The sequence below is a fragment of the Hesperophylax consimilis genome, chromosome 5 (assembly GCF_061612785.1).
Source record: "Hesperophylax consimilis isolate HC1 chromosome 5, BYU_Hcon_1.0, whole genome shotgun sequence".
Lineage (NCBI taxonomy): Eukaryota > Metazoa > Arthropoda > Insecta > Trichoptera > Limnephilidae > Hesperophylax > Hesperophylax consimilis.
The window spans coordinates 36,181,405-36,253,493 of NC_142840.1; the positions used below are offsets into that span (position 1 = coordinate 36,181,405).

General features: G+C 33.1%; 1 non-coding gene across 1 annotated transcript; it reads left to right on the forward strand.

The window, feature by feature from the left end:
- Positions 1-42,463: 42,463 nt before the first annotated feature.
- On the forward strand, positions 42,464-42,532 carry LOC149423861 (small nucleolar RNA SNORD36). The gene has a single exon (XR_016302238.1). It is a non-coding gene; the product is annotated as a small nucleolar RNA SNORD36 (small nucleolar RNA).
- The last annotated feature ends 29,557 nt before the right edge of the window (positions 42,533-72,089 follow it).

Sequence of the window (72,089 nt, forward strand, 5' to 3'; positions counted from 1 at the left end):
AGTTCGCATTGCTAGAAATGGTGAACAGTTCAAACCAAACGCGAGTGAATTAAATTGATAAACTCCAATTTGTTCATCTTCGTGAAATCTATAAAGAATTTTTTGATATTTACGATGGCTTTCCGTTACCATTATACGTAGATACATTTGCTTAACATCTGCGGTTAATGCTACAGCGAATAAGCGAAATTTAATTAAAAGTGTAAATAAATTAGATTGCAAATTTGGACCTGTATACAAAGTATCATTAAGTGACAACCCTGAACTGGTCTTTGTACTTGCATCTAATACAACACGAGTTTTAGTTGTTGATTTATCTTTACGAATTACTGCGTGATGAGGAATGAAATATCCCTCATCAATATTAGATGAAGACGGAACTTCAACCCTCATATATCCCTTTTCCAGATATTCAGAAACTACTTCATTATAACTGCAATGCAATTCTGGCGACGTATTAAATTTCCGTTCTAAATATTCATATCGACGCTGCGCGACACGGCGCGAATCACCTAAATTATTAGGATCTATCTTAAACGGTAAAGATACAATATACCTTCCCGATTCATCCCGTTGGACTGACTCGAGGTACATTTTCTCACATTCTGCATCTTCAGCACTCATCAACGACTTAATAGGCATGTCTTCCATCGTCCAAAACTTGGATAACGCATTATATAAATCTACATTGGTTATGGGGCCGAACGTCCACGAAACCTCCGGCGTACACGTAGGTATTTCACCCATTACAATATACCCGAATACTGTCTGTATAGCCGGTGGTGCATTCGTATTATGTTTAGATAAAACCTTATTCCCCAGCAGAATATATGGAAATAACTGTGCACCTAATAAGATATCAACATCGGATGGAACGTTCCAGGATTCATCCGCTAAGTTTAAACCCACTAAATGCTCACATGACTTTGTGTCAACATGTTGTGTAGGAAGCTTATCAGTTATTTTATCGACAACTAATAGACTAATTTTATAAGTATCTTCTGAAACGCGGGATTTAATTTTTAACGCAACGTGTCCCAATATTGGTGTCTCTACTGAACCAACACTTTTAACTACTGAATTATTTAAAGGAATTATTTTAAGATTTAATTCATTACAAGTGTTTAAACTGATTAAATTTTGTTGCGAGGCGCAATCAATTAAACACCTTACGGTTACTTGATTATTTTTATTGTCATAAGCAAATAACTGCGCGGTTGACAGTAGTACATTCGTAGCTATATTACCCGCAGAAAAATTATTATAATGTTTATTATTACGCGCTATTAATGTAATGGCTTCGTTTTTCGATTGACTTTCAGTATTCACCGTGCTCTCAAAATGCAGAGCGGTGTGATGTCGTTTTTTACAAATTCTACAATCCGATTTAGATGGACATTTCACAGTTTTATGTTTATCGCTTAAGCAGTTTACACATAAATTATTTAATTTCACAAACTGAAAGCGAGCATTTGGTCTTAATTCGTTAAATTGTTCACATTTAAACAATTCAACATGATCAGAATGATTACATTTCCGGCACCTATTACGATTATTATTACTTGACTTCTGTTCGACCACAGCGAATGAATGCGTAACTTTGTTTTTATTATTAACAACTTTATTATCATTTTGCCCAGTTCGTTCTAGGATTTTGACATGCGACCGAATGTATTCTATTAAATCGGTATATGTAGGTATAGCTTTCTCCCGTATAGACATTTCGAAATTTTGCACCAACTGTATATCTAATTTTTTCAGTGCAACATGTAATATTATAAAATCGGTTAGGTCATCAATACCTAATTCCTTGAGTGCAGCTATGGAAGACGCAAACCTTTCGATAAAATTATTTAACTCATTTGGGTTACTAGGTGCCAATAATTTTAAATTCAAAATATTGTTCAGATAAAAGGTACCTAGCACGCGTTTGTCCTGATATTTCTTTTCGAGAGCTTCCCAAATTAAAAAATAATTTTGTCCGTTCGGAAGTATTCCCGCAAAAACTGATAACGCCTTTCCTTGGAGTTTCCCTATCAGATATTGCATCTTTTGCGACGTATTCAAATTTTCATTTGAGTGAATGTTTAATTTAAAAGCTTCATAAAATATCGACCAATTCTCTTGATTACCATCGAACGATGGCATCTCGATCGGTGGGAGCTTAATTAATGGTGAATTATTTAACTTCTGTCGATCGCGTGATGAATCTTGCTTTGCTATAATGCTTTCGCGTATAGAAACTACAAAACAGTACTTATTTTCGAATTTACTCCATAAATCGAAATTCATATTGTAATTTGAATCCTTTTTCAACTGAAGTGTATGAAATTCATCACAAAATGTGTTAAATTGTGCATAATATGTAGCTATATTAACCGTTTGTTTAAGAAAATCCTCCGAACTTCTCGTCTCCCTGTCCGCAATACTTTTCGCTTTCTCGTATAATTCATTAACACGATTATGCATCAAATTAATCTTCGATTCTACTAACTTGATTTTAATATCCTGAGTACTATCGCTAGTCGCCATGATTAATTGTATGTAGGAATTTAAACACAACAATAATTACAAATGCAACCTAGTACATACAAATTAACAAAGTATAAAGAGGAAATAATATTTATTTATAACTTTAAATATGTTAATTTTAAATACCCCGTTGGTAATCCGGCTCGAAAGAACCAAAAATGGTGTCGCGAAGCTGCGACTCCACTATATATTTTAGAGGTGGTGTGATATGCCACACGCCCGAAGGACCAGTCCCAAACTACTCCGAATGATAGGTATGGGACGATATATGCATCCGACAAACCCGATGGACAGTGCAATAATCAAAGGTATAAATCTGGGCTTCTGGAGCACAAGATAAGCCCAGATTGGAATGCAGGAAAGATGGACTCACCCGTTGATGACTATCACACGTCTCCAGGAGTATTAGTTGATTTCACTTCACAAATTATATGTATATTCGCCCTGTCTGATATTAATTATCACTCCGAACTCTGATAAGCAACTGACACCACTTGTCAGATTTTACATGTGTCGCAACAATATTTTTAATATGGTGACATTTTGGGATGGGTAAAAAGGTAGGTAGGACATTTGCAGGATTTGGTATTGACATTACACTTGTCCTTTAAGCCTGTGGATGCATACCTAACAATCCCATATATATTGCGCGAACACATATTATGTTCGTTTTTAATTATTTTTATTAGTTTTACTACATATATGTATATCAAGTATTATTATATACGTTTTTATTTGTATAATGTTACCACCGTGATACGGGCAGTCACCTAGTTTGGGGTATTTAAAAAAAATTAAAATAACATAAAATTATTATAGTTAAGCAGAATTTCTACTAGAACTACTTCAATAACTGTAATATTATTGCAAATCCTGAAAGAACGTATAAAAATCATTCTACTAAGCATGAACACTCAAGGAACATAAATAAATGCACGTACCTTAGTATGAGATCATGAAAATGTATCTGAATTATAAATTTAACAAATTAAAAAGGATTTACACGAGAATAAATCTCTTAGCAATAAAACCCTTTCCTAGAGCTTTGGAAATCAGAAATTGTTCATAAAGTGAACTCTACAATGGACATGAGCTAAAAAATCAATCGAGCTCTATGATGGGTCTTTTACAAAAATAAATTGCAAAATGAAGCGCTTTTTCTACATGTTTCCGCAGTTTTTTAAGCTCAACTTCATTGGTGAAATTGCCCATTCAGAAATATACATAATATGTATGTGCAGCGTTCATACAATACGTATATCAATCAGAGGCGTACGGAAGAAATCACCAGCAAGGGAAATACAAATTTAGGATGCGATAATTAAGTTAGTTATAATTAATACATGATTCTAAGTTGGCTGGCAAAGAAATTGGCAGAAAAAGGGTATTCATTTTCAATTCATTTTTACTTTCCAATTCTCGACTAATTTCTTCATGCGTTGGGGTTAGGAAAATTAAATGGAAGGCCCTAAATCTTTTTTCTTGTCGACACCAATCCATTTTAATTGTATGATTTAAGCCTAGGTATACCTAATTTCTACCGATTTATAACAAGTTTCTCGTTAACTCTTTAAATTTTTAAGTTCCACAAAAAATATATCTTATTTTTGAAGATAGTATCTATACACTTGTCGTGCCAAAACGCTAATTATATAAAATTCCCTTGATATAAAAAAATCGCAAAGTAAGCTCCGAAAATTATTAAAAACACGTTTTTTCTGTTATTTAATAAGTTATAGACATGAAAAAATTCACCGTATATTTTTAAATGCACCTAAATCATTTGTCGAGAGATATTTGTTCTATTTCAAACGAGTTTGTTTTATAAAATATTTACAACATTTTCGCTTAATTATGTTAATCATTATTTTGACGCTTTGTAGGGACCAGTTCAACTAATTGATTCATTCTTCGTGCTCGATATGTCTTTCGGAGACGTATCAACTTAGTATCCATCTATCTCTTCATAGATATTTGGAACCGATATTTGGAAGGGTGTAACTTTATTTCCACTCTTTGATTATTATTTATTTTTTCGTTAATTACCGAAGATGTGTTTTTAATGTTTTTTTCTTTTAATATTACTTAAAAAAGGTAATATTTAAACACTAATTTGGAATTCATGTACGAACATTCTCACTGCAAACGGCACGCCACTATCGTAGAGCACAAAGGCGCAGCTAAGTGCGTGGTAGTGCATTCAGCCCGTCTACATTCAAAGTGCAGGCCATTCAATAAAGTCAATAGTCCAGTCCAATCATAATAATAATTGTAGTAGCTCTATTGCCCCTCGCAGGTGGGCGATATCCTCCCACACGTGTCCACTGCCACCGTCCACTGTCCACTTTCCATACCATCCGTGCCCATTTTCCATTGTGGTAGTGGTATCTAGTATAGACGATCATATTAAAACGCTGCTCTACTTTTATTTGATAAATATTAAATACAAATACTGTACAAATAATTAAATAGGGATGCTTGTAAGTGCCTTGTCGAAAAGATAGGTGCTCCATAAAATGAATAATTAACAATTTGAAGACATGTTTTTACATTGATGACTGTAACGATTTCTATTATTTTTTTACAAGCTTAAGAAACAAAAATACATTCATTTGTAAAATTTACAAGCAAAAATTAAATAATAACACGAACGAGTAAACTTAAAATTATTAAAGACATATGAATACAATATTGGATTGAATCAACGATACAACATTGAATTTTAAAACTTTTCTTGAAAGAATTGAGCTTTTATACGTATAAAATTATTTAATCATATTTATATTCCGTGTGAACAGACGCAAACTACTAAAGTGTTAGTAACTTCCTAAATTGTTATTACAGCAAACAAATAAATTAGCACCATCTCTGAAAGAGCTGATTATTAAATGTAGATTATATTTTCATATTATAAAATGAAGGCCTCAGCATGGGCAAGCCACCCAGTGAGGCCTACATTACTGGAAAAGTTAAAATGTAAAAAAATATAGTACCAAATTAAAAAAAAAAAAATCTTTTATGTTTGCCCTTAAGTAAAAACAAACAACATTAAAAACACGTATAAATTGAAAAATGGAAATAAATATCTTTGAGATAGAATTGCACTGTAAAGGCTAAGCATATCTGTAGCAAATCTTCCACTAACCAAGATTGTAGCCGCTACGATCACTGCCTGCAGTGGCGACTAGCGACTATCTCCGGCGTAGCATAATGTCGTAGAGGCGTAGCACCATCATGGTTAGCTCTACGGTCTACTAGTATATCTCAGCCTATGAACATGTCTGGCCACTGTTATTACAATACGTGCTCTGATTTTGAGAAGGAAACCTCTACAACAATTCTACCCTTGAATATCACGAAAAACTAGCAATCATAAATATAATTTATATCAACATGTTATATTCATATAATGGGATATTTTCAGAAATTATGAATACCGTCAAAAATTTGTGGAAGATTTTAAGATTATTTTTATGAACATTGTACTAAAAATATGTAATTTTATTATTTTAAATCATAATTATTATTGTATAAATAACGATTCCAACTGGCTACAACGTCATTTTGACATGGAAAACGCTGTTGGCTGGTAAAATAACTTTAACCAACGTCGCCCGGCGTGACTTCAACACCGCTGAATTCACGATGAAAACAAATATGTCGTTTTAGCGGCAAATCGAAAATGGCACATATTAAATTGTTACAGATAATTTATTCGTCAACATAAAATGAAATAAAAATACCTTCACTATCGTATTTTTTTAGTAGTTTCTCTCTCTTCGGTAGGTATATTTACAATTTCATTTGTAATATCCACAAATTTTACATTGACTTTACATACTTCGTTTTTTTTGGCTAGCCCGTCACAAGACGTTGTCGAAATCATCGATTCAATCCCTAAAAACCGTTGCAAGAAATCTGTTTCCCTTTTTCAAATTTGCCACTATTAAAAAAATAATAATAATAATGTTTCCTGGCTACACGTAGGGCTTGTACCATACTTCTTGGTCCAAAGTGAAATCATATAATACAAAAATTCAACATGAAAAGGGAAATAAATTAAATATTAAAATATCAACATAAGTGTAAAAATTACGATAAATATAAAATAAAAAACCACGTTTAATATTAAGCTGTGCTTCTTTAAAAATTGTTAATCTTCTATTACAAATATGAAATTGAATATTTCTTTATTTCCCCTATGGATTCCAAAACAACTGGACCGATTTTATTGAAAATTTCAAAATTTGTTCTTTGTCAGGAATGTTGGTAAAAGTTATCAAAGAGTTGGTAGAAGAATTTGGAGAAACCCGGGGTAGACTCATTATCTTAGCATTGGAATGAGATATAGAGCCGAATTAAACACTATACAATTAAGTTTTTTAACAATAACTTGTTAAATAAAAAAATTAAAAAAAATTAAATAAAAATAAAAAAAATAAAAAATAAATAATAAAAAATAAAAAAAAATATAAAAAAAACTAAATGGTATACTGTACTAAATCGTAGAAAAAACCAGAGACTTCATATGAAGACTTTAAGCTTTATCCTGCACTGGAATGAGATACAGTAGAATTAAAGTCGAAATAACGTAGTTTTTAACAGTTATAATGTGGATTTAATCATAGTACGCAAGGTTAATGGTAGAAAAAGTCGGGAACGCACAAGAAAGATAGTTGTGGTATTAAAAATAAGTATTTTGTTGAGGCGCATCTTCGGACCGGTTCTAGAAAATGGATTTTGGCGCAGACGTTATAACAATGAGCTCTATACTCTGTTTAAGGAGCTAAACGTCACAAAGTTCATAAAACTGGGAAGACTTCGGTGGTTAGGTCATGTGGAGAGAATGACCGAGCATCAAGAACCAAAGTCCCCGCTGAGTTCAAGACCGATAGGGAGAAGGAGCCTGGGAAGGCCAAGGTTAAGATGGAGCGACAACGTCCTCAAAGATTTGTCTGCCTTGGAGCTTCGAAACTGGAGAGAGCTGGCGCGGGACCGAGATGAGTGGAGGAAGACTCTTGAGGAGGCCAAGACCCACCAGGGGTTGTAGAGCCAAAAGTGATGATGATGATGATTTTTTAAAATATTATTTTTCATCTTCACCCCACTGCAAACCGTCGAATAATTAAATAGCAGGTCAGTGAGCAGAAAGCAAATGACCTTGCACACAGCCCTTCTACAAGTAGTATTTTCTACGGTAGTTGACTGTTGATATAAGAGTTAAAACAAAAAAAATTATTGCGAAAAGTTTTAGTTAGAAGTTTTGAATGTCATTTCCTTGTTAACCTAATTATACTATCAGTTTGTTTGGACGGTTTTCTATTCGGCGATGTTTGGTACTAAACCTCCTTACTACGCGAGTGAGCCTGCCGGCCTACAACGACGCGGGCGGATTAAGCCTTGAAATTAGGGCTTTGTTCGCTGTAAAGGGGTATCTGCTTTCAACGAGGCTTCACTAATCGTACGTCTTAAGCGGTTCATACAGACACGTACTACGTGCCGAGGATGATTTCAATTATAATACCGTGCGATTAATTTAGTCTGTGTATGCAGCGGATTTGCGCGGGTACCGCAAGATGGTTATTTACTAGTTACTTCATCAAACGTTATCGGATTTTGTATTAACATTAGCTATCTATAGGAGCTTTTCACACTCTGTTTCTTATTAAGCGATGAATCACATTTAGGAAGATATGTTCTAATCAAATCCATGCATTGTACCGCTCATCGTATACTTTACTTTTGGCCATCAAATTAACACGAAAATAAAAAAAATGGCAAAAAAATTTCACTGTTGGGAAGAATAAGGAGATTCCTGAACACAGTAAACATGTAAACAAGGCAATCATTGTACCACACGTTAATTACTGTAACAGCATTACATTCTAAGGACGTGTTGTTTCACAAAATTTGAACAATTCATCAATTTTCATTAAGTTAACATTCAACTTATGTGAAAGATTTATTAAAGTGATATTATTTACGTACTCTCAGAGAACCAGCACCTCAATATAATGTTCGTAATTTCATGACCCCGTATTCGCTGTGCCCTGTCCGTATTTACTGTTATATTTTGGAACAACCATGACTTCATTCTTCGTGAACCTAGAGTTGTATTCATGTTCCAATTTATTTTTATATTCAGAATCAGTAATGTTAAATCAATATTTTGTCCTTTGGGCCTGCACAGACAAGATATCTAAGTATCGATACAACAATGAAATGTTACATCTCTGTGAAAAAATATTTATTGAAAATAGTAACTTAACCAGAATTTTGTACTGATTGTGGGTAATTTAAGTAAGTTTTACAAGAATTTCCCCAAGCGGTTATTCCATACCGTAGAGTTGAGACAGATAAATGATTTTTTAAATATTCTTCAGCTTATATAATCTACCCACCGTCGCTCTCAGTCTTTTTCATATATTGTTTTTTTGAATGTCCTATTTAAAATGGCTATTTTAAATTAACAGTTTAAATATTTATTTATTTATTTATCAAATGAATTTAAAAAATAAATAATACCTACAGATCAAACACAAACATAAAACGAAGAAAAGAAATTAAATATGACTCCCATCCAGAAAAAAACCCATAGTCAAAAGTCGTTGATGTATGAAGCAACGAAGTTATTTGGCGAATTACCAGAAGAAATAAAATAAGAAGAAAACATAAACAAATCTTAACTTAAATAACGAAATGTTATTGATTTATTCTAAAAAAATAGTTTTTTGTTCATGTATTAAGACAAAGCTAACTATGTATCTATTTAAAATACCAAAAATAAATAAAATAACAATAAAAAACAAGAAACTTAAAATAAAATGAATATGACGATTATTACTGTACTTCTTCAATACACATTTTCCAGTATAATGTCTTCTCCGTGCAAAACTGTACGTAACATTCTCCAACAAACAATAAAAGTAATTAATGCTCTATTATATTATAACTTTATTTATTCGTGATCTCCATAAACCCGTTATGCACCAATATATTACTGAGAAGATCATCAATTTGAGGTGCATGTTAGTATAAAAGGTCATAGGGGCAGTTTTAATATTTTGTGACATATGTCAAAAGATAGTTGCAGAACTATCTGTAAGTGACGTTGAACATGTCGATAGTCAATGCAGAATCATTAAGCAATTTTGTCGCTCTGTCGATTGGCTCGTTCTGATAGGCAGATGTCCTCGCTTTCAGAGTACGTAAAATGCATGGAATTTCCCACGATTATACTTATTAGGCACATATAAGTTAACTTCTTTCAATATTAGTGGATTAAGTATAGTTCTATTGATTAATTTGAAAAATATTTGTCTAAAAATATATTTTGACGTGCTTCTAACTAAGGTGTTGAAAACAAGCAATCCTGTTAAGAACAATGGGCGATGTGGGAATTAATATTACATATATTCTCTCATAAGGCATAAACCTTTTTTCTACTTTTTCCATCTTATTTCTATATCCATGTTATCATGCTCGTCTCCTGCATGACCAGTGAATTAAAGATACGCGTATCGTAGGAGGGCAGACAATAGCCAAAATCGTACCATAATTGATAAATTAACTTTTGATAGTGAATAATTAACTTTTGGGCCCGAATGAGTAACCAAATCGACCCGTTATCATTCTTAATGAAAATGGTTAACATATGTTACGACATTTAAAAAAAATAATTATTGCTCTGATTTTCTATGTTATTATTGTTAACAATCATAAATAGAAATCTTATAATTAAATTTACTACCTGAAAAGCCAAAATGTTTTAATGTTTGCAAATAATTTCTATTCGAATTACCGTGGCCGTCTTTGCCCTTTCCTAATCTGCAACCCTGAACCACCCCCTGCCCTCAGCCCTTACCCCCAGCCCTAAGGGATGATCGGTGTGATCCCCACCTAATGAGTGACTGCCCGCGGTGTTGCGAGGGACTATAACGGGGTGAAGACAAAATAGTAAAAATGCAAACAGAATCCGGAAATTGGAGAAAATCTTTCAGAAATTTTACTGTCGGTAAATAAAACAATTTTTTATCGAATAACTTAGTTAAATAGATCAAAACTACTCGTAAGTCACAATTCCGTTTCAGAACTTTGGTGGCATGGTTTCTTTTTTTTTTAGAAAGATAAATATTATTGGTTTACGAAAAATCTGACAATATTTTAAAAACTCGTTCAACCATCATTATAAGCAAAAATTGTTATGCAGTGTCGGGGGACATTGCTGGAATAGCAGTGGAACTGAACCCACGATGTTTGGGTGGGAACCTGACGCATTTGTGCACTCAGCTGATTCAATCAATTCAATGATTTAGTGAAACTAATAATTAATTTTCAAAAACCTAAATTCTTTCTTAAAGAGGAAGGTGGAATAAGCTTAAGGAGGCTTTTATCCAGCAACGAATCTTCAAAACTTATAAATAGAGACCGATTTCGCATGAGGGATAGCGCTAATTTTTAGTAGAAATTCGTAATTTTACGCAAAAACCCAAATTTTATCATTTTCACTATAATAATGCGAAATACGCAATTTTCGAGCACAACGCGGATTTCGCTTATTTTTATTAAATTAAATTAGCGAGTATTGGACGCAGTTAACTTCACTTTAAAAACGCCGCATTCTTTCATTAAATTTTCAATTTTTTTTTCTATAGCAATCCGCCACTCTGTTCAATGGAAATACTAAAAAAAATTACATAACATCACTTTCATTGCAAAATACCATTGTTTCAATTGAAAAAACAAAGTTTTTCCGAAAAAAAATTCACCGAAAAGCAAAGCGAAATTTTCCGGTCCTTCTCAGAAATTGATAAAAACTAAAACAAATTTTACATCTTATTTCAGTAGCCTCTTTTTCATACTATCTTTACTACCTGGGTGCGCCCGTAAAATCCTGACACTACAAGCATATTTATATATTTATTGAAACACACCATACATGTATATGTTTTTTCTTTTATAATTTGTGGAAAATCGCTTGTAAAATGTACGTCACAAAACAGCCTATTGTAGGCTTAATTTTTAGCTATCCATAATGGCCAAACGTTATGCAAGGACTTGTGTGTTTGTGACTCGTGTACCCAACATATTTTTCATTCATCCCATATCAGTTTTGCAATCCTTTCGCCACGCCACGCTTTAAATTGAAGTCTTATTTAAAGACCCTGAAAATTCCAATTTGTCCACATAAATTGCGGCTCCCCAAAAAACCTCCTGACCCTAAGCGCGGAAACATTTAATCTTATTTAATAAATTAAGGCTAATTGAGTTGAAGCATTTTCTCTCTCTCCAAGTGAATGTGTACATGTTGTATATATATATATAGTATTGTAGTACGTACAAATAGATTAACATAACATATTATTTACTGGGATTCATCTACTAATTCCTACTAAATAGATAATATGCACAACTTCTGATAGAAATGCTTTCCATGTAGATTTGAATAGAAACCAAAATCGCCACTGACACAGTACCTGTTGATTATTAGATCGAGTTAGCCAATCAACATTGCATACTCGTTTTTGCCAACTCTAATGCATGGACGCAATATAGAAATGCTGAGTACGTTCTACAGGTATTTCAAAGGAGCCTGTTCTAAGCAGACAGCACCATTAATCCCTTATACACCGGCGCACATACGCGAAACTTGACAGACACGAGCGGCAACACCGTTCATACTAAATGTTGGCTTCATAAGTTCCTTTCTTTAGGTCGTTTCTTCGATGAATGTACAGACAGAGACGCTCTTGTGAGGTGTCACATAAAAAAATTAAATAAATGTAAAAAATTTAAGGGTTTGGCGCAATAATATAAGCCTGTTTAAGAGTTTTCGTTTACACAGTTTACACAGAACCTCACTGTTTTAGTTAGTGATTTACGGGAGAAATTCTACTCAAGTGTTGATCTCCAATTCGTCTGCCACTTCCTTAAGACAATAAATTAATTTATACAATAAACAAGCCATTCTCAAAATAGTAAAAGGGCTCAACAAAACAGTTGAAATTATCATTTACATCGATAAATCTAAATACAGGGTTACCACAAATATACAAAAAGAATGTTTTTTTCTTAAAATATTAAAGTTGTGTCTTACGTGAAATAGAGTCTATTTTCAGATATAACAAAATACGGATAGGTGAGTGATGGAATAATTGATGGAAAATTTTCCGTGTATTTTTATTTACGAGAAAACTGCGATTAATCTAAACGACGACAAAACTGCTTAAATGCTCGTTATGAAAAATTTAAAACCCCTTCAAAATGAGATACAGTAAGTTGGAAAAAGTGAAAAGTACTTGCCTCTTCAGATCTAGAAAAATAATTTTAGCCATTTCGAACAAAATTTCCCGTTATCGCGATTATTATGCCTTGTTACGCTTCCTTCATCTATAACCAAGGTTCCGGACAGCGAGGAATTACAGTTACTATCATCAGGCCAAATAAAAACACTTGCCTTAGGATCTTGCTTTTCAAAAACAAACTTTATCAATTTTGGGGACGATGAATTCAAACTAGAATATTTAAATTTGTCAAAATTTAAAACAAAAGAAATACACATTCATTAATTAAAATAAAATAATTCTGTTACGTGTTCTGTCAGATGTCTGGATAGTTCCCCCAATCATTTACACAATTTAAAATGACACTTAAATTTAAGCAAATCTAGAGTTTATTCTTAAGAGTTGTAGAGTTCATTCAAATCTCATGTTCTAAAGATCATTGAACCGGAGTTGCAGACAGAATTACAACATAAATTAGTAATTTTAATTATTGAAGACAATATAAGCGTCCTGGCAAGACGGTTCCTGGGTTCAAGTCCTAGATGTGACATCTTTTTCTTATTTTTCTGTGTCAAAATTTCGTTTCAGAACCTCTAATATTGTCTTCAATAATTAAATATTACAATTTGAGGTTTTACTCATAAGGTTATTCCAAAAAACCAAAATTAGTATTCTTAATAATAATTGTGTACTTTTTCAACCGTTCTGAATATGCTGAAGAAATTTTTTTCCCTTGGAGAAGACTAAATATCAATTGCTCGCAGAATAAATATTGTTTGCAAATTAAATTAAATTCCATGAAATGTATAATTATTTATTTTGTTAACCCTGTATTTGAGTTCATTATCATTCGTCAAACAACCAATTAAATATAGTCAAATTTAAATACTGATTAAAGCGGATATTGTGATGGTTGTTGGTAGGCGCCTGGTATTATGAAGGCTGTGGGGAGGTTAATGGGGAAGGGCAGAGGAAGAGGGTGTGAAGGGAGCGCTGTGTGGAAAGGCTATAAACCTGGTTTGTTTATTGGTGACGTTAAATTTGACGCCCCATCCGGTGCGACGGTTGTCTAAGTGGTAAAAAGCGTTTATCATTTTTGTCATCGCGTATAAATATTGTAATGGATTTAAAGATGTGGAGAAGTTAATCAACTTAGTGTTTTTTTTTATCTTTCAGGCGTTTTTTTCACACTACCCCTTCATTTATATAGCATTTTATGCATGTGTGAATCATCTTGGGATTCATTTTTCTCAGGAAAACATCACAATACATTCATGTACCATTATAGATTGATAATCATTTGGGACTTGAATACTTTCATTTTATATTCCTTTTAGTATCAAACAGCCATCAAATAGTTTTTCAATTCTTTAGATTAAGTCCAATTCATCAGAAAATCAACCTTTCTTATTTTGATAATATTACGGGTTCTTATCCACCTTATCGGCAAACATGTTGATTCCAGATAATTAAGTCCTTGTAAATGAAATGACCCATTAAAGTGAAATGATCTCAATTAATCATAGAACGAACACCTGTCGTTTCGTCGGAGAAAATTTCGCTCGGCGAATATTCACTTTAGGCCACGTAACTTAATCACCTGAAATCAAATTGAAAACGAAACCCATTTCATAATTTAGGGCGGCCATTCTTTATTCAGGTGTCCTGGAACCTGCTGCTATTAAAGGAAGCAACAAAATAAACCAGCCGCATTTACAACACAGCGACATAAAAATAAAGAGGGGTATAAAAAATCCCCGAGATTGCTAAGGGGGTGAGTCTTATCTCCTTCCTTGTGCATTCGTTCCAGATTAAGAGATCCGGCTTCGGGCGGGTTCGGGTGGTTTCGGAGGCGCTCGGCCGCGCTTGCGTCCCGCCTGGGAATCCCAGGTCGGCAACTGGAGCAGGGGGTGGGAGCCAAGCCGGCAGACGTCGCGACGCCCGGCAGCCAGTTGAAGCCCCGGCGCCGAGGGAAGCTGACGTGTTGTGCCACAGCCTGACGAGCCCAGAACTTGACTTCCCGCACTCTCTCTTTGCGCTACGTGAGTTTTTACAACTTTTACTCTTTACAACTTCTCATTTCTGAAACTTTTCCAAACCTCATACAAATTTTTTTGAAATTTTACAGTTAACATAACACTAATGAGGATTGTTTAACCTACTTCTTAATTTCAAATAAGAACCCGTTCTTTTACATAAAAATCTCAACATAATCTCAACAGAAGTTTGTAGAAGAACTTTTAGTAAACATATTTTGATAACGTAAGGATTTTTTTAGATTGCTTTAATGCACCCATTATTTTTTTAAATTCAATTCAAAACGTTGACAAAAAAATTATTTACCAATTTTTTTTTAAAACTGAGGTATTAAAATCATTTATATTTAAAACGTATTTAATTTTTTAAGGCGTAACTATTAAGCGCGTCTTTCGGAGTGATTTTCAATTATTAATTATTTGTAAGCAAACTTTTTATCACAATTCAGTACAATTTGTGCTGTAAACATAAAATTGTTTGGATTGCAAAAAAGAAGTGTTCACGCAGTATCAAAAAATTTTACCGAAACAAAAAACGAATTAAAACATTTTTGATTGTTAGCTCAATGCTAAAATTATTGGTATTGTTTACTACTGAGGTATATTTCCTTAGATAATTATTAAAGTTGTTCATACTTCTCATGATTATTATTACATTTATTACGTGATCATGGCCTCGTAAATAAAATAAGTTACGCGTGTTACCTTGACGAAAACATCCCTTACCCACTAGCCGTGTCACCTACAGATATACCGTTCACATTTTAAATTCACTTCCAACGAAATCGATAAATTATGTAAACACCCCTTCAATAAACAAATAGGTATAAGCTTTTACGGGGAGTACATTTAATACGAACGATCCCCTTCAAAATATATTACGGTTAGAGCAACCTTTATAATTGCCATCTAAGCTAAACCAAGAGGATTAAATAACTGTAAGAGACTTTTACTGCGTTCGTTGATATTTGCGCTTGCAATAGGTAATCGTATTTAATTTCTTTGATTTTTTTATATTTATCGTTCATTTTCTAGTTATAGAAAAATTATATTGTTTATTTACATTTAAAGGAAATAATCTGAGATGTTGCATCGTTTCTAATCTAGTAAGTCTACGATATACTTCCTAAAATTCAATTTGTTATGTAAATTGTATTATCGTGTTTTTTTCGTATGTTGTGCCGTATTGCGTTTCTTCTTTGTTTAGCCGACGTTTCGGATAGCGTAACAGTGTCCATCAATAACCATAAGATCAAAATCACCTCAAGGGCGCTATACAAATATGACCTCTGATTCTGAACACTATAACGCTTTTCGGAATGTAGGAAAAAGAAGAAGGAAGCGCAACATGGCATAATAACCAAGAAAATATAAATTATATACCTCGGTACAAATAAATAAAACAAATGATATAGGGAACTTGCCGCTAAATGAATGTTTAAAATTATACACAAAACATAATTAATTAACATATTTAAAAAATAAATCTTTGGATTTCGTAATACTTTTTGTTTGTCTCACAATTTGCACGAAAATGCATAGTTCACTAAAAAATAATACATTAAATTTAAATGGGTTAAAATATAAGTGAAATAAATGAAAATTAAATCATAATTTAATTCCCTTTTGCAAACAGTTTACAGATCAATAAAAAATCAAATATTACTGTGATATTACATTTAGCAGTCCCGATATTTTCTTCGTAAAATAATGTAGGCATATGGTAAACCCCATTTGCGATAATATTTACTTTCTGAGCATGAGATCGGGGAGTTCGCGTAAATATTTTAAGGATTTCACGTTTTTTCTAACAGGCATTTGTATTTAATGTCTCTTATACGCGTTCTAAAACGAAAGAAAACCCTTTGAAAAGAAATTCTTCATGTATTATTTTTGTAATTTTTTTTAGACAGCAGTCACTTTGCGGTTTGACATTTTAACAAAATAAAGCCATAATATCTTTGTTTATAACCACGGATTTTAAAAAAATTATTACGACACTATGAAATTAAACTTATCAAAAAATACATGTGCATAAATAAATATAACATAGAATAAAGAAACATTACACTTATTACAGAGTGGAAGATACTACCAGTATCGCCCTGGTGTAAGACCACCATTCAGAATTGAAACGTTGCTCCAAATGGCTTTAGCCGTGTTTAGTGACTAGATCTGAATAGCCAGGTACTTCCCCACCTTCCTCTTTCCCTTCCCCACTTACCTTCAGCCTCACAACATCCCCCAATTGGGGATGCCATAGTCTCACTGGCTCCAGACGGGAGCAGTTGGGACTCTTGTGAGGTATTCACTATAAAAAAATAAAAAATATATTTTGTCTCACTCTGTTTGTATATATTTGTATATCCGGGGGTAAAATGAAGTAACTTCGGGAGGTGATTCTACAAGAAAGTACAATTTAAAAAGTTTTTTTTCCAAATTTCAACGTTTTAAGATAGCTTTTACTAAAAAAAAATTATGTGGACAAAATAATATTCTTATGTGAAAAAATATTTTTGTATAGGAAAAACAACGAAATATTGGTAAAAATATATTTATCTTTTTTATTTCTACCATCATCCTGAAGTTTGTGCATTTTACTCCCGGACACCTTGTCTAAGAAATGTAGTGTATGAACAAATTAAAAATATAACACATTATACAAAAATGTGTTAAATTATGTTATATCACTCAAGGTATATGTATATTATGTAAGTACACACCGTGAATTTTTTTGTTCAATTTTATACCCTGTTGATGATTGTGTTAAGCCAAACTGATCGGTCCAACTACAAAATTCGTGGTTATAAACATAATATTTTTGTTTTATTTTATACTAACTAGTGATAATCAACTTTTTTATTTGGCTTAAATTATGCCCCTCTTCAATCTTCTTTTTAATTGTATTACAACGAACACATGCACTATGTAAAACGCGGTTCCTAACAAAAGTTACCTTCAAGTAGAAACTTTCTGCTTCCGCCATCATAAATCACATATTATATTATCTAACCTTAAGGCTATCTTTCCGTAAGCCTTACCTACTTGTTGACATTTTTAATCCTTCAAACAATGTTATAAAGTGCGTCAAACGTTTCTTTCACTCCATGCCATTGAAAGAAACCGACGTCACCCGTTTTTGTTTTATTTATTTGTTCATTTCTTTTGTCTACCATACAGCCTACATACAAATGACCATTTACCTATTTTTTTATACGCCTTAAAAGGCTTTAACATAAAAGCGATACAAGATGCAGTGTACATAGGAGAATATCTGTATTATATAGGAAATAATAACGTGTGTAGATATAATCCATAGATGTACGAATACACAAATATAAAATTGTGATTGCAAGTGTAATTGCGAAAATAATTTACAAAATTAACTAAATATAAAACAATATTAAAAAAAACGATAAATAAACGACTTAACTTTTTTATTCAAGATTCCAAATTCGACTGTCGCGAACTTCTGCAACTCATAAACTTACGAATACGTACAATAACAACACGACAAAATACACTATTGCACTGCAACACACATAAGCGCAATTACATTGCGAATCCCCAATACAACGGTTTCACACTATGGGAAACCAATACTTAGGTGATGTCGATATATTTAATATTAACTTTGCGAATTTTTTGGATTACGTAAAAGACTTATTTCAACACTATTCCTAAATGGAAGTTATATTTTTGTAAACCAGTCAAATTTCTGTATTTTTTTAAATTTATTTTCTTGTTATTTTTAATTTTGTTTCTTGCATTTATTATTTTTTAATGTAATTATATTTTTATTATTTGTTTCTCGTGTTTCATAACTGTCTGTCATTAAAATTGTACCACCTGCATGTGAAAGCTCTCTGGGCGTTAAATAAATAAATAAATAAAATAAAATAATAATAAATAAATATTAGTAAAACGTAACAGTAACATAAAATAAAATAGAAACTAGAACTAAATACTATACAGTTATACAAAATATTTTAATAATCGGTACCTGAATGGGTTAAGTAGTGTTTTGTTAACACCTCACTAGAAAACCTGTGCTGAGGTGTTTGCACGTTTAAGGTAAAGTGTTATTTCACCATCATAAATAAAAACAAAACATCTTCCTTGATATTCTTAAGGAAGATTGGTTCTGTGATTCCACCCATGGAGGCAGTATTGTATACTTATTAGGTTAGTAGCAGTTAAAATACACCATAATATTATAATCATACAATGTAGTAACAGCTTAGCCAAAAGAAAAGGATACTACATGAAGTATACTTAATAATAATAATAAGTGTTTTATTATGTTATTTTTTTATGTAACAAATCGATATGATTATATCCTCACTGGGATCTTGCATGCTTAATTATCTTAATGATGCAGTTGAGACGAAAAGAGAATAAAATAAAACAAAGTTAATGATTATTAATACTAGTATTATCATCTACTATACACACTTAAACAACAATCATCTATTTAGTACTATCGAAATCAATATTTTTTTATATTAACTCCACACAGGAGGCCCTGAAGAAAATAATTTCCCTCAGGGCCTATGTCATCTTTGGGGATGCTGTGTGGAGGGTCTTTTTGTGAAGAGGAAAGAGTGAACATGGGTCTTGAAGAGTCCCATGTTGTAGGAGGGAGGAAACACAGAGGCCGGCAGTTCGTTCCACAGCCGAGCTGTTGAACTCAAGAACGAATCGTAGAAGCGACCCGTTCTCATGTGACAAATGTCAACCGTATACAAATGTTGGGCGCGCGTTTGGCGTGTATCCTGACTACGCACCGGTGCGGAAGGGATCAATGACGCTAGTTCCTCAGAGCATCTTCCATTGTAATACCGATAGAAAAAGGACAGCATACCTACCCGACGCCTGTGCTCTAAAGATTGCAGTCCGTTTGTTAAGATTGGGGAATCTATCAAACGGACCGCCCGTTTTTGCACAGAGTCAAGGGTTTTTTTCAGGTATTTAGGGGCTCCGGACCAGAGATGGCTGCCAAATTCGACAGTAGGGCGCACTTGTGATTTGTACAGGGTCAGCAGTTGTGTACTATTAAAGTATCTGCGGGCCCTGTACAGTACGCCCAGCTTCTGAGAGGCCAGCTTTACTCTGGCTTCGATGGAACCCCCATACCTGAGCTGGTCACTTATAGTTACACCAAGCATATCAATGGAAGGCCTGTTCGGAAGATTGCTTCCGTTGAAGGAGACTAGATTATCATTTAGATCCCTTTTAGACGTAATCAGACAGGATTGGGTCTTTGAAACATTAAATTCGACGAGATTATTTTTACCCAAGGAGGAAATACTCTCGAGATAACCGTCCATTCTCTGCTTCAAAGCCCTCCGAGCCGTTGGAGTTTGAGAATATATAAACATGATAATTAAATTGTGTTGGGGTGAATAGGTTTTGGAAAAATGCTGTACCTTTCGTTTGTGTCCATTCTGTGGTCTGTTTTTTTAGTTTGTGTATTAGTGAGTTATCACCAGGTTGTTTCAAAATAGGTTGCATGCAGTTATACAGTTTAATGGAATAATACTCGAAGAATCTTTGTCCGTGATTGGAGTGCTTTAGTGGAAAGTTTTAGGGTTAGGTTTTTTAAAGATCTGTTTATTTTTTTTAGGACTTAGGTTGTAAGGCCTACATCGGACATTTCTACTTTTCGGCCCCAGAGAGGCCACCTATTCAATTGATAATCTGTACTACAAATAATGATTTAGTTATTTTAACATATTTGATTAATTTTACAAGTAGTTATGAAAAATCCACTTTTACAATTTTAGCACGTGGCCAAGCCCACAACACATATCTATCGTTTTATCTCTTTAGTGCCACCAGGCAACAAACTCACCCCTTAAATGTTAACGAATTAAAATAACCTTCTTAACAAACCACGATTTAATTGAGTTTCTTTTAGTATACACAGCCCTGATTTACTCAGCCCAATTCTATGTGCCAACTAGAATTACTCGATTGAAAATTATTTTTTATTGCAATAACAATATCTAGATTGCATGCAGTTGGCAATACTTTCTCAGATATAGTAGATTTGTTCAACTGCACGGAATGTAGTTACAAAAAGGCTATAATAACATTCCTCAGTAATAATAATAATATTTAATGTTAGCATAATACAATTCAAATGGCAAATTTTACTTCGTGATTATTATTGATCTACTAAATTATTACGCATATCACGTGTTTGTAAAAGTATGGGCTTGTAATATAAATAAATAAAATTATTATTTTCTATACATAAGCTTTTTGTTTAAAAGTAACTTGGTAACGGATCCTTTAAATGCACTCAAACATTCATATCAAATCTGAAATCTCGAGAATATTTTCTCGGAAGCGTCGAAGTTTAATAATGCTAGTTTAACGTCTTCGGTTTTCAAGCCAACTTTGGCTTGAAGTTATGCTGCCGTTATGCATTAATTATTTTTGATAACAGCGGCGTAATTTGATCAACTTGCGAGTTAAGTTATGAAATCTAACTCAGCGTGAAGGGCGAGGAGTGAACAGTTAAACCAAATAAGTTTATGTCACAAGTTACCAATTTAATATTTAATAAGTAACAAGACTTATTTTTTCTGATTTTCGCAAAGTTTGTAAATTGAGAGTGGTAGATTTATCAAAATTTCTTTGTTGGAAGAAGACGGTATTTATTTGTTTACCTTACAAAATAAATTTGAATAAAAAATCAACCGGTGAAAAAAAAATTTTTTTTTCACACGTTCAAAAAACACATCTGTTTTTTATCAATTGTTCGTATTTAAAAATATATTTTTTGGTTTGACTAAGGATAGAACTTGGCTCACGGACTGAAGCCAACTACGCTAACACCTGAGCCAAATCTCGATTGGGTAGGACCGATATTTTTTTCGTATATTAACTGCTGTAATGTCATAAAATTTCAGAGAAATGAATATATGTCCGCGTTTGAAACAAAATCCAAAATCAAATAGATTTATTGAAAACCGTCTTCGCAACGATCTGTCCATTTGTTACCTATGAAGATTCGTTAGAATATATTATGTTCGTGATATTTATCTAATGAGATTCGTTAGAATATATGATGTTCGTGATATTTATCAAAGAACTTTATTTCTCAGATACATATAAAATTATAAAGTACTAGACATTTCTAGTACATTATAATTTTTTTAAGTCGGTACATTTACCTATTCACCTGATTTTATGGTTATATTTCTGAGGATCTTACATTGAAAACATAACAAAATAGAGAACTTCAAAGCGTGCAATATATTACACAAACACATTCGGTAGTAAACATAAATGTGTTCGCCTATAAAACGCCGTCGTTGAATGAAATAAATCGCAAGACATACAAAATCAATTGATACATTCTACTGCGGAGCTTACCTTACCTTTACCGCCACATTGTAGGGAAAAGGGGAGTAGGGAGGTGCTGTAAGAAAGGAAGGAACATTCTGGAACTTTGTAGCAGAACGCAGGGGAGGTGTAAGTGATTGTAGTATAAACTTATCACCGGATATATCGACCATATATCATCTCCCCGCTTATCCCGACAGGGCTGCCACCCGCTTCGTGCCACTGAAATATTGCCGTATCTCTTTAAAGTGTCTTGCTGTGAAAACAGTCCAGTCTCCTGAAATAATGCTGGGATTGTACTCGTATATCGCGGGGCGTTTAATGAAAACCCTGCATCATTCCTTGATACAAGATATGAATTAGGACGCCTTTGTTCCCTTCATTTACTATGTACGTATTATTCCGAGAACATGGTGTTTGAGAATAATTTGTTTTGAACGATGTGGAATTTGTATTCACGCTGTTTAATGGGATTTGTGCTAACAGAAACCAGGAACAATTCTTAGACGACGAAAATAGTCATATTATTTTATTAATTAAAACACTGCATCTTTGTGTGGGTATATCACTTCACCAGGCAGACTGAGTTAGTGATTTTGTTTTATTATGCCATAACGTCATTAATGTCTTAAATAACTTTATCGGTATAAATTAGAATAAAAAACTCAATAAATACATTTTACTATAATTATTTATTTCAATAAACATCTCAATAATTACATTTTAAAACACATATATTTTAATTTAGATTTCATTTTCTTGAATGAACGAATTGATAAATTAATGAAAGAATGAAATGGTATCTTGAAACTGGAAATGAACCCATTGTATTTATCTGAAATCGGATGACTTTACAGCAATTAATAAACGAAATAAATGTTGGTCTTACCGGATCGGCATTTGGCGAAATTAAAATATGTAAAGAAATTTAATTCATATTAATAATTTGCTTGTTGTTATAAATTTTTTTTACTGGTTGATTTTTTATAAATGATTTGAAATATCATCCGCCTCATATTTCTGCAAAATGAAGCAGGACAGCAAAATGAAAAAAAATTGTTTTCATCGCTCTTGCAGTTTATGAATCCTCTTATTTGACGGGCACTGTTTACAATTTACAAAATATACAGACGTCTTAAATCCACACTTCTATCAATTTTTCGATTTTAGGTATAAAAACAATTTTTATTTTTGAATCAGACAACCGCAGTAAAATGATTTTTTTTTTATAGTGAATACCTCACAAGAGTCCAAACTGCTCCCGTCTGGAGCCAGTGAGACTATGGCATCCCCAATTGGGGGATGTTGTGAGGCTTAAGGTAAGTGGGGAAGGGAAAGAGGAAGGTGGGGAAGTACCTGGCTATTCAGATCTAGTCACTAAACACGGCTAAAGCCATTTGGAGCAACGTTTCAATTCTGAATGGTGGTCTTACACCAGGGCGATACTGGTAGTATCTTCCACTCTGGAACGTGCCGCAAATATACTATATATTATTTTAATTAATTAATTGTGAAATAACATAAATTAATCAAATAAAATTTATTTGCGCACGCCGGGTTCGAACCCGCGACCTTCGGAATGGCAGTCCAATGCGTTACCACTGGACTACGCCGGCCGTCGATTTTTGAATCAGACAAAAGCAGTATAGTGATAAATTGAATCAGACAACCGCAGTATAATGATAAATTGTAGAAATCAAATGGGTTACCTCAACAAGGTTAAAATTATGATGTATATTTGAAACATTTTTATTGGAAAATACGCCATCTGAAATTGCATTTCGCAAAAAAAAATCTTCTTTAAATAACATTTCTCTTAAATCAAATATTTACCATTTAACTCGAATAAATGTTTATCATTTTTTATAAATAAACTACTTTAACCTAGACTCTGCTGGCACTTTTACAATATTTTTTAATCCATTTCTGGATAGTTAAAGAGATATTTACACGCTCCACAGCTCGTAGTGAAATCGGTGTAGCGAGCTAAAAAAATTTATCTGGAATATCCTGAAAGGAAAGCTGTTTGCATATAATTTGGTCTGCGATTTTTTTTTTCAAAAGAAATATAACTAAGAATAAAATTTTTTAAGGGAAACGTTACGTAAATGTTTGAGATTTTTCGCAACTTCAATAAATAAATTTTATATTAAGGTGACTGCATAAACACCCATTAGGCTTTAACATTCATAAATGCAAAAAAAAAGAATATAAGTATGTAATAGTTATCTTTAAATATTTAAAAATTTAATATTATAAAAGAAAAAAAAGTATAATATAAGCATGTAGTAGTTATACTAATCTTATAATTATTAAATATTCTAATAAAAACAGTTAAATAACTTACAATTTAACATGTCAGCAAAATAGCATGAAAATCCCAAAACTAAATTCCAAACATTCAAAACATTCACCTCTAACTAGGAACTACTTATTTTAACAACTTTCCTCTAAGGCAAAAAAATATTCGAAAATTTTCACGAATTTTAATTTTAATTACTTTTTGACATATGTGCCTAAATTGTAAAACTGCGCTCCCCCCCATGACCTTTTACACTTACATTTACCTCAAAATCAGTGATCTTCACCGTAATATATTGGTGCATTACCGTTTTATAGAAAAAAGATAAATTAATTTAATGGAGCATAGTGTTTAGTATTGGATTTATTGGTTTATTGGGCGATTTATTAATGATGCTCACCAGTTCTGGATTGTTTAAGTGTCCGGATTTCAATTAATAATATAATATCTAAAAAAAAATCTTCGCTGTGACAATTTAGTTTGTTTAAGTAATTGCATCAAATCGCTATAATTTTTATTATCAATGAAATACGTAATTTATAATTTATATACCTACTACACGTAATATCACAGTTCGAGTTATTGTTTGCATGTTACAACAGAACCTCAATTAATGACACAATAATTGAAAACTGTCTCTGTACATACATTCACATACACGTGACACATGACATTGCAATTAATTTAGTATGGGAGTCGTTTTAGAACACCTGATTTAATAATTGATTCCCAGACAGAGTATTGCAGTCGTAAGCAGACAGAGTGTATATTTTAGAATCCAACCTGCCTTCAAATGCTCATCTCTCCTTATCAGCGTTTGATCAAGGAGTATAGCGCTCGTTCTGCCAACTTTTAGATTTGGCGCATTGTTCGGCAGCGGAACATCCGGCAGTGCCAATCATGGCGGAGTTTCCGGTCAGGCATAACACAAATGAATGCCCCGGTAATGGCCGGCGAACTGAACAGTCCGGCCACGGCTGCAAGTCCCGGACACAGCCGAGTACTTACTACTTACTACTTACTACCTGGGCTAACTAGCTGCCGATTGTACGATGTTCGTATGAGCATTGGATATTATATGCGGGGGCCATAATCATCGCCCTGTGAGCTTTTAAACAGACCTCTCATTTTTGAAAGTGTTCTATTTATCGGGTTTCTGCTGCTAATTTGGGCTCTAGATTTTCCGGGGTCGGATTAACCGTTTTAAAAAATTCTTATTTTTTATTTGGAAAACTATTATCATACATTCTTAGTTCGGTCCGTGATTGTAACTCTGGTTCAGAGAACTCGAATTTTTAAATTAAGTAATTTTAAGAATTTGAACTGATTGTGTCAAGAATTCTGACTAGCCATAACTACTAATCATCTGATATTTCAATTGTAGTATTGAACATTGGAACTGACTTGTCTAGAATTCAGACAAGCGATAAAGTACATACCTTTTTATCCCGGTAAGACCAGAGATCCTGGGTTCGATTCCTAATTGTGACCGTTATTGTTTTATTTCCTGTATCTTATTCTATAACATTTTCGTTTAAATTTACTATAATTATCTTCTTCAATTTATAACCGTAAAAAATTAGGTCCCGAATTAACAAAATTTTTTTTTTGTTTTCAATTTCTCAAACAAATATTTATTTTCGAATATCAAATACGTAATGCTACGCAAAAATAAGTTTTTAAAGAAAATATTTCGCTCCATAGCTGCCCTAGTTTATTAAAAGGACGATTTTTTTTTTTCCAAGTTTTCATAGAAAAATCTCAGTCCCCTGAAAGGCTTAATTATAAAGTGAGTTAGTACAACAATAAGGAGCACCTAATAACATCTCGGATTTGCCCTGTAGGAACAGTAGCTCTGGCCCTGGACCATGAGACTGTAATCAATCAAGATAACCGTTCGTAACTTTGTTGGGAAAAATCTAATTTCTCTCGTAAAATCCGAACATAATGCTTTTTGCTCCTTTGTAAGTTTATTATTCAATTATAAGTAAAGATCGTATATTAATCCTGAGATCCTGTGAGAAAAACAATAAACTGTTTCATAACCTTCATCTTCTTTTAAATCTTTCTTAGAATAATTATTTTTATGGTCCAGAAAATAATTGCTTCATACTTGCATCTTTCCTTAATGTGTAAGAAAATAAGGTTTTCTCTTTTTTTAATTTATTTATGCTTGTATTAACGGCAGTAAAATTAGTTTTTCGATATCCCTAAAAACAACGAAGTTATGAGCTTTCAAAGTAAACATTGGCGAAATATATGCAACAATAGTATCTCTTGACGTCACACAAGACACGATTCAGTGTAATATATCGTCTGGAGCCAGTGAGACTGTGGCATACATAATCGGGGTATTTAGGTTGTGGCTAATTGGTATTGGATTGGGAGGCTGAAGTTAGTGGGGAGGGGAAGGAGATGGGGAATAGGAAGGTGGAGAAGCACTTGTCAATTCAGATCTGGTCATCAAACACGGCTATAACCATTTCAAGACACGTTTCACTTGTGAATGGTGGTCTTACACCAGAGAGATCCTGAGAGTATATCCCTCTTTGTAGCTTTCTACATATATATTATTTTAAATGAGTCATTTTGAAATAACACTTTTAATCAATCGGTCACAAATATCAACATTCTGACGGCTTGTCAGCAAAATTATGGTGGAAGCCATCGAGCGATCCAGTTGATATCACAAGCTATTTGGTCGGTCGCAAGTATCAACATTCTGACAGCTTGTCAGCATCATTAAGGCGAAAGCCATCGAGCGATCCAGTTGATATCACAAGCTATTTGGTCGGTCGCAAGTATCAACATTCTGACAGCTTGTCAGCATCATTAAGGCGAAAGCCATCGAGCGATCCAGTTGATATCACAAGCTATTTGGTCGGTCGCAAGTATCAACATTCTGACAGCTTGTCAGCATCATTAAGGCGAAAGCCATCGAGCGATCCAGTTGATATCACAAGCTATTTGGTCGGTCGCAAGTATCAACATTCTGACAGCTTGTCAGCATCATTAAGGCGAAAGCCATCGAGCGATCCAGTTGATATCACAAGCTATTCGGTCAGTCGCAAGTATCAACATTCTGACAGCTTGTCAGCATCATTAAGGCGCAAGCCATCGAGCGATCCAGTTGATATCACAAGCTATTCGGTCGGTCGCAAGTATCAACATTATGACAGCTTATCAGCATCATCAAGGCGGAAGCCATCGAGCGATCCAGTTGATATCACAAGCTATTCGGTCAGTCGCAATTATCAACATTTTGACAGCTTGTGTGCATCATTAAGGCGAAAGCCATCGAGCGATCCAGTTGATATCACAAGCTATTCGGTCGGTCGCAAATATCAACATTCTGTATCAGCAACATTATGGCGGTAGCCATCGAGCGCTGCAGTTGATGTCACAAGCTTTTCGGCCGATCGCAAATATCAACATTTTGACAGCTTGTGTGCATCATTAAGGCGAAAGCCATCGAGCGATCCAGTTGATATCACAAGCTATTCGGTCGGTCGCAAATATCAACATTCTGTATCAGCAACATTATGGCGGTAGCCATCGAGCGCTGCAGTTGATGTCACAAGCTTTTCGGCCGATCGCAAATATCAACATTTTGACAGCTTGTGTGCATCATTAAGGCGAAAGCCATCGAGCGATCCAGTTGATATCACAAGCTATTCGGTCGGTCGCAAATATCAACATTCTGTATCAGCAACATTATGGCGGTAGCCATCGAGCGCTGCAGTTGATGTCACAAGCTTTTCGGCCGATCGCAAATATCAACATTTTGACAGCTTGTGTGCATCATTAAGGCGAAAGCCATCGAGCGATCCAGTTGATATCACAAGCTATTCGGTCGGTCGCAAGTATCAACATTATGACAGCTTATCAGCATCATCAAGGCGGAAGCCATCGAGCGATCCAGTTGATATCACAAGCTATTCGGTCAGTCGCAATTATCAACATTCTGACAGCTTGTGTGCATCATTAAGGCGAAAGCCATCGAGCGATCCAGTTGATATCACAAGCTATTTGGTCGGTCGCAAGTATCAACATTCTGACAGCTTTTGTGCATCATTAAGGCGAAAGCCATCGAGCGATCCAGTTGATATCACAAGCTATTCGGTCGGTCGCAAATATCAACATTCTGTATCAGCAACATTATGGCGGTAGCCATCGAGTGCTGCAGTTGATGTGATAAGCTTTTCGGTATATCTACAACTAAATAAAAACAACGTTAAAAGTATTTCTTAACAGAAAAGACGCACTGAATAAATATGTTACTGTAAATAAGTTTTAATATATACACACTACATTGATAAATTATGAATATAACAAATCAAGATTTTAAAGTCAAACACTGATAGGTATATTGAATTATCAGATTTGCAAATAAAATAAAAGTTATTAACACGACCCATAAACCACCGGTAAAAAAAACTTCAACTAAAATTATCTTCTAAAAAATTAAACATGATAAAAATCAAAGCTGGTGAAATCAAATTTCTTTGTAATATTGATAAATGATATTTCCCACCGTGACGATGTGAATAAATTCAATATTTTATTTTTTTATAATAATTAAAAGCATAATGAACTTAAACTCCTTGAAGCATATGTAGTAAAAAAAAGGATTTTACAGTACAATTCATAAGGAATATCCAAAACACGGGTAATATCTAAACACCCTTTTTAAATAAGTATATACAGGATGTGGCACGGGAACTTATTATGAAAATATTGGAAAATATACAAGACAAAGAATAAAAATGATATCGCCAATGCTTTTTATTTTTTTTAAAAGAAAGCCATACAGCATACCCCAATTGAGAATGCCCCTACTCTCACTGGCTCCGGAAAGGTTGGGAGCAGTTGGTACTATTGTGCTGTTTCACATGAAACAAATAAAGAAATTAAAACATAAATTATATAAATCATAATTATACACAAAATATGTTTGGCTTAGCAGGATCAGCACCTTAGTATATGTTTCTTTCTAAATTAAAAATAGATTAGAAAAGAAATAAAAATTAGGTAAAAGATAAATTTCAAAATAAGTTTTCAAAGGAGCAAGGCAAAACATTTCCTGATCTATTTAATATCAAAATATTCTCAGATTTTTAAAACGAAATTCATAAAATCTTTCAGTAAATGGCATTTAACTGAGGTAAAAAATAGGATGCACTTTGAAGGGTCAATATCTAACTCCTAACTGTTTCTAGAACCCCAACAAATAAGAATCGTAACCCTTTAGTAAACAAAGTTCCGTACTTGCAACTTTCCTACGTGTTGTTCTCCGTATCGCCCGTCTGGTGAAGGCGATAACCGTATTGTAATACGGGGTCATCACGGGGTATCACCCAACCCCCTCCCTCGTGCGCCCCTAAAGCTGGAACTATTTTGCCAGGATTACACGAAGCGACGCTATTTGTGTAAACTTTTTCATAAATATGCGGTTGCGGCGTTTCACTAATAGGTACTTTCTGAGACGTTCTTTATCACCCATATTTATTTGTATTCAAAATATTTTCCTACTGGATAGTTAACTACGTACTGTGTATATACCTTTTACTAGCTATAACACACACATCTTTGTAAATTTTATTTCTACCGTAAACCATTTTGTCTGGTGGGGTGGGATCCAAACAAATTTACCTTCAAGTACCACTGCACATTCAAAATTTATTTAAGTGATTAATTCTGGGTATAGATTCTCCAATCCAAGCCGCTCCCAATCCCCGTCGAAAGTGCACACATTGATCGACATTCTTATCCTTGAGTCTCGTTGAAGTTACATACATACTTACATACGCAAAACGTCAAAAGTGATTCCACTCGAACTACGAGTGGGTCAAACCACTCGTTGTTCGAGTGGAATGACTTCGTCGAGAATCAAAACCCTGGTTGGTTACGTTAGAAATGCTTCGTATTAAATTCGCTTATAAATTTGGCGTCGTAAACAAATACAGTGTCGATTATCTCAGGGAATGAAATCAAATGTGTTTTAATAAGTTTTAGTAAATATTATTATCCTAGGTAGAAAAAACGAACAAATAAATTTTAATTTATTTATATAATACGCCTATATGGACTTGAGATAAAACTTGTGATATTCATAATGATTTACTGGAACATTAATAATGAAGTAAAATTTCCTATTGAAATGCTGAAAATCTATGCAGAAGAAAAGTATTATATTAGTTATTACGATTTAAGATGTATTTTATTATAGCCTTCTTGTTACTTTATACCGTGCAGTTGAATACATCTACTGTTTCTACGAAAGTATTGCCAAATGCAGGCAATCTCGTTACAAGCGAATATCTAAACGACTCAGTCCTGATATTTTCGTTGCATTTGAAAAAAAAATTAAATCGAGAAGTTCTGGTTGGTATGGGAAAAGATGAAAGGCAGAGTAAATCAGGGCTGTTTATAAATCCATGAATAAATTACCATAATAAATAATTTAAAAAATATTTTTTATCAACTTGTAAGAGTTATACGTAACTAACGTTCACATGAAAACAGACTTGAATAGCTAATAAATCTGCGTCTTGTATTTTTATCACTTTATTTTATTTCAAGTCTTTGCAAATTGTATTGAAAGTTTAAGGTATTAACTACTATCCTAGATGCGAAAAATGTTAACGTTTATATCAGAATTTGTACGAGTATCTAAGGCCTACTGCGAGTGTAATAAGCATATCTAAATAGCACTATTATTAAGACAAACGTATACTTCCCATATCTCCGCCGTTAGTGGTATCGGCGGGGGCCACCCGACTAGGTGGTAGGTGGACACCCTCCCTTACCATCCGCACGGGGTGGGGGGGCAGCAGCCGAGGGGAGCGGAGGTGGGGGTCAATTAGTCGGTACTAGTCACAGCCGAATGCAAATCCCCAAGGCTAATGGTGTTCTCGAACCAGGACCAATCACAAGCAGGAAATGCAACCAACGGTTCTCCACCACTAATGATAACAATCTCACGTCAGAATTATTCTTCTTTTCTGCTGTAAAATATCAAATAATTGCTTAAATCCTTGAGACATCTTACTGCGTTTGACATTTTTCTTCAGTTATATTTTATGGAAATTTCAACCAATAATTTCTTTATTATTATAATTTTGTCTTCGTGTACTCCCATGCTTGATTATGTCGATAAGTCTGCAGCTAAAATGAGAAGAAATTTTACAAAACTAGCCACTAGTGTGGATTAAGTGTTCAAAGCATCTTGTATTAAAAAAGCAGTGAATGCAATGTTAACCCTTTGGCCCCAGAGTAAATTCAAATTAACACGAACTTTTCGTTAATTTTTTCCGTAAATGCATTTTATTTTTAATTGGTGTCTATTTTTTCGGCTAGGTTGGAATATTGCAATCCTTATTCCATCGACAAATACCGCAAAAGTAGAGACATGTTCCATTTCGGCGGTGTTACTTGGTCTGAAATTCAATATTATTTTAATTTCGTTTTAATGTTATTTTTACTTTCTGTTACTCTGTAAATGATATTTTTTCAATAAAACAATTTTTGTGTTTTTTTTTTCTTACTGATAAAAAATAACTCTGTGAAACCTAAACATAATGAGTGTAACGATCTTCATCTTAATAAATTAAATATAATAAATTATTTAGTAAAAATCTTAATAAATTAAATATAAAAAAATATTTTATAAAATTTATCGCAAATACTTATTTACCCGACTTGTGAAATTAGAAAAAAACTAAACAATTAACCGAACTAAAAGAAAATTCCACGAATATTTATGTAAGATGTTATTAATATTATCTTTAATCTATGCGTGGAATAATAGTGCGGGATGAAGGGGTTACGTTTTTAAATTAACTTTCAATGATAGATCAACAATCGCTCAAAGAAAAAAATATCCCAACGTCAAATTCTGGTCGAAGTGTTTCAAAGAGCAATTGATTCTAAGACAGGTAAATCAACTAACATAAGCATGATGTAAGTTGTTCCAAGTTATTGTTTCCCGAAGGAAAACGTGAGGACAGTTAACGACCTATCGTTATATTTAATGCGATATTTTTATTATTTATTACAACGTTATCTAAAGCTAATAGAAGGTTTATCGCGAGCTTACGTTCAATTACGCCATTCTGAAGTTTCAGTGTGTTCCATAAACCTGACTATATTTTCAACAGACAAAGCCACAAAAACATTTATTTTTTAATCAGAAACATCTCTTTTCTTTATGTAAAAATTCCCATGAGATATTAATTCTTTTGAATAAGAACATACTCAACATTTTGTTCAGCTGTATAATAACCGTAGCCATAAAAAGCAACGTTAACAAATTGAAATATTTGGTTTCCAATTATTTCGGTCGCAAAAGAATGTTGTTCTGTAATATCGAAGAGAAACTATTTTCCAATAAATTAGAATAGCTGCATTTGAATTGTTCTGCAAAAATATATTATTATATTTATCGTACAGAAACTCCACTGATATTCTACCAGGACTGGACTGGACCGCGAACAGCATTCTGTTCGCGGGAAACGGACTTTTATTGTTTTGATTGTCAGTATACAATATATATTTGGTGTAAACGCACTGGATAAAATTATATTCGAGAATCCGCTCTTCTCATGAGCGTATTATCAGAATACATTTTGTAAGAAAAATAATATGTCACCACAAACATTTGTGGGTAAGGCAATCGGTCTTAATTAACTGGCTATTAATTTCATTATTATGTATACATTATTTAACTCCTCAGGTTAATGTGTTCGGTTTTGGGAACAAACAGCTATTAGTCGTAGTCATTTTGTTCGCTTTTCGGAACAACTCATATGGTATCATAGAAATCATTGTTTCTCCTTTACCGTCATAGTTAGAAAAAGAAACTAAACGGTGTTAGAAACAAAACACCAAGCTTTACTTTAAAATATAGAAGTTTACCACAGAATATTTAAACACCTCTACAAAACCAAAGGTTCCGACCGCAATTTGAGAAAAAAATATATAAATATTGTGAAATTGAAAGCATTCTCCATCACCTTTCAAAAACAGTGTCTAGTTCTCGGATGCGTTCAGAAATATCTGATTTATTTGGATTTTATTGAGAAATGAAATTAACACAAATTCTCTCACTTTCTGACAACATCTTTAAGAAATATAATGTCAATATGGCAGAGGCTTGAAGGTTTCTTTTTCATATGTTTCTGGCTTTCACCTGCAATGGTATTCTAGGCCATCATTTTAATTATGGAGAGAGTGAAGGTGAATTTTTATAAAAAGAAAACATCCGATATATGCGCCATTTAAATGAACCAAAACTTAACAAAAAATGCAAGAATTTAGAAAATAAATGGAAAATGTTGAATTGTACAACATAATAATTAATTTCTTTTTATAAATATCAAAGGTTTCTTTAGCTCTGTATTTTTTAAAAAGATCTTTCGAATGTGGTAAAGCTGCGGATTGAGAATCTGTCAGATTTTCAATCACAATTTTAATTTCATGGTGATTGTCATTTATCGCGAGGAGCTGCCTTTTCTAGCGGAAAAAATGCATGCAATGAAAAATTTATTGCTTTTTTTGTCACTTTATCAATTGATTTTATCAAATTTACTCAGTTCCTAATGTTTCATTAATAAAAAAGACTGGACTGGTACACCAGTACCGGAACAAAATAATACAAGCAATTTACTACGCTTTAAACATTATTCACAAAAAAGAGTTACTAATTACACATTAAGTGCATTCTATTTACCACTGACGACACGATGTATTATAAGCTATTGGGAAATCCCGTACCTACCGGACCTGACTTTATTGGAGACGTACTCAGGTATATCTAGGGACAATTTTTGAAAACCTTTAAAAAATTTTGCTCGATAATTAAAAAATATTTTGTAAGAATTATTAATTTCTTATTTGTAGATTTCATTTTCTATGTAATCAAGAACATTTTGTTTGCTACGATTTAACGAACTCGTCTTATAATTCACTAACTAACCTGTCAACATTTTTTGGCATCCTGAGAACGACTTGAAATGTTTTTGTTGTTTGTAATCATTACATCCGTAAGCTGCACATACAGAACCAACTTTTTGGGACTTGTTAAATTTTTATCAATAATTATTTTACAAGCAATAATTATTCGCCTGAAACACTCATCCACATTGAAAAATCTCCTGATAAAAGATACATGACGCCAACGGGACTCGAACCCGTGTCCCTTCGATTTCCGGTCGACAGCTCTGACCACTGAGCTATGGCGGCTTATCTCTTACCCGCGAAATTATTCAATATATACTAGTGTTTCATTCAACAATTACTGCTTGTTACATTTTTCACCTGAAAACAACCAACTTTATTTTATTATCTGAGTGTTTCAGGCGAATAATTATTGCTTGTAAAATAATTGTTACCCTTTGTGCTATGCATTAAAAAATCTTGTCTTAAAAACATTAGTTTACCAAAAAAATAATAATTTTATCAATAGATCAAAATACCAATCAGAAAGCGCAAAACACCGCCACCAAGTACCGAATAATTATATTTACTTAATTATTGAAGACAATATTAGCGATTTCTAAAAGAAAATCTGAAACAGAAAAATCAGAAAAGAATACGGTCACATCTAGGACTTGATTAAATCTAGATTGCATTTAGTTCGGGTTAAATCTAGCGATCGTACATAAAGATAGTTGCCAATAAAAAATGTGCGGTGAAAAAATGAAGACAATGTTGGTAGTTCTTATTCGAAGTATGATACAGTTAAATGTGACCGAAGGGGATAGAGTCCCATTAGCTCAGTGGTAGAGCGATACCCCGGCAAGGCAAGGGTCCTGGGTTCGAGTCCTAGATATGACCGTATCCTTTTCTGATTTTTTTGTTTCGGATTTTCATTTAGAAATTGCTAATATTGTCTTCAATAATTAAATATTACTATTTGAGGTTTTACTCAATAAAGTTATTCCAAAAAATAAATTATATTACACTAGCGCATCTAGCGGCCAGCGTTGTTGATATTGCCACTATTTGTGGACGTATTATTAATATTATAGGGTATTTGCTTTAATGCAAATATCATTTTATGAATATATTCCCAATATTCGAGATGAAACACATTTTTTAAATTCAGCAAAAATGAAATCCAAAAGTTCGCAGAATACATTATTCGGAGCTAACCAATTTATATTTAGCTTTTTGGATTACGTTGCCAAATCCCTTAACAAAACGCAAAAATTCTCTTGGCAAAATATTACCTAAATTTATTTCATCAATATGGAATATATATCGCAATCAGGTCCGCCTTTGAAAAACTAAAAGCAAGCTTATTACCTCCAACGTGTATTTTCGATAAACACGAAAATCTCATTTTTTCTCAAATCATAAATTTCTTCGAAAAACACAGAATGCAAAATAGCATGAACACAAAACCCATAAAAATATTCTATGAAGGTATTTATTTAAAAAAAAGCGATGGGATGAATGCGTTTGCTGATTTTAAAAAAACAAGAAATAATAAGTACCTAGTAGGTAGGTAGTGCGTAGGTAAGTTTTTAGATTTTCATGGCCAAAAGTATTTTTGTTGTTTGTTTTTGGGGTGTTATGCCGTGTTGCGCTAACTCCTTCTTTAGCCGACGTTTCGGACAGCGTTGCAGTGTCCATCATCAGGGCAGATCCGGTAGATCCACATCCACATCTTCTGTCCGAAACGTCGGCTAAAGAAGGAGTTAGCGCAACACGGCATAACACCCCAAAAACAAACAACAAAAAAGGTAGTGCGTAGTAAGTATTTTACGTTCGTTCTTCCATGGGAGTAATATTTAAAATAGACTTATGTTTTTTTGCAAGCCTCATAATATTTCATTTTCAAAACCAAATATTGCATTTCTCCGTGTCTATTCCTAGGAATAATATTATTAGTGTGGTAATACATTAAATAGTTTACAGAGAACAATTTGGCCAAATTCAACCCATTATAGATTGTATAATGTGATTGTAAAGATGTTATTATTATATTATTATTCAAACAATAAATTATAACCATTCAAACTATAATTTTTTACTATTCAAACACTAAATTATAACAATTTTAACAATAAATTATAACCATTCAAACGATAAATTTTTGTAGAGAGTTTGTAGAGAAATGAAAATTTACCTTAAATAGATCGAATCTATATTAGCAAGGCTTACCATAAACCGTCAATATTATCTCCTGAAATATGTACCAGTAGCTTATTAAACATGAAAAACGGGTTCCTTCACCCAAAACAGTCCGATTGACAACGAACTGATTTATAAAGACGTCTTGTCAAATATTAACTGTCATGTTTATTATGTTGAAATTTGTAAAAAAACTCCTTTAAATTTCGCTAAACTCTTACTGATAAAAATGAATATTTCCTTAAGATATTGAACCAACCACTGGACTCTTACGTTAGGTACTCGTGCCTTTACGAGAAAGTACTTATTTTAGTATCGCATCGGAGATAAAACCAGCAAGTAGATAAATTTCTAATAAATCAGATTCATTGCTCTGGGGTTCCTTAAAAGCCCTGTCGTACTCCATTTTCCGTAGACACAGACAACTGTATTAGATGTGCAAACATCTAAAAGTCATATCTCTCTCACAGCCACCGTATCTAGTATCTACTTCATGGAGTTGGCTCACCTGTGTTATGTGTGCAGCCTACGTACATTACCAGGATATATAATATTAGATAGGAGATTTCACGTAAAACTTTTATAAGAATATGAAACGTTCGCTGGGGAACATTTCAAACATTACTCGATTGTACAGTATGTGTGATTGATTTGAAGCGTTGTCTAAAAAATCAGCTTTCAAAGATAAAACGTGCTCACAGCATCTTAAGTTTAAGCCAAATATACGTATATGATGAATACACTGCAAATGAAAAAGACACTAAGGGCCATAAAATTAAATTTAAAAAAAACTAAATATACCACAAAAAATTAATACTCGAAAGATGACTCTGTGCGCAAGAGTTTTTAAAATAGGCACCAATAATTATGATTGGATGATTTGTTTAGCGCCGTTTTCGTGAGAAAATTACCTCAGAGGCAAATACCATTAATTTCAAGTGCCATTTGTATGTAAATGACTGACAGCGGAGGTGTTCTTAAACTAATATTTATCTATTGATAAAATATGTCGTAAAACTTTTAGATTTATTGTGCAAGATGCGTTTTGAATCTTCCTAGATTTCAGGATCAAATCCAAAGTTATGGCCGGTTTTAAACAAATTCAAATTTTAGTTTAGTTACTTCAAACAGGTGTTCGCCGCTACCTGTGTTTTTAAAGCTGTAACTCTGTTCGTTACACTTGCAAGCAAGTTGTCATCTTAAACCGTTGCAGGTGCATGCCTCGCCTAGCATCCTTAGCAGCTTGCTGGAAATTAACTGCCTCTACTTGCTGCTTCTAGTTAGTTGCATTATTTGAAAACTCAACACGCGGTGTGTATGTGGTGTAAGGTGATCAACCTTGGAATGTAGATTTATTTTTTAGTAAAACATTTGAGAATTATTTCAATTGTCTTTTGCAAAATTGACATTATTATATGCCGTGATTTTTCATGGGTCTGCGCTAGTCATCAAGTAATAACGAACAGCCGCACAAAAATTATTATTATAAATCAGAACAAACATTTCAATATTTTCCACACTTTTAATCATACACTCTTTCTTCTTCAATGAACAGAATCTGCAACAAATCCGTCACACTCAATATTGGCAACTCTAGAAGGTCTAGGAAAGAAGACAAAATGTATATTTTTTATCAGAAATTAAGTGCATACGGTGAATGTCCTAGCTAGTTCCCTGTGAAAGCACTCCTCGCAAGTGCCACGCGAAGTTTTACAGTAGACGCGCCGACACTTTACACTGAAGTTAATCAGATTCAGATATTACAGAGCATCTCGTGTGCACCTTTCTGATATAATTCCTGCATCCACAGTGGCTAAGCGGGATGGGGAGTGTTTACTCGGGAAACTTGCACAACTCTAATTAAAGTTGGGAACATTAACCGAAACCTTACCTGAATTAGAAAATTAACATTATGGTCAGAGTTAATAGAATGAATTTATAAGAAAGTAGGCAAGACAACTTTACATAATGCAATCGGTAGTTTCTTAAGAATCGCGCGAAACAGGGATATGTTGGATTGAGAGGACACATAATCGAATCCTTAAAGATTGACAGAACTAAAACCCAAGAAAAGAGGTGGTGGAAAATGGTGTTGTGGATTTGTTGGATAACTTACTGATATAAAATATTGCTAATTTATTAAAAATCTCTTCGGATTATTCGTATCCCCGTTAAAAACGGGACTGCTAACGAATAAATTGACAAACTTCTTAATAAACTGCCAGTAAAATACGCATGTGTTATGGCGATGTCAGAATACGTATTCATAAAATTTCTAAAATTTTGGCATTTCGTAATTATATAATAACAGGATAAACGCAGATGCATGAACACATGTTCCAATATATTATGACAGTACTTCGGTCCATTGAGGGGTTATAACAATATTTAAAAATAATTTGATAAGAGATTAAATACAATATTTAAAAAAGATAAAATGAAGTATTGGTGGAGTGAAGTTAAGCTAAAGAGATTTGGGAATATTGGTAAAGTTCTGGGGGATATCGCAAAATATGTACGGAATCTTGCCACTATAGAAGATGTTCAAATCTCGGCCTTTATGATTTTTTTTCGTGCGGATTTTATGTTTTGACTCGTATCAGTATTAATCAATGTTTCCGTCCACACGAGGCCCTCACAAAGTGCCGAGCCGCTCCGAACCAGCAAAGGGGCAAATAAAGTGTACGGGCCTTCCCAACAAATCTCAAGTATTTATTAACGTACTTGCTAGTTCTCGCGAACATCCTATGGACGAAACCAACTGAATGTTATATCGTTTCCATGTGTTTATAGAAATTATGTAAAAAGTGTGAAAACCAATATATTGGTGCATTGCGAAATGGACACAAAACTCCACTCAATCAGTTTGGGAGGCGGGTTTGGATTCCGCCGCCCCGGGAACCATTTATTGAATAACCAACACCTCTGCCAAATATCACCTCAAGTGGTTCTATACGTTTGGTGACCTAGCACGCCTGCCCAGGAGATTCTGGTTGAGGAAAACCCTTTATCCTCTACAGTCGGACTTTTTCAACCCATCGCCTTACACATGGAAGAAATGGATTTATACGTCCGTCACTTATGGATATACTGACTCCCTGATTCTTACCTACCCCTCAAACCTTTTTTTCCTGTACAGAACATAATCTCTTTCCCTTTCTTAAAATCATCCTACACACATCATCCCCAAAGATGACATCTTTTGTGGAATTAATGCAAAAAAAAAGAATCAAGTATATTTTATTTATGATATAAATCTATCAATCACGTTTTACATCATCTATTCTATAATGCTGAACCAAAATATAATATTATTCGCTGAATTTTACTCCACTTGCATTTCGTACGTACGTCGTACACCTTCATTGTTTTCCCGAAGCTTTCATTCCAATAAAGCCTTCTTACGTCAAACCGACTGAAACACGCGGGAACATGAAATTGATTTCGTTTTTGTATCCACCGGGAACCCCAACCGCCTGAGTACTTCACGTTCAGACAGCCTCACCGAGATGATATCTCCGGGAGAGCTTTCTCGCATTGGCTTGTGTCTGCATAGGTACACTTATACACCTATTACCTTACCTGCTATACTGATATTCCAAATGCGAGTACTCCAAACTCCCAAAGACAATTCGAAGCACTAAGGATATTTGCGTGTTGTGTTTTTTAAAATATTCCAAGTCGGTTTTATATCAATATCACATAAGATACTTGAATACAATGACTCGTTTGCTAGAATAAATAAATACGATTCTAAATTATGAATATATGAGATTAAGAATTAGACAACAAAAAAATAATTAAGATTATTTTTCCACACTTAATTCTAACTTCCTTTCGATTTACTAGATACCTGTAATGGAAAATCCATCGTAAATATATATTGAATAGTTTTTGATGCCCGAATCGCAGTTTGAACTAGACAATACCTTTAAATAAACCCAGCATCGTAACGTCTTAAGTGAATTAACCGTGCACAAAAATATGCGACGCGCGGACCTGCATTATTGTACAGACCTGCGGTTGAGTTTTCACCATCAAATTTCTAAATTAGGAATCTTAGAGTCATAAGTGACGAAGTCGTGTAAAAACAATATTCAGCGTGCGGCCTAGCGCAGTGGACAGACCCACAGTCGACTTTGCCCTGGCAGGCCTAGAAAATCGATCTTTCCGTGGAGTTATTTTTAATTATTTCTAAAAACTCAAATGTTTCTAAAGGGATCCCTTGAAAAGTTACTAATCCATCGTCTAAAAAAATTAAATTTGGTGCTTACAGCTAATTGTATATTTGGAAAATGTTTTATAAAATTTTCAAGCCCACAACACTACTCTATTGAATTTGCTTATGCAATTTACACGATAAAATTAACGACGACAATATTACGAATAATCAAATGACATGTGCGTTACAATAACAATTGAATAGCATGGGGGGTATTTTTTTGTTTTTTTTTCTTATTTCTTCCTAGGTAAGACTTTAAGAAAGGAGATGAATAAATTAAATGACAGTTTGAACTGGACATTATAACATTAACATTATATAAGACTGCATAAACTTGAAATAAATTAACTACTTAGAATCAAGATATATTACGTTCAGTTTTTGAATTTTCTACTTAAATAATCACTATATTTTTTCCGACCCATCTATATCATAATCAAACATGCTAATTTCTGTTGTTTGTCTGTTTGGCTATTTATGTGTGATTGTAACTGTGGTTTAATGGACTCGGATTTGTTTTGAATGTACACTTAATCTTCAAAATTGGAACTAATTGTGTCAATATTTCAGATGAGTGATAAAAAATCATTTTTCAACTACGTGCAATAATCGATCCTACAATTATAATATCCCGTTGTTACGTAAAGTTATGCGCTCGTAATAGATATTATAAGATGAGGTTGAAAGAAAGAGGAATTGAATTAAGAATAACTTCTTTTGGCGTTTGACGGTGAAATCATCAAAAAACAAATTATATAAAATACTTTATCTATGTCATCATTTTCAAGTTCACTTTTCACCTTTCAAACAATGAAAGTTTATCATGAATTGTTGTGATAGTATGTAGTTAGATTCTGCGTATAAATCAATATCATATGATGTCCCCAATATCGTTTCAATCCTCATAATAATGAATATATTTTTATGGCAAATCATTTTCAGTGGGAATTCAGTACAGTTTGACAAACTTCTGATTGAGAGTTAATATCTCAATTCATAAATATCTCATCTCCCCTCAAAGGACCAATACAATGAGCAGGATTCTTTTCTTCCCAATCACAAATCTTTTCCAACACTTGTCCCTAATGAAAGCCAATGTCTCAATTATTGTATAGCCGAGTATTTCCTATAAAGTCTTTATTCCGCCAGCAGATATTCATCTCACTATATTAGGTACTGTATTATGGAGAAGAGAAGGGAAAAGAAAGAATGAACAAACATAAATACTGCTTATCTCCCATTTCTTTCTTGTTAACCAATCCGTAATGTATCTTGAATGGGTATTTTCTTTCTTCAGGGCTGTCCAACATCCAATTTACCTATGTATTCAATTGTTGGCATATTTATTTACTTTCATAATTTCCTCAAGTTTTTTATTACAATAACTCTATACAGAAGGTCCTGAGGAAAATAACTTCCCTCTCATGTTTGGGGATGCTGTGCGGAGGGCTTTTTTGAGGAGAGGAAGGAGTGAACAGGGGTCTTGAAGAGACCCATACAAATCGATCTCAAGAACGAATCGTAGAAATGTCAACCGTGTGCAAATGTTGGGCACGAGTTTGGCGTGTTTCCCGACTATGCACCGGTTCCGAAGGGATAAATGATGCAAGTTTTTCTATTGAAATACCTGTAGAACAAATATAGCATTTTAAACTGACACCCGCAGGGAGAAAAATGATTATTATTAATTTATTAAAAACCTCTTCCAATTATTAGTAATCCAGTTAAAACCTGGAATGCAAGAATTATGATTGAATTAACGGGTTTCCTAATAAACTTTTAGTAAATTACGTATATACTATCACGATGTCGGAACACGTGCATTTGCCTTGATGACGAAATCATAATTCCTGAAATCCCATTTTCAACCGAATTACCAATAATTTGAAGAGATTCTTAATACTCATTTTTCTCCGTGTATGTTCTAAATGTTGCATCCAGAAAGTTAAAAAAACGGACTGCCCGTTTCTGAAAAGAACCAAGGTTTTTTTCCATTCATTTTGGGATTTCAGATTGGTGGCCAAATTCAAGGGTGTATCGCACATTTCATTTGTATTTGATCAGCAGTTGCGTACTATTTGTGTAGGTTTTCATTTCATTTGAATTTTAAGCATGTTTGAGTGTTGTTTATGATTGAAAACACTACACAATATTATGAAAGTGAATAAAATTAATTATTACTAACACAAGAATTGAACTATTTCAATTATTTTATTTTGATAATTAGAGTAGTTAGAGTTAAGAATATTTTTTTTCTGTTTTTCGCGATATTAGCAATTTCAATAAATTTATACAGAATTTAGCATAATTACAGTAGATATTGAAATTACATTGTTTTTCTAAGGTAAAAGTAGAAGTAATTAATATACCTTACAAAAATAATATAATTTATTTTTACCTTAGAAAAACAAATTACATTGTTTTTCTAAGGTAAAAGTAGAAGTAATTAATATAAATATATATTTTTTAAGTGTATCCAGTATAATTATTTCGTTCGCTTTTTTGGGAAAATACACTCTTTTATCTTCGAAATATTTAAAAGCCCTTGAGTTTTATAATGACGGTCTAGTGGTAAATCCAAGTATAAAACATTAATAGTACTACAAAACCCAAGTTTATCATACATTAAACTCTTTCAAGTCTATTGAATCAACAAACAATATTACTATTGCAGAAAAAAAAAACAAATTGATATTGCCGACTTAAAAAGCAATGATCTGAAACAGATAAAAAGTAACAGACGCCTATTTTGCACCTCAAATCCAATTGTTTTGCAATCCACAGACACTTTACACATTTCGCCCTTATCCAATCTAAAAGTCAACCCTTTGATTCACCTGTGAAACCTCCCCAGCCCACCCCACACCTCCCCACCCTTAGCGTCCCGGGGTGGGCCTAATGAGCCGTGTAACGCGATCTACTGGAGAAAATAATACTGTGGCTGCCTCGATGGTATACCTTCCCTACTGTTCGCTTTTACTTCCCACTCCACCTCATCCCACCATCCTTGAATGGAACAATTGTCAACGTATCGCACATCACTAAACTAGGGATGTCATATCTATATTTCAATAAAACTCATCATTCGATACGTTCAAACGGTGACCGGATATCTGTTCAAAATAACAATTCAACACACTTATTTTTCAATTTTCAATTCAATTAGTTTATTCCTTTAAAAACATTACTAAATTACATTTTATATAGTTTTTAAGTACATTTGTAAAATGGTATTACATAATAAGTAAGCGGTGTATAAACTATACCAGCATCAATAGAGCTTACCTTTTAAAGGCAGTTTCACCTTCAGCTAAATATGTCGATATCCGAATTGATTCTGTTCAACAGCAAGACTGCTCTCCCCACCGCCATGATCATTGGCAAGTTAGTTCTGCAGGCCGGGAGATAAAACAGTCTGCTGTCGGTGACGGAGATAACCATCAGGAACATAGAGACTAATACTCTCCATGATTTGGATGGATTTTCAAATTAATTATTAATTATTAAAAGTGCTATAAAGTTATGAAAAGTGATGAAACAAAAACCAGGTTACATATGTTACTATTTTTTACCTAGTTTTTGTGTTTTTACACTTTTCATACGTGACTTCATAGCACTTTTTATAGGATTTTATTAGGATAAATGTTGAATTATCATTTTGAGGAGTTATCATAGAATCGTAGATACTTTCAGTATCGCCCTTGTCAAGTCTTAACCCGTGTTTGGTGACGAGATTTGGATAAACACTACCTTCAGCCTCACAACATATCTCAATTGGGGGCGACATAGTATCACTACCTACCCACCCATAGTTAGTCTCAAAATAAAATCAAAAATCATGCATCGTACACATTTCTTGAAAAAAAAATATGCCAACTAGAAAGGCTCAAGTATCAAGTTGATGGTTCCATAACTAAAAGTCAGAATTTGGGTTTCAAAATCATAATATTCATTTATCATCAACATCATTAATTAATTTCACAGGAGAGTTATTATGATATTTCCTCAGAAAAAAAAACTAACTTAAATTATTTTCATAATTTTTCGCTTAACAATTTTAACCTTATAAACTCAACAACAGGTTTAAAATGAAAATTTGGAAACACGGCGGATTTGTTTAAGTTGGTAATTTTTGTTGAGGCTCTATGGTAAATTATTTTCCTCGAGGCCTTTGCCATCTTTCGAATTGCTGTGTGGGGGTCTTTTTAAGTGAAGGAAGGAGACTAAGTGTTGGGAAGGTAAAATAAATGAGGGATGGGTAGGAATCTAGTGTGAATCAATGTGTACAGGAGTGACGGACATATGAATCCATCCCTCCATGTAAAGAATCTCTTAAACTTGCTTCTCCCGATCTGGCCCGCTACGCAGCTGGTACGAAGGCGCATCCGCCGCCAAGTCCACTTGATGTGACCTATAGCAGAGGTGTTGGTTATGCAATGAATGATTCCGGGGCGGCGGTACCAATACCAACCATCCAAATGTTGATGAAGAATAATTGACATATTGAGAAGTTAAATATTTTTTTATAAATTGTTTTTGTTGCAACCCTGGTCGTGCCGCCCCTGCGCGCTCAACTACCCTCCGATAGGGTGGAATTTTTTATTTATATGCGTTCAGTTCATGTTCCTTTTAAGAGTTTGATGGTAATGTAATGCCCTGGGTAATGACTCATCATTAAAGATATCTTAATATTGCCAATAGATGACGTCTAATTTGAATTAAATTTTAATAAAAAATTTTAAAAGCTATTAGCTAATTTTATTTTTAATTAACAGTACCCACACGTGCTATTTCAATTAAATGCTTTTTAGAGACCTTTGCAATTCCAAATTATAAAAAAAATATTTTAAAATACATTAATATTGAATGGAAGAAAAATTTGTAAATATGTCAAAAAAATCACAAAACCTTTTTTAATGTCCTTTGATTTGAACCCAATATCCATAACTCAGATTGCTTCGCAAAATGTCATCTTTTTTTAAATAGATCTATGTATTTGAATTTAAATTTTGTTTTCTTCCAAGAAAACAAAATTTTTAAGATTCAAATTCATTCATTTATGACTTGGAAGTGAAAATTAACCCACTTCCCGACTTTCAATCGCACTGAAATTAGACAGATAGACTCATTGATGATAACACTACATTTTATTTATTAGTGGCACTCGACTGCAGTCCCTGAGGACGAATTTTTGATCCCCAGTCAAACCAATAAAATAATTATTTTTAAGTTTACAATGGTTAAGAGTCAGTCCCTGGAAAGTAAGGTTCAATCCTGTCAAACCAAAAAAATATATATAACCAACGTAGTGTTAAATGACAGTTCTTTAAAAATCGCAAATTCAAATTGTGGTGTCATTTTAATTTAACTAAAATAAAACACTCGTATTCACCGCTATTTAATCAAAATAATTGACATCTTTCGAAATCAATGGTTTCTTCGTCATTTAAATAATTTAATGTTTTTTGCTCACATAGTGATGTACAAAATATTTTATTTCAAAATAATTAATAACGTTTAATTAATAGTGAGTAGTTGATTACATATGACATCCTCGGTGGTAGGGGTAAGGCTCACGACTAGCAAGCCAAAGGTGGCGGGTTCAAATCCCGGCGTGCGATTATTTCATTATTTGTGTTATTTCACATTTTTTTCATTTTAATAAAATATAACATATTTGCGGCACGTTCCAGAGTGGAAGACACTCTCAGTATCGCCCTGATGTAAGACTGCCATTCAGAATTGAAACGTTGCTTGAAACGGTTTTGGCCGTGTTTGGTGACTTAGCCAAGTACTTCCCCACCTTCCTCTTCCCATCTCCTTTACCTCCCTACTACCTTCTGCCTTACAACATACCCTAATTGGGGATGCCATAGTCTCACTGGCTCCAGACGGTTGGGACCAGTTGGGACTCTTGTACTGTATCACATTTAAAAAAATTAAAAAATAGCAGCTTAACCCATCGGCTGCCGAAATATTAAACTAAAAATGGATTTCTGAATTTTTTTTAATAAATAAGTGGGTGAAGAAATATATCTAATAATATTTCTTTGTTGAGATTAATAACAAATTTTGGGGTGATTTTTTTACAAAAAAGGTGCTGTAGAAGTTATTAGACGTGTATGACTGCTGAATGGTTTTTTTATAATTGTTTTGTTCATAGTATATCAGTTTTGGTTAGGACGGGTTGTTTCTGAGAACTTGAACAATTCTTCAAATTTCAAAGTTAATTTTCAAGTTCTGTGAAGAACCCTTAAATGAACGTTGAAATTTGATGAATTGTTCAAATTTCAACGTTAATTTGCGAGTTCGGTGAAAGTCCTATTCAAGATCTGATATTATATCATTATAGGCTAGTTGCTTGACAGAACTGAAATAATAACAGAACTAGAAAATATCTTTCACAGAACTCGCAAATTAACGTTGAAATTTGATGAATTGTTCAGATTCTCCGAAACAACCCGTCCAGTAATTTGTTGATGATTATGAATTTGAAAAAGCTATGTTCTACATTTTGAATAATTAATGACGTTGTTATTATGATAACGTTGATTTTTTTATCAAGTGTCGGCCATTATTAAAAATAACGAGTTTAATTGAAAAAGTTAGTAGCGGACTTGGGTAATCCACTTATATGAGCGGGCTCCTGATTAGGGCTCTCCTTTTGTCCTCCATCGCTCAGGCACCTACCTGCTTACCTGCTACCTGCCTACCTACTACCTGCCTGTCAAATCTGGCGCTGGCTCCATCCATTTCCGGATGCTGTCCTCCCTCCCCTCCGCCATCTACCACCCGCTCCTCCTCACGTGATCACCGGAAGGGACCGGCGGGTGTATCCTGCAAGAGCCTTATTGTATCAGCTTTAATGATCAAATTCATAAATTCTGTTTTTATACGCTTCCCTTAATTTATGAAATGCTATCGGTCAGTGAGTGAAATCTATAATAGTTATTATTTTCTAGTTCATAACTACTCAAATTTTACGTACATCATTAAGGGTTCTTCCCATAAAAAATTAGGAGGTGAATTATTCCAGTAGAAACTTGTGGTTTTGCTTGGTATGCGACATTCATAAATCTCGCAAGATTTACGAATTTGCAGTGTAAGGTAATATTTTTGACGTAACATATGATTGGGGATGTTTATACATCACTATTTATTAACGTTCATGCCTAATAGCCAAGTTCATGGAGCAACCGAATGAAAGAACTTCGCTAAAGACGACTTGTTTCGGAGAATTTTTTTATTTAATTAACGCTCTTTTTCGGGGTTTTTAAATGAGAATATTATGAAATATACATTATTTTATTTATTGTACATTACTGAATTGCTTCATTAACAATATTTTATATTTGTTTAAAGATAAATTTAAGATGTCCAATGACTTGGTATAATTGTTTCCCTCCTTTAGTATTCTGGGCAAAGAGGAATACATATGGTAGTTAGTCCCAGAATTTCTGCACTGAAATAAATCCTGACTTCTAATATTACGTTGTGGAATCCAAAAGTTTACCAATTCTAGCAATACCGGACTATCAACTAAATCATTAAGAATTTTATACAGAAATACCAAGTCAGTGCAAATTCTTCTGTCTGACAATTTGAGCATATTCATATAATTTAACAGTGTTTTAGTTCAACATAATTGCTGGAATACCCATTTTAAAATTTATATAATGTAAGAATTTGTTTTATATTCTTTCAACAGCTTGTACGTTTATATTATAATGTGGGTTCCAGACAGGAGAGTTGTACTTAAGTTGACTTCTTACATAGGCAAAATATAATTCAAAACATTACATCAAATTTCAACTTTCATTTTCAAGTTCTGTTTTATTTCAGTTCTGTCAAGCAACTAGCCTAATCACAACTGATCTAATAACAGAACTTGAATAGAACTTTCACAGAAACTTAAAATGAACTTTAATAATAATTTTTGGAAGATTTTTGTAACACTGTTTTTGTGAAAAATCACCTCATGGGCTCACCTGCGTATATTAAATTATGTGCTTTTAATCAAACTATCTAAAGTTTAACAGTAGTTTTACCCGGTTACTCTCGAGATTTAATTTAATTCCTTATTATGTTATTTAAAAATCAAGCCGAAAAAACCAAAAAAAAAGTTTTTACAATTTTTTCCATCAAAAAAAAAATTATTTGACTGAAGATTGAACCTTCCTCCTCAGGGACTGAAGTCAACACTGCTAACAAGTAAGCCAAATCCTATTTGGATAGTATTTCAGTAAAATGCGTATGTGCATGGGTTGATAGAATGCATTGTCGAGTATCTGCCGAGTTTCACCTCAATCGGATTTAGAGAAGTCGGTTAATTTCCATTTCATTAATTCATTTAATCAAGAAAACTAAATTGAAATTCAAATAGATATTTTTAAACAGGGGAAAATAATAGGGCGACTTGTCTTATTAATTACAGCTGATACGTATTTCAAAGGTCTATAACTTTCAATAAAAAATAACGTATCCTAAAAAATAATAACATTGACACAGAAATTCTACACAAAAAATACTGTGCAAATTCCATGACGCCAGAGCAAATCGTTCGAAAGTTATTGCCGCTTCATAAAATCAAAAAGGTTGCTTCTTTACATGATACATATTATTATTAATTTTATTATTTATGAAATATTTTTTGTAGTGGAATAACTTAAGGCGATGCACTACGTCGTGTAATATTTTAAATTGAACCGTTATCGATAACAACCCTTACGTAGATGGCGATAAGGTTTAAATTCCCGCTTAACACCATCCGCCTGTTTTGATTTATGCAAGAAAAAAACGTGGCCAAAAAGTGCCTTTTATTTTATTTTATGGATGTTCAGGCATAAATATTTAATTTTTTTTGACCATTTTATAAATAACTTAACTTTCTACATCATACAATAAAATCATAATCAAAACTGGGTTCGTAAGTAGGAGATTTTGAACTTTAAAGCAATTTATCATAGACCTTATACATTATTTTTTTCTGGACTTAGATTTAAAGATTTATCTAAAGATTTATCTAAAAAATACTCGATTATTTCAAAGGTCAAGATGTATTCTACTCGCAGTATTTAATTAAAGCATCTGAAACATTTCTAGGCGACCAAATTTTCAAACCAAAAATACATGATTTTGCATTACTACGTATGGCATCGCCTTAACGAGCTAAACCTCAAATTGTGATATTTATCGAACCTTAGCCTTTTTCTGACTACTGAGCTAATCCGACCCTTGAATAAGAACTGCCATCATTATCTTCATTTTCTTATATCCATTTTTTGGCTGCTTTCTCTATACGTGATTGCAAAATTCTAGCCGAACTAAATGCAATGTAGGTAGTGACTTAGGCATATATATCTAAGATACTACATATATATTTACATATATACTATAAATATATATATTTATTTTTTAACTAGTAGATGTCTTTCTCGAGCGTCTCCGACTTTTTCCACCATTCACTACTGTATACTACAATGTTACTATTAAAAAACTACGTAACATCAACTTTAATTCGATTCCGTTTCTCATTCGGTGCGGATATAATACGTTAAGTATTCCTCGGATGTTCCCGACTTCTTCTAGGATTCAAACCACCCTTTAAAGACTTCGGGCACTATTAAAAACACACTTCTGAAATTCTCACGATATCGGTCGACTACTTTTCGAGTTTTGCAAGCACCAACGGTTGAATATTTATTTATTAAGAAGATATTCGACAACTACCGACGTTCTTTTCCCGATCTTTTTTTCTGATTATACTGTTTCTCACCTTCTGTTGAGAAAGAATTAAACGTGCACCTTCTGCACGAAACCAGTGTACTACGTAGGATTATTTTTAACCGCCAAATAATTCAATATATACTTGTATTTCATTCAACAATTATTACTTAATAAACATAAGTTTACCTTTAATAAAAAATAATGTTAATATTATCTTCAATTGTTAAACTAATTATGGGCCATACTTATAAACGGATTTTCAATTTTACACCATTATTAAACAACAATACGTGGCAAATGTTTGTTTATTGGTTGTGTTAAAACATATGTGTTAGTAATAGGTTAGATGTATTATATATAAATAATTAATTAATTATAAATGCATAATTTTTAACTCATCATAAAATTGCTAACTTTTCCCATCCCAATTTCCCGATAAGCTCGAGACTTCTCATCCAGGAAACTGTTCTACTGCCTTTTGTTCTTCCTTCGGATAAGTCAGGCATCCTTGTTTGTTTTCCATTATCTATTTACACGTGGAATTAGAGGCCTATTATACCAGGACCTATCGGTAGTATATCCACTATTCGTGGAGAATACCCCTTGTATTTCTACTGATCCGTTCTTTATTGACTTCATCACAAGGCGAATTATTTATATTTATGAGTTCTCAATATGACTATGTGAAGAGATGGCAAACGAATACCAACTTCAAAGAGTAGAATACATTATAAAGATATATATAAATATATACTCTCAGTGTAGGTGTGTTGATCAGTAAGGTACTATTGTTTTCTTTAAATGCGTGTATTGCTAAGTACAGAGAAAAGTTTGTATTTGTGATCCATTAATTAATTTTTAAAATTATTATTTCTTTAAATATATCAGCATTTTATTCAACTATCTTCAGCTTCGTGGTGCATACAATACATTTCTGACTAGGTAATATTTGTTTATTTCCGAGATACTCCGTTTTACAATTTGTTTATTTCCGAGATACTCCGTTTTACAATTAAATTTTATATGAATTTTCGGGGTAAAGGTGCATTACACCCAACAAGATTAGAATAATATTTTGTTTCTAGTATGAAAGTCTCTCCATAGTATTTCTTCTACCAGCATCCCATTATCTTATTTAAAGCAGCCTGCATACAGTTGTACACAAAGTGGCCTGACTGACATGATAGTGTCATGACACAATGTGCAAGCAATAAGATTTTAACTGAAACATTTCAAACTCTCCAGTTTATAATGTAAAATGTGAATGCTGATAAAGATAGTAGAGTTCTTCCCGTCAGGGTCACAATTTACATTGTGGCAATCTGTTGAATGATTGCGCCAGTGACCTAAAAGCTGTTTATTTAAATTGTTTTAAGTAAATCATATATAATTATGTCATTATCAAGTTCTTCTCGTATTTTAGTATTATTATTTTGACAGCTCTTTGGACGTTTAAAGCCATTATCAAAAAAAGTAGCGGTAAATAAAAGTATGTTATTAACGTGTCATTTTAGTGTGGCCTAACAGCAGCAACGCCGAAACAGCTTTCACAATCATTTAATTTATTGAATTTAATTTACTTTAAACTTCTACTGAAGATTGAGATATTTCTGCGAAATAAACATAACCGGTCTTAGTAATTAGATTATTTTACGCCCGTTTAACGTTAGCTTGCTAATGCCGGCCTTAAGCTAGGTTTAACCACACAAACGTCGCGGTAATAAAAGTTTTTCACTGTTTCCCATCTTTTCACCTTGCGTGCCGCCAATAATATTAAATATATTCATAAATATATATTTATGAATATTTGAAATTATCTAAACACTTAATTTTATTTCATTTTTTAATCAACACAGGCAATTCACACCTAGTGAGATGGACAGTATGTCATTATTGTAATTAATGTAAAATAAAAATGTAAATAACGCTCAAGATTTCCAACTGTCAAGTAGACTATAGGGAATTTTCAATTTTGTCTCCCTCTTTCAAAAGTCATATTAATTACATTGAGTGAATACAAAGAAAAACCTGTTTTTCACGAATTTTAAATTAAATATTAAACTAGAATACATAAATAATCTTTTCCTAAATTATTAAATACTCTAAAAATGCATGTATTAGAAGTCAGAATGAAAAAAAAATTTAAATACTGAACTCTAAATTAGACTAGTTCTTCCTTCCGAACTCCTGCAACTCATAAACTTAAACATACCCACAAGACCGACAAGACCTCTATTCCACAGCAATGTAAATTTGCTGACATTTTGAATGTATTTAATCTTATTTTCAATATTTAGATTTTTTTCTATTTTCTTCAAAATATCTTTTTATCAATCAGTGTAATCTTTATTTTTATTTCTAATATGGTTTCTATAGTAATATTATACATTTTTTACGATAACATATCTTTTTTCCTTATGTTTTATTATTTATTCCACAAAATTGTATTTTGTTATTCTTATGTACGACTACCATATTACGGGCATGAGTGGTTGAGAAAATCACCAAAATTATGACAAAAAATAAATTATAATAAAAAATAAATTGAAAATACTAGTACTTTTATGCATCGGTGGTGTTAGGTCGAGTACTCAAAATAAAAACACTATATCTCGCGATCAAGGACTGCCGAATTTTCACTGTAAACGCCATTGTCAATTAAATATTATTAACCAAATATTTGTTTAAAATTGCCATCTGACATTAATGCCTATATTGAAAATAATTTATTTTTACGTTAAAGACTTTATTGATAATAATTTATTTTTTATATTAATGCCTATGTTGATAATAATTTATTTTTACATTAATGCCTATATTGATAATAATTTATTTTTATATTAATGCCTATATTGATAATAATTTATTTTTCCGTTAAAGACTGTATTGATAATAAATTATTTTTACATTGATGCCCTATATTGATAGTAATTTATTTTTAAATTAATGCCTCTATTAATAATAACTTATTTTTACATGCCTATATTGATAATAATTTATTTTTCCGTTAAAGACTGTACTGATAATAAATTATTTTTACATTGATGCCCTTTATTGATAGTAATTTATTTTTTAATTAATGCCTCTATTAATAATAACTTATTTTTACATGCCTATATTGATAATAATTTGTTTTTACGTTAAAAACTTTATGGATAACAATTTATTTTTAAATTGATGGTTAATTCTTATTTGTCTTTACCTGTTTACCTGACAAAGAAACCTTTGGTTTCGAAACACGTTAATTGTTTGAATAAATAATGTTGCTTACAAAATTAGATATTTTAATTAAATTTAAATGATGTCGCAAAGTGAATTTTCGATTATTGTCGAAATGATTATATTCTTTTTGGCACACTTGGCAGCGGAAACTGGTTATCTATATCTATAACTAAAAAATATTATTGTTCTATAGTTTTCTTTGCATCCAAAAAAAGTAAAAAAAATTGCATAGTTTTTACGAGTAGGTGAATTTTGAGAACGAATTCACAATTTTGTACCATGACGCTAATAAAAGCAGATATTAGGTAAGTACTAATCTTACAAGCTGGGATAGAAACACTATCGTTTTCAGTGAGTAGCGTTTTAAAGCAACTAATTATAATATCCCAGCGCTGAAAACGTTAAAATAAGTGACAACGCGATCCTGTCAACTATTTAAACCCTTTTCATCATCGCCTTTTTCGCTCGTACCTTGGCTTAGGGTCTACAAAGGGTCCGCCGCCCCCTCCCCGCCCTGAGTGACGTCAAAGGTACCGCCCTCCCGCCTGCCTGCCCTCACCACCCGCCCAACATGTGAAATGGGAATTTGTTTAAAGAAGCGAATATGGACAGTATTGTTTATAGTAGTGGTTTCAAAGCGAAACGGTTTGCAAATTAGAGGAACTGTTACAAGGGCGATGGTTACGATTTTATGTAAAAATGTGTCATATGCTAGGGGTTGTACATTAAAAGAACTGTTGATTTACCGTATGAACGAAACATTTATTACTATTTATATTTCATTCAATACATTTTACATTATGTATTAGTTATTTTTTAACGCCCCACACGAAAATTTATAAAATAATAATAAATTCTATTACACATAACTGCACTGAACTCCCCAGCAATAATCTGACTCGGTATAATTACTACATAAGGCTGGCCGCATACATACGTTTTTCGTATTCGATTTCCGAATTCGTTTTCCGTATTCGGACATCCGAATGCACGGAATCAGTAGAAAATACATTCCAACAAATACAAGAACAAATTCCTTACGCACGTTCCGAATGCCAGCCGGCGCGTTCGGAGAAAACGAATGGAAAAAACCTAATGACGTCATGTGGAACGCAGCTATTGCATACAGTTTGTTTGTGCCGACGCAAACGTACGGAAATTTCCATTCGTAATTCAGTGTTGCCAACGGATCTTGACCTAATATCGCCGTTTCTCATACATAAGGTAGATTAAAGTAGCCGAATTTGCTGTTAGGTGGGACATGTTTAAAATTGATGTTTTTACGTGAAAATAAAAAAAATTTCGTGGGGGGGTGGCTAGAGAATTTCAAAAAAATAAAATTTGTCCCCAGAAAATAAAAAAAATTCATGGGGAGGGTGGCTAGAGAATTTCAAGAAAATATAAAATTTGTCCCCAGAAAAATAAATTTCATGGGGGGGGGTGGCTAGAGAATTTCGGAACATGTTTAAAATTGATGTTTTTGAAGTAGCTTAATTGGCGACCAGTCGCCTTTTAGATTTTTTCGGCGCCGATTCTCGCTCTGAGTAGCCTAAATGGCGATATATCGCCCTTGTTGGCAACACTGGTTCTGACGTTTATACATTCCGAATGAAGAAAAACGAACGTTTGCGCTAGTCTCACGGAATTCCGAATACGGAAAACGAATTCGGAAATCGAATACGGAAAACGTATGTATGCGGCCAGCCTAAATGGTAGTAAGTTCAAAAGTTTCTGCAATTAAATATATTCCGACTTTATCAACGCTAGCAATTCTGTACTCTCAAAAAATGCATTATTTTGAATTTTTGAAGAAATATGAACTCAAGTCAGCAAAAATCATTCTGTTTGACATTTTAAGCATTTTCATATAATTTAAAAGAGTGTAAGACATCCCCTAGACGAGAGACTTTAGTTGCGGTGACAGTTACCTTGCAACTGTTGCGGATGTGAAAATCCATTATGGTATATATAAGTGCGCACACGAGCAATGTGACACTAGGGAGACTTTTTTTTAATTTATACTAATTTTGGAATAGTTTCTGTCGCGCCGCAACTAAAGACTTTCGTCTGCCTTATATAGGGTTTTCCAATAAGATGTGTTATTTTGAATAGCCCGCTATTTCGGTAGATGTTACTTTTGAGGCTGTCATTTTTTAATATTTGACAAGTAAAAACTACGTCATTAATAAAAATGGAACGATACACGCTTCAACAACGTATTGAAATTATTAAAATTCACTTGAGTGAATCAAATGCAAATCATCTTGAGTAATGAGGCCCATTTCCACCTCGGTGGCTTCGTCAACAAGCAAAATTTTCGCACCCGGGGCTCGGAAAACCTGAGAATTATTGTTGAAAAGCCTCTCTATTCTCAACGTGTGACTGTTTGGTGCGGTGGTTTATAGTCCGACGGAGTCATTGGACCTTATTTTTTCGAAAATGAGGCTGGAGCAACAGTTACGGTGAATGGATTGCGCTATCGAGAGATGATTAATGATTTTTTTATGGCCGGAATTGGATGATATTAATCTGGACAACGTTTACTTTCAACGAGACGGCACTACTTGCCACACAAGCAAAGAAACCATTGATCTTTTACGATTGTATATCAAAATAACACCTCTTATTGGAAAACCCTGTAGTTCAACAAAATTGCTTGATACACCCATTTTAAAACTGTAAAGCTTTTGTATTATTTTAATAGCTTATACATTAACAGTGTAATGTGGATTCCAGACTGGAAAATTGTACTCAAGTTGACTTCTCGCATAACTAAAAAATAACAGATTTGTATGGGACAAGTGGAGTCCGCACAAATACTATAAATTCGACAGGACATCGGCACTCAGGACACCTTGATCCCTAAGTTGTTAAAGTAGAGTCCTGCTTCTAATGGCAGTAGAAGCTTTGTAAAAGCTGTATGAATAAATTTAGTAAAACAAAGTATTACAATTCCAGAGTACTGCCGGATGAAGAGTGGCTGCTTGTACCAGTCACTTCTCTATTTACTGGGCACAACAGTACATATAAAACATGTGTAGCAAATTTTCTCAGATGTTTTAAATATTGGTAATTATTTTAATAGGGTGTAATCATCCTTCTCTTCTCAATTCATGAGAGAGTAAAGTTGAACAAAAGACATTATTTTTAAATGCCTGATAAGACCAAAAAGCCATTAAATGAATGTCATTGGTCTCACACTTGAAAAATGTGCGATAAGGATTGATAGTGTGATGTGATAAGAAAATATCTCAATTTCAGTGTACAAATATTTTCAGGATTTTATAAAACATGTGTCATAGTAAAAAAATGTTAAAACTTGCTAACTTAATGATACCAACACACATGACTCATCACGTCCGATATAAGATTAATAAACTTAGTACTGTTGAAATCCCTAGATAACCTAGTTTAAAATCTTTTTTTAAGTTATAGCTAAAGTTAGAAACTATATGTATTTATTATATAAAATATTCAAAGCCCAAAAATACGAAAAAAATATTAGACAACTGGATGAAAAATGATTACTATTTCATTTCAGTTCGTTTGTAAATTACCAACCATTTTTAATAGTTGTCCATAACTTTCCGTGAAAAATGAATTTGTAATCAGTGCAAGAAAATTATTTCTAAATTCCGATTAGCGTTGGATGAATAAAACTGCGTCTTTTTCTCGAAAATATTAGAATCTGTTGGCCGCGCTACACGCGTAGTCCCATTTTATTGCAAAGGCTATGATATTCATTTTGTCTATACTGAGGCGCAACCACGGGGGGATGGTTTGGGGTTAACACTCCCCACCCCTCCCCGGCCAGAATTTAGGCGAGTCTGGAAAAAGACAAGAGAGGCTTTAAGCTCTCAGAACCATTGTAGAGATGACTTGTTACCATCATATCAAAACAATGCTGCATGTATTAGCAATATATATATATATATATATATATATATATATTACCTGTGTCTTTTTCATCATTTTTTTTTGGTCGAAAACAAAATGTGTAATTAATTCTACATCGGAGATATAATGTTGTTGCATTTGTATGGAAACATGATTCCATCAGTTTAACTACACAATTACTACGATATAAACAAGATATAGATACAGTTTACATTTAATGTTGGTAACAAAAGCCCCTATTCTTTTCTGGGTACGCTCCTGATACTATAAAAGCTAAGTTAGATGTTTTCGGTAGAAATTCCACAAATCTCAACAACAAGAGAAGAAGAAAAAAGTGTGACGCAAGAAAGTGATAAATTCAAATAACAAGAACGAAATTTAAAGAAAAACCCTACAGAACTATTTGTCGGGAAGTTCTAAACTTCTGCGGCTTTTGCTATTGCATAATTATTCCGCTTTTCCGCGCCAATCGTCCTCTCAGTGAAAACTTTACGAAAGCTTCACTCAAATGTTTATCTCGGATAATTGTAAACGTTTTGCTTAGAAATACTGTTTTTTAAGACTTCTAAAACCACCCAGACACCTTAGAGCAGTTATGGTTTATCCGCGGTCTGACCACAATAATCAATATATGTTTTAAATGTTGCCAATTACTTGTTTTTGAAAACAATTTGATTGTGACAAACACAATTAAATAAGGACAAACATTCCCGGGTTACGAATAACACGATATTTTTATCAAATCTCCTACTACCACTACAGTAAGCGGAAAATGTTGGTTGTGTAGTAATGGAGGACTGACATGGGGGAGAGACAGACGATGAATCGAACTCACGATGCCTGAGTGGAACCCAGACGCGTCTTCAACCCAGCAACGGCACACAAACTCCAACGGCTCGGAGGGCTTTGAAGCAGAGAATGTACGATTATCTCGAGAGTATTTCCTCCTGGGGTAAAAATAATCTCGTTGAATTTAATGTTTCAAAGACCCAATCCTGTCTGATTACGTCTAAAAGGGATCCAAATAATAATCTAGTCTCCTTCAACGGAAGCAATCTTCCGAACAGGCCTTCCATTGATATGCTTGGTGTAACTATAAGTGACCAGCTTAGGTACGGGGGCTCCATCGAAGCCAGAGTAAAGTTGGCCTCTCAGAAGCTGGGCGTACTGTACAGGGCCCGCAGATACTTTAATAGTACACAACTGCTGACCCTGTACAAATCGCAAGTGCGCCCTACTGTCAAATTTGGCAGCCATCTCTGGTCCGGAGCCCCTAAATACCCGAAAAAAACCCTTGACTCTGTGCAGAAACGGGCGGTCCGTTTGATAGATTCCCCAATCTTAACAAACGGACTGCAATCTTTAGAGCACAGGCGTCAGGTAGGTATGCTGTCCTTGTTCTATCGGTATTACAATGGAAGATACTCTGAGGAAGTAGCGTCATTGATCCCTTCGGCACCGGTGCGTAGTCGGGATACACGCCAAACGCGCGCCCAACATTTTTACACGGTTGACATTTGTCACATGAGAACGGGTCGCTTCTACGATTTGTTCTTAAGTTCAACAGCTCGGCTGTGGAACGAACTGCCGGCCTCTGTGTTTCCTCCCTCCTACAACATGGGACTCTTCAAGACCCACGTTCACTCCTTCCTCTGCACCAAAAAACCCTCCACACAGCATCCCCAAAGATGATATAGGCCCTGAAGGAAATTATTTTCTTTAGGGCCTCCTGTGTGGAGTTAATATATTAAAAAAAGTAGGGTAGTTTTATAATGCAAACGGCAGGATTGTGGTCTATTTATGGATAATGGTTTCATTATTACATGCGTTAATGTAAGGTTTCCCAAGCAAGCTCGTCATAGCGCATTTTATCCAAATTAATATACACTTTACATCTACTGTTTCGTAACCAATAATTGTTAAATATTAACATCATATCTTTTAATGTTGTTCATCACTGCACTAAAGTATCCCTTTTTTTTCTGTTCAATCGTAATTTCAATTTTCCAGTTTATTCGCTCCGGAACATTAGATAATTTTCTTATAGTATAATAATAATCTAATGAAATTAAGTTAGATTTGCCCACCATTAATAATAATACATTACCATTGCATATGGTCTGAGATAATTTTGGTCATATTTATGAATTAACTAACATAATGAAACCAGTATTTGAATTATTTATCGCATTGTTCAAAGCAAAATTATTATTCATTCCCATGAACATTGTTTTTACCGGATATAATTATTGTTTGCCGAGTGAAGATTAATCTATGCTTCCTGAATCTTCTTGAAGGCGAATGGCCATGAAAATATTATTTGCGTTTGATAAATATGATTTTTTTAAGAAAGACAAATATATTCGGGTTATGAACAACTTGACAATATTTGAAAATATCCTACTCCTACCATAGTAAACCTAAAATTTGCTTGTGTTGAGATGAAAGAATTCTCTTCGGATTCTTCAAGCCAGATGAGGAATTGCACACACGATGCCTGGGTGGGACCCAAACGCGATTATAACTTACTTGTAGCTACCGACCGGTCATATAGGTACCTTCTGAAATTCTAGACTCTGTAGTCTGTGCGCAGAGTCAAAGGTGCGGCATTAGACAAAATCAAACGCGCTCACCTCAAACACACATGTGTAGTTATGTAAAAACAATTAGGAACTTGAATGAAAAATATTATGGCTTAAAAATACATCTTTATGTATATCATGTAAGTTTTATTACGTATACGTACATAATGATACGTAGAATGAAATCGTCATTTGAATGCGACTAAAACTATGTAAGACTAACGTCCTGTGATTGGTCGGCGCATTCTAAAAGGACGGGTTGTTTCACAGAATTTGAACAATTCGTCAAATTTCTGAGTTTATTTTCAAGTATTGTACAGGTTCTATTCAAGTTCTGTTTGGTTTTCAGTTTTATAATAATAATTTACAATAATTATATAATAATAGAACTAGAATAGGACCTTCACAGAACTTGCATATCATTTTTTGATTTGATGAATTTCTCAAATTCAATGACACAACCCGTCCTTAGACTGCACAAACTCGTACAATGGTCACAGCCGCAGTGCACACATAATTTTAAAAGTATTATTTTTCTTAATTCATGCTTATTATTTTATTAAATTTTGGGATGTGTTGATTTTATACCAACCAATGTAGGAATGACCTAACTGTTAACCGACAAATCCAATGTACGTATGACGTCACGCCTACCTGCCAGATTTCGATTGTTTTGAAGGGTTTTGAAAAATTTTAACTTTGAAAATTGATTTCAATATGAACACATCATTTATATATAAATAAATAAATAAAAAACTACTATTTAGGTAAGAAGGTAAAACATTCACAAAAAATCTTAATGGCTCAAATTCTAGAATTTTTTTCAAAGCGTCCTCGGGGTAATGTTTCACAAAAATGATGAAATAGGAATAAGCCAAATTATTACTCATTCAAAAGAGTAAGTAGAGAATACACCACATTAAAACAAGTTACTTAGTTCTCTACGATTCATTACTATTAAATTACTTCAAGCTCAATTGGCTTCCTACAATCATTTTCCTTTCCCGTATAGTTTTCTAAAGCCGCCTCTTCGTTCGCCCGCCATCGACCAACTATTAACGTCTAAGCCAGATTACGGCTTATTCCACAAAACTTATCCCTTAAATACTGTGGAAATATTCTAGATTACATAATTGAATATTACTTATTACATACCTGGTTTTGTCTCTTTGAAAATTGTATTTTCAATCATCATTGGTATTACGATGGCCATATATATTTATATTTCTTGATGATCTACGTGGTAGCAGAAACCACTTAAGCTCTCAAACCACACTCCACAGGATTAAAATCTGGTACATAAAAATAAAATTATAAATTATAATATTTAATAAATCTTTTTTTCAAGCATATTACTTCAAGAGGGCGAATAATGAAATGTCTTCTCGAGAATAATGCCCATGATGCATAGCTTTCACCAAGTCATAAAAAAAAAATTTCAGACAAGGAACTTGAAAGTCTTCATTATGTAGTTGTGAATGTGTATCTGCAGATACGTAGAAATCATGTTGAACGCAATTTTGTGAAAAATCACGTGAACATTAAAACCTAATACATCTCAAACAATATGTTGCAATTACCTACTAATTAAAAAAATTCCTTGGAAAGAAACAACTTATTGAGAATTCAACACACTTTTAAAAAGTGATATAAAGTTATTAGAAACGATGAAAAAAATTAAACCTAACCTAACCTACTTAACCCAGTTAATAAAGTTTTTGTTTCATCACTTTCCATGACTTTATAAAAATGTGATGAATTATCATTTTGATGATTTATCCGGTCACGATACATTTATATTAATTATAAAAAAATCGTAAAATAGCGCATTCTATAAGAAAAAAATGGAATTACTAAAATAGTTCAACTGGATTGGATTTCTTGGTTTAAATCGCGTCTCTATGTCAAAACTGGTAAGGAAACACTTTCTTGTGTGAGACTTTTGATAATTTCGGACGTGCTTTAAAGTGACATTATTTCCTGCAAAGATTAGTTCCAGACTTAATAAAGGAAGAAGAATGTATTGTGCGCCTCAAAGGAACATAAGGCGTATTGTGAGGCGAGAACAAAAAGAGGCTGTACTATAAAGGCGCAGTTTCCACAAACAGGGAATGGGGGGATTCTTACTTAAATGCGTCTCTAAAATTTTATTTCAGGATCGTTTCAGGAATTTATTTCAGCAATGTTTTTTTGAAATGACAATGCCTTTGAATGGTCAAATAGCTGTCTATATGTTTCTTTTTTATTGGTGTGTTACATAATTATAGTGTATTTATTGTGAATGGAAGGATTTTTCATAGGTGAGAGGATATTGCGTCAAAGCGTAGGTAAATCTCTTTGCTGTTTCGATGAATTAATAATTTTTGAAAATATGTTTTCGGGAATATTGGGATGTTTAGCTATTAATGATTAATTATTTATGCTTGTATTAAGGTGATATTTTTTTCTGTAAATTTGTTTTCTAAAACTTTGTATTTTATTAAACTGTACACTTTGCAAAACAAACCTGTTGAAATCGAATAGCGATATTAATAAAATTGTACAAATAGGAATTGTCTAAAATTAGGATAAAATTAATAGAGCTCATTTTCATGCTAGTGGGAAAGCCTGGTAGAATGGCCTCTTTTGCAGTAACGGTTAGGTTATTATTAAATTACATGTCCAATAAATGTATGCTTTTGTTGAAGACCTGTAAAATACACGAGATACAAAATTAATAATAACAAAAAGTAAAAATACAAAAATTAGGCAACTATACTGATACCACAAACCATTGCGAGAACGGCTGCAAAAATCATTGTATTACGTACTGTAAATTTTAGAGTTATACCTTTTTTTAACTTTAGAATGTTACGTACACCACAACCGAAATTTATTGTATAATCGCTTGGTTTTATGTCAATATCGCCCTGCTCAAGGATCACAACTCAAATCAAAATCAAAACTGTGCTTCAGTTTGAAAAGAGTTATTTTGATTTGGAAATCAACTACAGTAGCTATAATATGCTGCAGTTAAACCGTATACGAATAATCCAAAATAAGTTTAATAAAAACGTGTAATGGATTCGCACTCAATTATCTCACCACGCCAGCTTTCGCGATTCTCTACCCCGTTTTACCACAACCCCCGTTTGTCACAGCCCCTAACTAGTGTGGGCATTTGTCATTTTTCAGGAGACGTAGACATCTTACTTGTAGGCCAACACATCTGCTGGCTTACTTTTTTGGTACAAAATAAAATAATTACCGTTACTTTTTTGTACTTCATGAATGATGGAAAGATTTGGTGACAGATAAAATTTTCAACCCCTAATGCCGTGTCATTTTTATCTTAATTGACGATAGCGCCCTTGAAATGATTTTTCACAAAAACGGCACCATATAAATTAGGGATTATTATTATTATTCTATAACTGTTGGTTTTTGTTTGGCGTATAATATGTGCACGTGTAACAACGTTGATCATTATTATTACTGAAATAGCGCAGACCCATGAGAAATTACGGGATATATTAAGTGTACGATTGATAATTATATGTGAACTAAAAAGGAACACAAACAACAAATTACTTGTCAAAAGTAACCCTGAGAAATTTAATCAAAAGAAATGCACGCTTCAAATAAAGAATTTTTTAATAATAATTTTCTAGTGAAAACAAAATTACTGTATAAGAAGGTTTTTAAAACTTTTCAAAGTACTAAAGAAATTTATGCAAAATCTGGTATAAAAATATCTTATTATAGATAATTACTTAATTTATTTGTTGCTTTATTACAATCTTATTTTTTCGCGGTGTTGCGCTACCTCTTTCTTGAGCCTACTTTTCGGACAGAGTCACATTGTCCATCATCTGATCATGATAATGGGTGCTTGCCTAAACTTTTGCTACAGAACACTGCATTAAACCCTAAAAATAAATCACGATAGTCATTTTTGCCCACAAAATCTCAAATCATTTCATATTACAATCTGTTGAGTTTAGAGTTCATTGAACTAGAGTAAGAGACAGACACACAACTGAAATTTCAACTATATGTTTATTCAAATATAGGAATGGTGTATTCTTCATTCGTTTGTATTTTAAGCATTATTACGAAAGTATTTTTGAAATCGTTGTTCCTATTTTCGTTACAGTATTTTCAGAAACCGTTTTCATAATAATGATTGAAAATTAACTAAGCTACAGTAAGAACAATTCAACTTGCAATTTAACAAGTAAAATTCTTAGAAAATAGCTTACAAAACCGGTTAAGCGAATTTTCATTCGTTCTGTTGTAAATTCAGATATTTTTTTGTTACTCAAATTGTTAAAGTTGTAAATGTCTTAAAATAGGTACATCTTAATAACGATACATTTATTTTGACGGGTATTTCCAGGATGGCCGTGGATCATCTCCACTGAAAGGGTAGAGAACCCTCGCTGACGCAACCTGAGCCGGCCGACCTCCCCCCGGTATCTGCTATCCTGGTACCTGGACCTCCCAGCCTCCACTCCCGCTGTGGGGCGGTTACCGGCCCCGCTCGGTGCGAGATGAATCTGTTGCGGACAGGTGTACACTGCTTGTACCTATATAATTCAGGTGATGACAAGATATTGGTGAGTGAATGTTTACACTGTCTAACGATCCGAATTATTTTGATGCAAATTGACGGAGATTCCGTTCATATCGATTCATTCTCAGATTACATAATTTCATTCGAAAATAACTTTATTTGGGCACTTTAATATTAACAGTCTAACTAAAAACCTTGATGAAAATTTTATTTATTTGAAAAACGACCGTATATGTGAAAAAATTACTGTAGAAACTGACATAAAATAGCCAGGTCTTGTACGGGCGAAATAAAATTGTATTTTTATTTTACATACATAGATATTCTGACATTTTCAGTACCGTTTCAAAGTATGACCACAAAATTATATATCTTAAATGTAAAGGTAGATTTGTTTCAATATAAACTATTGTTATTTGAAGTTATATTTACTTCAGCGTGGTCAAATAAAGGCGCCAACATAAAAATATATGACATTAAATAACCCAGACATAAAATGAATAATACAAACATTCAATCCGTGCAACGGATCCCGACAGATCCGCGGACCCGGAGAGAGAGTACGGCAGGTCTACAGTAGCACTGGACGCAGTGTAGTGGTGGATATGGAGCAGGAAGATTTATTGTGGGGGCACAAAGCTCTGAGGGGGCGCAAGTGGTTGACTTACGTAAGCTTTGAGCAGCACTGAAGGAGCTTTTATAGCCAAAGCTTAAATTGCTCTTACTTAGGAAATTACACATATGGCTTTGGAACGATTCGAATGAATTCACTGAATGCCAAACCGTTTAAATGGTTTGCTAGTATGGCCAGTCTTTTAAATATTTTTTTTTATTTAATGATCAATAACTATTAAAAAAAAGAATAACTATATCGCCTGACAAAAAATTTTCCCTGCGATAATAAAATCATCACGTATTACAAAAAAATTAGGAACAAATTAACCTCTTTAATTTTTTAACAACTAAAAAATACTTTTACAAAAATGAAATTTACCTGGCCAAACAAGGTCTAAAACATATTTGGAAAACAATTAATGAAATAAATAATACAAAAACAAAAAAAATCTGATTGAAAAAAAAAAGTGTGCTAATAATGTCTTTAATAAATATTTCGTTAAAGTCAGACAAAACTTAGCCACATGGATCGATGAAAATTATAAAATAAATCATTTCGAAAAGACTGTCTTAAACAAAATAATCTCTCTTTTCCAACCGGTAACTATAAATGATAATGAAAATATTATAAATGAATTAAAAGGTGGATCTGCACCAGGATTTGATGGAGTCACGGTAAAAATATTGAAACGATACAACAATTTATTAAGTTCTCCAATTACATACATCATAAATATAATTTTGAATAGAGGAATATTCCCATCAGTTTATAAATAATCTATCGTAACATGGGGTACCTTAAGAAATCTCATGTTTCAAACATTGCAATTTTTTTATAGACTGTAAAAATACAACTTATGTATTATATTAAAAATAATGAAATACTTAGTCCTAGCTAATTTGGATTTAGAGAAAAACTAGGGACTAGAGATGCCATGGCAGAACTAACTTCAACATACAAGGCATTGGATTTTTAAAAAATGCCAAGGATTTTTCATACATTTACAAAGGAATTAGGAATTTGACAGTATCTCACATACAAAACTAATTAATAAATTAAATTTTATCGGCATTATTGGCAAAATTAGGTATTGGTCACAAAGTTATCTAACTCAAAGAGGTCAAAAGGTAAAATTAAATAACACGCTAAGTGAAAAGGAATCTTTGGAATTTGAAATTCCGCAGTTATCAGTAGACCAATTTTGTTTATAATTTAGGTCAATCAAAGTTAACACTATCGCTACATAGTAAACTAATATCTTTTGCTGACGACACGGCAATAAATACATGGGACGAGATTACCAATGCAGCCAATCATGACATGAAGGTTATCAAAAAATGGTTCGATAAAAATCTTTTATCACTCAACACAGAAAAAACGTATATTCTTTCTCTCTACACGAAGATGTGCCAACATTTTTTTGACATAACCATTGATTCAAAAAATTGTATAATTGACATTACATATAATACGGACTGTGCTAAACTTTAAGAACACTGTGAGGTTAATATGGAAAAACCATATGAACCTCACAGTGGAAAACATAATAAAACTTATCTATTATTTTATAACATACGTAACATAGTCGTAATAAACAAAAAAAACTATCAAAATTATTTATTTTGCATTAATACAGTCTCTATTGCAGTATGAAATTATAGGTTGTGGACTAGGGAGAGGCATTAAATTACAATTCAAAAAATAATTATTAAAATTATCCTTAGGAAACGATACGACTTCCCAACTTAAGAGATATTTTGGGAAATTTATGTACCAACTATTACAAAATAATTCGTCGTAAAATTCACCCCTTAGATAGCAAAGTCTAGGTCTAATACCCATCTCAATGCTAAGAACGACCAGGGGTCATGACCACCACTTGTATTTAGGTGTAAAATGGTGCAATGTATTTTTTTTTCAAAAACAAAATAAAGGTAACCGAAACATTGAAATATGAACAGTTCAAAAAGCAAATTAACCCCCTGAAATTGGATAGTGATATACGACCAATATACGAATTCTTAATGTAGACTATCTAGTTTTTTTTTTAAATGAAAAAAAATTTGGCAATTTTTATAATACTAATTCTTTAAACTTTGTGTACTAAATTATATTGGAAGTTAATTTGAAGATTGATTTATGTTAATTTGTATTTTGAATTACGTTTGTAGTTATTTAATAAAACTTTGAACATTGTTTACACATCGCCTTTAATCATTATTTTCTTTTATATATACTTACTCTTCTCATAAACATGAGTTCTTGGAGCTCACATTAAGGAAGTAGTAAAATAATTAGAAAAATCATTTTGATTACTGTTATAATTTGAAATCTTGTATTATTTTGTAATAAATAAAATGTTTACTTCAAAATATTATAATTGAATTTATTTTAAGTACAACGAATAAACCATCATTTAAATTATTAAAAAATATGTCTACTAGAACTACCTATATTATAGTTATAGAATTTGTGAAGTTGAAAGTGTAAAATAATATTTACTTAGAAATTGCCAATTTTCTTACCAAATTACCAAACCTGTCGAAAAAAATTCACATTTCAAATACAAAATTATTAATTGATGAATTGATTTTTTTGTATGGGTAGCTGCCTACTTAATCGCTTGTCTAAATTTTTATTTAATGAATCAGTTCCAATGTTGAAAAATACGGGTAAATTTAAGTTCATTGAACGTAAATATTCACATCGCAGACAACCGAAATTAAAAGGTGTACTATACGTGGGCTAGGCACCCACTTTATCGTTGTCTGAATCTTTACTGACATTTTAACGCACATAACAGACAACGGAAAAGTTTAATTTTTTTTAATATCAAAATGTAATAATTTACACCACACTTTTATTTGCCTTAAATTTGAAGAGATTGTTATGATCAGCATGCATTTTCTGACGCAATTAAAATCCCTATCCGATAATATTTCCAACCACGGGACCATTTCTCTCTTGATCTAATAGGCTATGAGTTAAATTCAATGGGGAAGATTATTTGAATTGGTCTTCGAGAATTCCTACCAGCCCTATTGACCTTCTAAGCTTCCTGGGATGCAAATAAATCTTTGGTAAGGTCGATTTGGTAGAATTAATGTATCTCGTGAAATAACTTCATGAATGGAAACAGACTGCAAGATTACAAATGAAAATTTTGCTTTCCATTTTTTGGTATTTTCAAATAGATCTATTTGATTTTCAATTTTGTTTTCGGGAATGAATGAATGCAAATCTTGAAAGCGGAAATTTACCCACTTCCCGACATCCGATCAAGTTGAAAACTGGCAGAAAAACTCGTTGTCGATGACAATGCAATCTTTTGGTGGCAATCACTTACATACACGCGGACAAATATGAATTTGTCTGAAATTGGCTAATATTACAAAATATATACATGGAGAGAAATAGAATTCGGCCTTCATGATAAATTAACAGACCTTTTTAATAACACATCAATTTAAGAATACTATATCGATTTACCTTGATAATCTATCATAACGGTACATATTCAGTTTTTTATGAACACGTGTTCCGACATCACGATAATATATTCATAATTTACTAAAGTTTATCAAGAAATCTGTTAATTCATTTGTAAAGCCTTCAATCCCGTTTTTAACCGCAAATACCAATAATTTGAAGAGATTCTTAGTAACATAGCAATAGTCATTTTTCTCCGCATAGGAAGAAGACATTTTAAAATAGATAAAAAATGTTTTTTTTACGGTCGTTTTTTTAGTATAAATAAACTTAAATATCTCGAAATATTTCCATAGCAAAATCCTTAAGGTAATTATTTTTAGTAGCCTTTAAGACTAATTCTGGAAAAACGAATAAAAATAAATCCTTTTAATGGAAAATTGTATTAAATATGCATCATAAAATTTATATTTATTTAACGCCTAAAGGGCTTTTACACGTAGGTGGTACAATTTTATACATGGAAACATAAGACTTTATCCTTTTCTGACTTTTAATACTGAATGTATTAAAAGTTCTTATTATTACTTTTAATAATAATAAATAATTTATATTTTAGTAATCGAGATTTACGAGATTTTGAAGATTTACTTTTTGCACCAAAAATATCGGTCTTTGTCAAACATTTTAATTTCTGTCGTCGGTGTATAGGTGCATGCGTGAAATTAAATTAAATTTTTCACATTCCTTGAACTGTTAATTTTCATAAATGGAAATGAATGCGGGGACGAAGCGATAAAGTATCAAAGTGATTTTATTTAAATAATAATTCGTGACGTTTGAAATGTGTATTACTTTTGTTTAAAATTTTTGACAGATGACGTTATTTATTTATCGTTATACAGTGTTTCTTAGAAAGGTTAATTTCTAACGTTGCTTCAATTTTTCAACAAAAAAACTATAATTACGCCATACAAAAAATTGATTGTTTTTCAAAGGCAAAAATTATCCTTGGGCAAATATTCTACAAATTCTTTCAGCTTCACAAATCCTACAATTATAATATCCCCTGATTTTTAAGGGGTCTGCGCAAGTTATTTAATATTAACTCATCGGGATAGATGTGGGGCAATATACAATTTATTTTATTTTTCCGTAATGATGTATCTGACACTTTACGTAATTTTAGGATATAAAATAATTCACCCGTCAAAAACAGTCAGTCAGTTTTATAATTATTTAATATACTTCAAAACTTTAAAAAAAGTCGTTTGATGAGGACTGTACCTACCTTCCTTCCGAGGGACTGGAATCAACCGCGCTAACAACTTTGCCTTATGCCGATCGTATTATTTAATTGCCACCAAAAGTTGATAGTATGCATTGTCATCAACAACGCGTCCATTTGCTGAGTTTTGATCGGATGTTGAGAAAAGTTTTAAGTGTTAATTTCGTCTTTCAAGATTATCATTCACTCATTACCGATAACAAAAGTTTCATTCAAATAGATGAATTTAAAAATAGTCGACAATCGTTTCAATATATATAGAAAAAAGCTACTATGAATATTGTGAAAAACGTATTTTATTCTGATTCATGATTGATTGTTGGCATGTTCAGCTATGTTGTGATACTTCCTCTGTCAATAGAACTATTCCAATGGTCTTGCAATGCCCATCAGGAGGTTTATCAGCGGGTGTATCGATCTAATTGATAACTTAAGAATATCGGATTGATAGGCTCAATTACCGACATCCCTAGCACGGTTGCGCTGTCGATAGCATAACAGATACTCGAAATAAATAAGAAACCGTTGGCAAAACTGGCAGATCTGTTAACGGATTGGCATTCCTAAACGTCAAACGGATACGTAAAGATTATAAAGACGAATATAATGATAGTTAAAAAACTTTCTTTTCACCAAACTGGAATCGAATCAATTGATATCGTCTTGATGGATAAATCAAGTATATGGGCGCGTTTACGATTTCTTTCAATTTTTAAAGATTCGTTAGTTCCTAAATAAGCCAGTTATTTTGCATAAAGAATTACAATATTAAAAAAAGTGTTGTCATTTAACAGTTGACCACAGTTTCCCTGTTACCTTGGAGGCAGCTTTAAAAGCGGCGGCTTTGGTCTACCAACTGTCCGACATGCTGACCGTGCTCGCAAATATCACTTATTGAGCATAGATGGCTGATTTATCGTATTTATTAGATATTCAGGCATCACCAAAAAATCTTTCAACATTTACGTAAAATCTTTTGTGATAAATTTATCTTCAATACAGTATTAATTTGTAAATTCGCCGTAGAAACGGAAAAACCAGCATAAGCATTTATTGAAATACCATAAACGGCTCATATTCCCATTAGCATTAAGAAAAGCAGCCTTGGCTGCAGCGCGGGGTACGTCTGAAAGTTCTCGAGCTTAATTGGCGACCTGAACGCATCGCCCCGCTCACACGGCCCCTCTCCACCGCCCTCACCACCCCTAATGCTCGCATGGCTCGCATGGGGAACTAAACACATTTGCATTTCCTTGGAAAATCTAACGTTATTGTATTTCATACATAAATTTCTCTCAAAGACTCTGAGGTATGTTGGTCCATTTTCAACTAAAGAAAAATAATCGCGTTATTTCAATAATTTTAATCTTATTTGAAACAGAAAATCTGTTACCTGGAACAGTGAACTCTTAAGCGGTGTGCTGTAGCATTATGATATTTTCTCTGATTTTTTTTCTAGAATTTTAAAGTAAACGCATCTATTTTATAACCTTATTTTCAACTCGTATTTAACCTTAGTTTTAGAAGTATCGAGGATTATGGTAGAGGTATGTCTCTCGACTAGGAAGCTGGAGGTCGCAGGTTGAAATCCGGAGTGAATTCTAATTGATAAATTAGTGTTTTTTTCGCATTTTACTCATTTAAAATAATTTGTAGTAGAGTTGCGACGCGTTCCAAAGTGGAAGGTACTCTAATTATCGCCCTCGTGTAAGACCACCATTCAGAATTGTAACGTTGGTTGAAATGGCTTTGACCGTGTTTGGTGACCAGATCTGAATAGCCAGGTACTTCCCCACCTTCCTGCTTTCCATCTCTTTCCCCTTCTTACTATCTCCATCCTCACAATATACCATAGTCTCACTGGCTCCAGATGGTTGGGAACAGTTGGGGCTCCCTTACACATCT